General features: G+C 39.2%; 1 protein-coding gene across 3 annotated transcripts; it reads left to right on the forward strand.

Moving 5' to 3' along the window:
- Nucleotides 1-22557: 22557 nt before the first annotated feature.
- Nucleotides 22558-56691, forward strand: TNKS2 (tankyrase 2). 3 transcript variants are annotated; one of them, XM_075026055.1, is made up of 27 exons: nt 22558-22944; nt 28956-29180; nt 30165-30260; nt 30552-30588; nt 32421-32496; nt 33840-33934; nt 35131-35197; nt 36881-37067; nt 37999-38120; nt 38621-38712; nt 38802-38880; nt 39914-40085; nt 40779-40858; nt 41284-41429; nt 41847-42012; nt 42311-42530; nt 42958-43067; nt 43748-43936; nt 44665-44917; nt 45573-45655; nt 46224-46344; nt 48832-48929; nt 49561-49635; nt 50705-50810; nt 52379-52565; nt 54014-54170; nt 54467-56691. In XM_075026055.1, the coding sequence occupies exons 1-27, from the start codon at nt 22743-22745 to the stop codon at nt 54527-54529; spliced, it is 3504 nt and encodes a 1167-aa protein (XP_074882156.1). In that variant the 5' UTR covers nt 22558-22742; the 3' UTR covers nt 54530-56691. The 3 variants fall into 3 exon arrangements, with proteins under 3 accessions (XP_074882156.1, XP_074882157.1, XP_074882158.1); XM_075026056.1 differs by having other exon boundaries at nt 40034-40085; XM_075026057.1 differs by lacking the exons at nt 49561-49635; nt 50705-50810; nt 52379-52565; nt 54014-54170; nt 54467-56691 and adding an exon at nt 46862-46939.
- The last annotated feature ends 15398 nt before the right edge of the window (nt 56692-72089 follow it).

Raw genomic sequence — 72089 nt, forward strand, 5'->3', positions numbered from 1 at the left:
GATGACTTGCAGTCGCCCTGAAAGATGTGACACAGAGTCTGTGAACTGTAATTTTCTGAGTTCATAGTTCTTACCGGTAGATGAGACCACAAATAAACAGCAGGAAGTCCTGTGCTTTACGTGAAGCAAAGGGGCCTGACAGGGATGAACAGATGAGACAGGATTTTTCTGGCTCACCAAATTATTCTTCTGTTCCTGATTTGTGAGCAGAAAAAAAATCAAAAGCTCTGGTGCTATGTGTGACAGTTCATTAGGAGATAGTGTGTGAGCATGGCAGGTGGTGACAAGGACACCTCCATTTTGGATTCAAGCTACGCAGAAGCAGAGAGAAAAAACAATCATGAAAGGGCTGAAGAGGGAAGACTTCTGCTGACTGATGTGTGGCACACATATCAGTATGCTGTCTCTGTACATATAATGCGAGTATTCATAGGACAGTAAGACTTCAGTTTCTTAGCTGGGACCCTTGGTGACTGAAGTTCCTGCCTTTCGTGCCAGTACGTGACACCAAGTGTCACACAGATGAAGCCTGAAGCACTAACTGGCAATGCAGACAAGGTTTTGGAAAGTCCCGCTCTGTTCCCTGGCGCCAGTTATTCAGGATGACCTTCCCCAGCCCTCCGCTTCTCAAGTCACATCGCTGCTGCTCACATCCTCTTCCTCTCCTTTCCTTTCTCCATCTTTCTTATCTCTTGGTGACTGCCAGCTCCTTCTCAAAGGTAGATGATATTTTCTCATCGTTTCCCTAGGGAAAGTGCTAGAAAACAGTACCTGTGCTCTGGAAGTCTTGCTAGTTGCAAGGAGTTTATTTGTCTTTAGGAAGAACTACAAAGACTTTCAGTCCCGGCCGCCTGCCTGGCAGCAGTAAGCAGGGCCCAACATCCCTCGTGGGCCTAAGGGAGGACTAGGCACATGTCGCATTTAGCAAGTCTCCTGTATTTCCCCATTGTTATAAAAAATGAGTGAATAATTCTGGAGAAGTTTCATGAGCCTGGGCTACTTGATTCTCTGTCCATGCAGCTTCCTCGACGGCACCGCTTAGCTGGGCTGCTGTGTTATTGGGGTCTACGTGCAGCAGCTGGGGCTGCTGTATCACGCTACCTGTGTGCAGGCATTAAATAAGACCTGGGAAATTATTTTATTCCACGCTTGAAGTCTGCACAAAAGGAGTCGCCTCAAGGCTTTGCTACACGTATTTCTGCTACTATGTAGTAGCTCATTGCACTGTTTGCCACTATAAAAAATTTTGTTCCCATTGTGTTAAAATACCTGTTTTGCCCAACTTAGAAAACAACATGAAAGATTATTTAAGGTGACATGCTTAGCAAAAAAATAGTAGTGAGATACAGAGCCTTTCCTGCGCAGATCATTGCCCAAGTCAGTAAATATGGACTGGAGACAGCAACTTTGTGCCTGCTTGGTAACCTGGAGCACATTCATGGCCGTAGACTGGTGTCCCAGTTTCCGGTTGCCAATACAAGCAGAGAGCATTGTGCAGAGCCAAGGTAACTCTTTCCTCATCCGAGGAGATGTCTCTGCATTGAGGCAAACCGATGGGGTTATCTGAGGTAGCACACCAGTTTGCACTGTCAATGATGATTCCCTCGCTGTGCTTTTTATAGAGGACTCAGGTTTCCAGTTATTTTGGTTCAGCAGCTCTCCTGTCATCGGCAGCTTAAAATGTAGATCTGTCTGTCTGTCTGTCTTGCCTTCAAATAGGGCTGCTAAAATGGGAACACCGGAGGAAAAAAGATCTTTGTCCTACTGTGCATTTGACAGCACTTTGTGGCATATCAGCTTTCCTGACATTTGTAGGTGCACATAGAAGCAATGGCAGAAATATATTACTGGAAGAGGCAGGGTTGATTATAAATTCAAGCCCCATCATAGGAGGTTGTACCTTCAGCTGCGACTGTAACAAGGAAACTCAAATTGACCACCTAGTCTAGTTCTTTTTCTGAAAACATTGCACTTGAAATGTAAGAAGCTAATTGCAACAAGTTAGCTATAGTAAATACAGTTTTAGTATAGTGACCATAGTCCCAGTAAACTTTAAATGTATGTTTTTAAAAACAGTTTGCAGCCTAGGTGATCTGGAGGCAATGTAAGGCACAGGCTCACTTTGCAAGGAGTTCACTGAGGTTGCTCAGTGACAAGCAGGCAATTGGGTTCACACTGTCCTGTTCGAAGACAAATACATGGTATTAGCTCCACAGCGAATGCTTTTTTTATATGTGGACAGCCCTCTGGGTGTCTCTGTTCTTCACCTGTCTGAACTAAGTAATGCTTTTCAGTCAGCAGCTTTGAGAGCAGATAATGAGTGATTGTGCATTTCTGTCAGCTATCGGGCAGCAATGGGCTACTTTGGTCATTTGTTTGTTGGCTCTGGTTATTTTATGGCAGAGCAGAATGAAAGAACTGCTTTTTTCAATCTGTATTCTGAAATTGAGTAATTAAACAAGGTTTTTGTGGTTTACGCTGACTTCATTACTCTCAGGTCGCTGTGCTTCTCTGCTGTCCTCCCCCACAGCTCCAGGAGGGAAGAAAGGAGATATGTTGCAGTTGAGGATTTAGAAAGAATCGCACGGCCTTTGGCATTTGATTGAAGCCTTTTGAAGCAAAGATAAGCAAGCATTTCCTCAGAGCAAATTTAAGTCACGACCACATTTATAGGAAAAAAAGTCCAGAGAGAAAAAAATATAAATCTCCATTTCACTTGCATAGTAATGCATCCCTTGAAAAATTGTTGCTGTTTGCAGAGTGGGAGAGCAATGCTAGCTCAATGCAGTTATAGTGTGCAATATAACAGGGAAGGTTTTGATTTGGGGCTTGAGACTAAAATCAATTGCTAGGGCAAAGGCAAAACACCGGGGTTACTAGGAAACAGAAAACATCCACCTTCTTTTGGCTGGCACATATTTGGTTCCTGCAGCATCACTCAACACCTGTGAATGAAACAGAGCTTTAATGAAAGAGTATCTGTAATAATAGACAGACATGGTCCATTAGGTCAGGGGACAGCGCAGTCACACAAGGTATACAACAGATTGCTTTTCTTTTCTTGAATTGAGCTCTTCTGTTCAATATTCGCTCTCTGCTACTAAGACTAATCTTTGTAAACTTGTGTTATCTATGAAGCTGGGCAGCAGGTTTCTATGAATGTGACTGCGATGCAAGTAGTAATTATTTAGGTACATAGCAAGACTAGTGAAGTCCAAACTGAGTTGAGCCTCTGAGCCTTTGAAAATTTAAAATCAGTGATTTATCCGATGAAATACAGTGAGCAGAAGGCTTATTTAGTCTTAATAGAAGGTTATTTTATTTACTTGCTTCTCAGAGCCTTTTGGGGAACTTTGAAAATTCCTAATAGTTACAAATATATACCAAGGAAACTTGTCCTGGGAAACTCCGTTGTTGTTTTAGGGATTCCTTCAGCACTGGCACAGTCCATATGAGGAATAAATAAGTTTTTGATCTTTTTAGAATTTTTATTACCCCATTCCTCATGGTTCAGCCAGACCTAACATGCTTGAGCCTTTGGGATCCCCTCATCAAAAGGACATCAGTAACTTGTGACCACCTGTAAACAGACAAATTACAGAAAGTCTGGAAAAGAAGTATTCCAGTGCCCACAAAACTCCTCTTTATCATGGTGATACTGCTATGCTTTGGGAGACTCCAAGAGCATTTTTTTGTTGGTATCATTCAGGATGAAATTGCTGCTAAACCATGTTTGTATGGAATATGCTGCTTTTGGAATAAACTTTAAATTTTGAAAGAAAGAAGGTAAAAAATAAAATGAAACATTTCAAAAAGACAAAATGACATGAAGTTGGGGATGGGAATAGTAATTTTTCAGAAATGTATAACTTTTCTAGATATTGCATTATTAGACAATGTTAGAAAACTCAGACTTTGACAGAACAGTAAATCCCTTTCCTACCCAGTTGCAGCTTGCTTGTAGAAATCAGGCCTTTTCACAGATCTGCCTGGCAGAATACACCCAACCCCTGGAAAGGGGCAAGCAGCGTGCAGCCAAAGTCACCAAGAAATTATGCAAAGATGGGTGGGGTTTATGTTCTCTTACAGTGATTATAAGGATAATCAGTCTCACCAGGATACAATGTAGGCCTAACCCTTTAAGCACTGGCACGGGGTCTAGGTCTGGTTCTTTTTTAAGTCAATAGCAAAAGTTCTTGCCAGTACTGGGTCTCAGAACTTTGTAAGGTTAAATTCAAAGGCATTTAAATTCCTAGAAACTGAAAGCTTTGGACTGAATTAGAAGCTAGAAATTGATTTTAAATGTCTAATCTTATTAAGACTGATTAATGACAGATTAGTCAATGGTAAATGAGTCATCGCTTTGGAAATGCATAGTGCAAGAGAAGTGCATTGCTTTCTGAAACAACTGACATAGAAAAAGCAAGAAAATGTATCTCAGGCTGCTTCAATATTTTGTGTAATGCGATCATATTAAATTCAGGATATTTCGAGCAAGATTCCCTTAAACAGCTTTTATGCAAAATGCAGCCTTTTAAAAGTATAATTGCTTTGGTTGTATGTAGTAAGCAACTGATGAAATAAAGACAATGCCATGTTACTTATAAATCGCTGCTACTTAGAGTAAAAAGGGAAAGAAAAACTGAAAGAAGGAAGAACATGAATGTAGGTATTCATTGTTGGAATAATCTGAACTTCCAGTGAACAATTCACAAGGGTGCAGAAAACAAAACACATACATGTATTTTATATATGAGTATAAATCTGGCTTATGAATACAGACCAGTTTTTGAGAATGCAAAGGCCCTTCTAGATGTTTGAACGAAATGCGGTATTTCAGTATTTTTTGAAACTACATTTCTTTTCTCATTTTTTGTGGGTTTTTTTTAACCACACACCCAAGAAGGTTGAACCTTGAGATTCTGTGGCCAAATGTTTCATAAATATAAATCATGTTGCTGTGTATAGGTAATCAGCGTTTATTCTCCATTCTGTTTCCTAGGCCCAGGTGGAGGAGTTACCTCTGCTGATCGGTAGTCTTTTCCAAAGAAAACAGTAAGTGAAATGCTGCTTTGTGGAATTGGGTTTATGTTTAATTCTGTGTGACCAAGGAAACATTGGTTGAGTAGACACTTCCATCAGCTATGTGGGAAGTATTCTCATTCTTTGCTATCTTTCAAGCAGAAATGTGATTTCTTTATCCACATGTGAACAATTCCTTACAGCCTTGCAGGAGCCACATGATTTTTCAATATAGTTACCATTCCCATAAGACTTATGTTGAATGAAAACCTTCATCCTGAATGAGCATTGCTATATCTGACAGCGGCCCAACTAACATCTGCAATATGTTCACCCAGAGTGTCTTGAAGATTTTTAACAGTCTGAATAATGCTCCTTTTCTTGTTCTGCCACCCAAGAGACATGATCCATTCCTGTATTTTAGGTTTTCTTACAAGGTTGTTCTTGTCTTGTGTATCACAAGGGAAGAACAGGGCTTGGAAATCAGTACAGTGAAATTCTGTGTCAAGTTTTTCTTGCATTTGCTATGTGGCGGGGGGGGGGAAGCTCCCCTATGGCATAGGTCTAAGAGACAAATGAACCTTTTTTCTTTCAGAATTAGTCTAATTTCTAATCACTTCAGCTGTAAAATCGGAGTTTCCTAGAATCTGACCTAGTTACCCTTTTTGGATGCTCAACATAAATATATATATGTATGTATGTGTATTTCCCCAGTTTCACAGGGGTCAAATTTCATGCAGAGATTAATTTCATTTTTAGATTTGCTGGAAAGAATGAAGCTCTTAAATCCAAGTGCTGTAACAGCATCAGTCTTGTTTCATCCCGCAATGGGAGGGGAAGTAGTTAGGGCCCTGAGTGTAGAAAGGTCTGTGGGCTAAATAACAGATTTGCAATAAATTGGTTTCTTTGGGTTATTCTTGGATGCTGCTTCCCAGAACACAGAGAGTTTACTGTCAAAATGTGCTTACTCCATATATGCAATAATGCTTACAGTAAGTTTTGCAATCTTTAAAATGGATTTAATCAGTGAGAAAAATCTTGCATGCTTCTCTGGAGAATTACAGTCATAGAATAATGGAGGTTGCAAGAGACCTTCTGAGGTCATCTAATCCAGTCTCCTCAAAACAGGACTAGCTTCAAAGTTAGATCTGGCTGCTCATGTTGCTTGTCCAGCTGAGCTTTTAATACCTCCAAGGACAGAGTCCACAGCTTCTCTAGGCAACCTGTGCCAGTGCTTAACCATTCTTATAATTTCTTCCATTTATCTATCTGGAATTCCTTTGCTGCAACACATGACCGCTGACTTTTTTCCTTTTGCTGTACATCTCCGGGGGAAAGTCTGGCTCCATCTTCTCTCTACTCCCTCTTTCGGTAGTGGGAGGCTGCAGTCTGACCCACTGTTACTTAGCCTTTTCTTCTGCAAGTTAAGCAAACTCAGGTCTCTCAGTCTCACCCTGTGCAGCACGTTCCAGTCCCCTAACTGTCTTGGTGACCCTCCACTGGTTTCACCCCAGTTAGTCCATGAGGCTTTCTTATTGAGGGACCCAAAACTGGACACAGTTCTCTAGATGCAACCTCACAAGTGCCCCATGGAGGGGAATAATCACTTCCCTTGGCCTTTATTTCAGGATTTTAAACAAGGTCCATGGTGTTCTCTCATACATAGAGCACAAGCAGAATTTCTTTGTTTGCTGTGGCAAAGCCTCTGTACAGGTTGGTACATAGAAATCTGTGCAATTTCTTCAGGGCTGTTTGGTTTGTTTGGGAAACAGCAGTTATCTCATTGGTATTTTGGCATACATACGTTACATTTTATTTGTGGGTTGGGGGATGCTTTTCATCACTCTTTGTTCCAAATCTGGCAGTTTTGGAAATCATTCTCTCTCTCGTATATGATTTCAGTCATGTATGGAAAGGATATTGCACTTCTGTAAACAGACTATTGCAATCTTTTTTTTCAGGCCTTCAGGCATTTTGATTTAACATCTGCTTCCATTTCCAAATGACACCTGTTCATACTTATCTGTGAAACTCAAACAAAGTTCTCCCCAAAATGCTGATACAGAAACCATTTGCTTTGCTTGCTGTCATGGATAGGCCAACTTCAAACCTCTTTGGAGGCTTTTTCTTCAAAACTACATCTTAAGATCTTCCTCATCTTTATTTCCACACATGTTGCTGCTTCCATCTTACTATTTCTTCTAATTCATTTTGGTTGTGTGACTTCTCATGCTGTCAATTTACATATCACCTTCTCATCCCTTCTGGCTCCAAGTCTACTAAACTGGTTCACCCCACTTCCACTTTATCTCCTGTAATCATTTACCCAAGGCTTATTGCCCTGATAGCTTAGCAAAAGCCACTAAGATTTTCATTACTACTTTACCTCATCTCACTTGAGCATTGAGGCTGGCAACCTTTCAGTTTTTCTTTCTGAAGCCCATTAAAAAGGCATCTAATGCAAAAAATCACAGCCACTCTTTCACCATGCTGTTCCTACACCACACCAACAAAAATTTGCTTCAAACCACTTAAGGTTCCTCAAATGCTAGTCTAACCCACACATATTCTTCCTGGCTAGTTCTTTTTAGCAACTGTGTTAACCAGGCAAGTGGATGGACTTTGTTCATTGAGGAAAACACAGCTCATGCACTAACTTCATCTAACTTGCACTCTACTACGAAAGCATAGATCTCACCTCGGTGACACTGACATACATTTACTAGTCATAATGTACTATTTAAGGATATGAGGAGTTATCTGAGGACTTCCCTCTGAAGGAGAAAGCACTGAGTGTGTTGGAGAGGAAAATGAATTCTGTTTTTATTCCCAGACTAGTAAAAAGGAAAAAGGTTCTCTTAACCAGGGGTAGTTAGAAATTTTTCTTTGTTACAAAATTGGAATGTTTAGAGGAATAAATGTTCATCAGAGTGGTTCTTGGAACATAACTGTTTTTTAAAAAAACTCCAACCTTCTCTTTGCCTTTAGCAGGGAGCTACCAGGGACCCCTTCCCAGAGAATGAGACGGGACACAAAATAATACATGGCGTGGGTGGCATGGCATTCATGCCCTTCTCCTGGGTTAGGGAAACCCCATCCTAAAGTTCCTGATCCTTTTTCATATGCCTGTATATTTTCCTGCTGTATATTTATGTATGCAAAGCTGCATAGCTCTAACAGGAAAGGCTGAGATAAATGGATTCCAGTAAAGGCAGTTTGCAGCCTATTGATAGGGCAGGAGCAAGCTATCTCCTGAGCCAGTGAATGCCTGCCCATATCAACTGGCTGTTATGGGAGAGGAAGTTGTGATTCTGTCCTTTGGGAGTAAGGGAGGAAATGGGAGGAAGTAAAATATTTACAAAATAAATCTTAATAAATCTGTTTCCATCCAACCCAGAATGCTAACTTTTAAACTCTCTGTCTCCCAAGGGAAAGGAAAGTTGCTCCGTTTGTAGCTTTTCTTCTCAGGGTAGTCATAAAGACAGTGAGCATGAGAGAAAATAAGTTCTAGCTCTGTATAAAAATGGTAGCATAGAAATGATGTATCAGTTTTATTATTGCCATCATGCATTACACATTTGGCTTCTCCAGATAATAGCCATATTCATAATTCATACCATCTGTATTGGAATATCCCTTGAAGAAGGTATTTAAGGAGAAACTTCTCTGCTAGTCATAGCACAGCAATGTTGAAAGCAGGATGGGGTGTTGGTCAATGGAATGTCTCTGGTTTAGAAATGACACCTTGTTATCAGGGCTGCTAGCTCCAAAACCAGGTTATGAATGCCCTGCAGGTATAATACCAGAAAATAAAATAGTATGCCTGGCCCTTTTATGTAACACAACATAAGAACAGATAGAGGAAGAGAAGTGATGATTCATTATCTGTTCATCCAAAAAACAAGATTGCTGATTCATACGCTACATCCTAAAGCTTCACAAGTCTAAACGTATTCTTGACTATTGTCAAATCTCTATAAAGATTCTGTGCACAGAAGAGTGCCCATGCTTTCTGTCATTGATCTTGTTCTAAATCAAAAGGTCTAGATCATCCTTAGACTCATTGGTATGTAATGTCTCTTCTAGTACACCCTACTTCTAGCATCCGTTGTTATAAGTTTTACAGGTAATATAGCATTAGTTTTGTCCTCTGTGTTTTTAAATGGCATGTAGAACTTTAAAAATACATAATATAGTCTATAGCACACTATAGATTTTGTAAATTGCATTCCAGGCTCGTGCTTGTGCCCTGGTTTTTTATTACAGCCATATACAAAAACAAAGGTAAATCAATCCCTTCTTGCAGGTAAAGGTCATTCTGTCCAAGGTAGGGAGCTTCCTGGACTCAGACATCTTTGGTTTTTTACATCAGTTTGTTGAAATTAGCAAAACCTTCTTTCTACCATTTTTATCAAAATAAGTCATTAATCTCTACTTTGTTTAAACTGTATAAACCTATTAGAATTGGATACAATGTTGATTATAAACAACTGTGCCTAATGAAACAGCAGATTTTCTGAAAAAAATGAGACCTATTCCAGTGTAAGCACATCAAACTAGTGTGAAGTGATGAATAACTTGTTACCATATAAATATAGAAGGTCCCTGCCATGATTCTACAGCTGACATTTCTAATGATAGGTTCTCAGCTAAGTCAACAGAGATATTCCTCTTGCTTTTGTGGGTCTTTGAGGTCCTCTGTTCCTGGGATCATTTCCTTTCTTTATCCATATGAATTTGAAAGAGTAATTATACTCCTGAAGATCATTCCCAGAACAATGTTACTACACTCAGTGTGTAATCCTTACAATACAAGTAATAATAGGGGTGGAAACTCCCACTTGAAACTCCTACTACCAGTCTTTACTTGATGGGGCAAGGAGATGCTTAGAAAGCCATTCAGTGAGAGATGCTCCGAGTTTTAAGACAATTCTACTTTCACTGTGCATCATCAGCCACAATAGTTTGCACAAATTTAATGGAGCACAAGGTTACTTTGAATATGTGGGTTTCTGTACTTCAGTGCCAGTATCATTCAATCAACTTGAATGGTGATAACCAACACCAATCTGTTGCAATGCTGTAACAGAAACAGTGTACAAAACCTATGATAGTTTCAAGAAGTGTTGCCTAATATTTATTTCATCTGTCTGTATTTTTTTATTGCAGAAGAAGTGGTTCAGCAGACCAGCTGAGCAAATCTGCTACTTTCCCAGCAGATTAATACTGGTATAAATTTCACAGCTGAATGATGATGTTTTCATGCCTTATCAAAAGAGTCATATGGTCAAAGATCATCCTCCTTCTAGCAGGAGGGAAAGGAGACTTACAGATATACCTGTACTATATACACTCCAACAACCTATAGCCAAACTATTGTAAATTGTTTGAGCCACTGTTATGTTGTACAATACTTTAACTGTTGAGTCAGCATATTATGACTCCATTGCTGATACATAGCATCATATCTAAAGCCAGTTTTCTTCCTTTTTAAGTCTTACGAGTAGATGAGTTTAATTACCCACTGAGACTTCATTCTTGCAGATAATTGACTACTCATCCACCTTAAATTTGTCTTTGGTAGCCTGGCTCAGAAGGCAGGTGATAGGATGGCTGATGCAAAAAGTGTATGCGTGGATTTAGAGTGGGTAAGAGAGATACGAGCATGCATTCCAAGAAAACGCTTAGTTTGCTTTTTAAAAAAAAATCTGAAAAATAGGGCACTGGTTTCCTGCCAGGGACACTTTTGAATAGGAATGTCTGGAATTATCTATTAAATTGGGTCTAACTTGGAGTAGGAGGCAGAGAGCAGGAAGAAATAGTGATGGAAAAAATGGATGCCAGGCTAGGAAATAAGTTGAGTTAGAGGCTCCATATCTCAGAGGCTTTGGTCTGTCTCTGAGCAGTGTCCCAGAACGGGTAGTGACACAACACTTTGCTATGGTGTCCTATACTTTCCTCAAAGGGGAACAAGAAGAGAGCACTGCCAGTTCACGTTGGTCATTTCCTCCCACCACATATGTCATAATTTAAATGTAACATGTGCCAAGAAAGAACTAAGCAAAAGATCTTTTTATTTAGATATATTGCCTAAATATGAAGGGAAATTTTAAGTCTTCATAAATTCTGTATTTTCACTGCAGTTAAGTGTTTTGTGGGCACATTTGATTTTATCTAAACATCACTACTCTAGCAGAAATTCTGTCTTGAGTTTTATTTAAAAACTTTTCAGTGTCCTTGAGCAGTGCTAAGCCCAAGGGCCCTAATTCAGAGGTGATGTTGGCCACTGGCCTTCCTTTGCTCTGTTCACTTTGCCTTGTGCTTCAAGTGATGCAACACAAATGTTAGCAAAAGGTGAGAGCTAAAGTGGTGCTTGACATTTTAAGAGGCACATTGTCCTGCCATTCCATTCCTCCTCCTCCTGCTCTTTTTTTTTTTTTTTGTCCCTGCAGTTAGAGGAGCTGTGCCAGTACCCAGCACGTGTAGCTGCTGTGTGCGCCAGCCTCGGGGCTGGGGTCACACATCCATACAACAAACACTCCACAGTGGAAAACTCATCACTGAATTGAGGCAAGGCAGGTTGCTGGAGGGAATATAACAGGGGCCTCAACTTGCCGTTCTTGCCCTGACATGAGGGGAAGGGATCAGATCCATCCTTGCCTCCTCTCACCTGTAGCTAACAGAAGACAGCCAAGAATTGATTCAGTGAGTCTTTCTAATTCATTTTGGGTCATGTCAAAGAGGTTTGCTGAAGCCACAGCAGGATTTCAGATGCTCTTCTTTGCCCAGAAAAATGACTAAGAGCAGTCATGTTCTCAGTTACAGCTGAGCAACAGCTTAAAAAGCTAGCAGCCTGTCAGCTCCAAAGTGGTGCCTCACTCTTATGTGTGCTATTAGACTTACCATATGCTAACATGTCAGATGCAAAAACAAGGTTTGCATGTCACTGGGTCTGCTGCAAACAAGCTCCAATTCAGCAGCTCAAATGCACAACCATGAATATATCTTTTAAGGAAAGGGTCTAGATCAAATTCAGAAGCAATTTAAAAATAGGAGTGTGTTAGTTTCGTATGGGTAAATGCAGGAGAGTGATAGAAGGTGGTAAAAGGCACATAGCAAAGGAAAAGAATGTACAAGTAAGTCCCTGCAGGTCACTGTGGCCTCGCTTTGAATTCCTTCTGAATTTAGCCTGGAGTGTCAATGCCCACATCAAGTTGCTTTTTGAACACAGCACAACACAACATGCCCAAGCTAAGCTGCAAACATAAAAACCAGTTCCCCTATCTCTGTCATATTTTTTCCTTGTTAATCACTTGATGATTTAAAACCTTCTGATAGCTGATGGAAAAATTGCTCATTAGTAAGCTGTTTAGAGATCCCTGAATTGAAAGGCAGAATGTAAAATGAACGCCAGTCAAGATACCAAGAAATTATGGAAGGTCTTTCTCTTCTCTGTGATCAGTCCCTTGAAAAGGTGTTATTGTTTGGCTTTTTACAAACATACTTTTTCCTATAAGAGAAGCAAGGTAAATTTTCCTATTAAGCAGCCACAAAGTGCAGATAATTGTCACACACTGGTGAAAATATTCCCCCCACCTGAAATTCTGAGACTTTTTTTTTATATTCACTGGGTTTTGTTGTTTGGGATTCTTGGTTAGCATTTATGCTAATGTTTCCATCCATTAATTTTAAGTGCCCCAGTGTTTTGCAAAAGATCACGGTAGAAAATAGCCTGTGTGCAGAATTACAAGGTAATTTCTTAGCCATATTTCTAAGGCAGGTGTTATCAAAACAAAAGCACCATTTTGGCCTGAAAAATCAAGGTCTTTCACTGACTTTAAATTCTGGTTTGAAACTTTTTGACACATAATGCACATCATGTTTGTGTTGGTTTCTCTTCACTCAACTTCTTTTTTCCTGAACAGTGGGCAGAAGGCAGGGTTTCCAAATAGCATCGGCTGTGTTCCAAGATATATCAGAGTGCTTGGCATCAGGAGTGAAAAAAGCAGCAGAATTTGCCAGTACTCACAATAACCACATATCTAGCTGCTTTACACAGCTCCTCCCAATATAGATACAGAGGTGCTATATCAAGCTTTTACACAATATAAGTTTGGAAGCTCTGTCCGGGGAATATGAAGTTCACCTAAGCCTTCACATTTGTGCTGGGATCAGCTGCAGCAGAAGCAGAGGTTTAAAAGAGGACACTGGCAGTTTGCCTAAGAAAGAATAATGGCCAATAAATCCTCTGTCTAAAGTATTTGGACAAAGTGTTACTTAGAAATTAAAAAAATCAGTAACTGGGCAATTTCAAAATACAAACATAGACAGTCTTGGATTCCTTGTTTCTTTTTAAAGAAGAAATATATTTCTGAAGTAGTTCAGTAACTAAAGGTCACATCTGGTTCCTTAGTCTTGTCTTTCCTAACGGATGAGTTTCAGTGCTGTCCCAAGCTGACTTCGGTCCATACATACAGATCTCTAGCTTGAAGAACACTACGAGCTTGACCTGTGTGGAAGCATAGCTTGGAGTTCATGCATTTCTGATGCTCAGACCAATAATAATAGCAAGGTTATGACTACTCCATTCTGCCGATACAACTGTTTGGGTGGTTCTAATATCACTTTGCAGCACATCTGCTTTTACTTAACTCCCCTTTCATTCTTGAGTTAACTCTTTTACCGTATCTGCAGTGAACTCTTCTGCCATCTCTACAGGCGAATTACCTCCGTAAAAAAAGACAAAACAACTGTATATATGCTGCTTTGACCATGCAGCAGTGCTGTACTCCCTGTCCATTTTCCATCCGTCCTGCTGCCTCACAAGTTGCTTGCAGCCTGCAGCCTTGGTGGCCTCAGGTGCTGGACTTTCAGCACTGTGAGGGACCAGCTCACACCATCTCTTAGCCTATGCTTCCAAGTTGGCATCTGACTGACAAGATTGTTACTTTAGAGAGTGGTCTCAGGGCAGCCATTAATGTAATTTAGATTTAGCTAGTATAGTTTCCCATAGCTTTTTTCAGCATGAATACTTGTTTAATTTCTTACTATACTGAAACATAATGTCTCTGATTTTATACAAGAACTGGTTCTTCTCTTCAGGGGCTTATTAAATATTCCTTTTAAGAATTTTATGAGCTCAGCATCAAAGTACATTATAAATCTGTCCATAGATAAATAAAACTGTACTGAGGAATGTTAGCTGAGGGAATCTATAGCAAGATTTATTTCTCTACCCCTTCTGCCCATGCAGAACTTCAGGCCTCCCTCAGCAGAACTGCCTGGCCCAGAAGCAAAGCCTTTGGTTTCCTTTCCTATCCTAAAGGGCCTGGGAGGTTGGCCAGCTTATTTAGCAAAGCACTTAGGTATGTTACTGAACTTCCCCCACGCAGGTCTCTCTATGTAAGCCAACATGACTTCTCAAAATTTTATAATACTTTGCTAGCCAGAGCCAGGCCACCTGGGGAAAAAAATGACTGATTCGGCTCTTAGCTAAGGTGGGCTACACCTACAGGACTCTGTGAGATCTCTACTAAAAGCAAAGCAATGCTCTCCCAGAAGCTGGTGTTGCTGTGCTGTTAGATGCAAAGGACAGTTTCTACTTCATACTCTCTATAAGGTGAATCTAACTTTCCAGAGCTGCCCTCTCTGTGTTACCTGAGCAGATACCAAATGAGAATAGCTCAGAAAAAGTATGATTTTATTTGGTTCCAATTTTGTTTTGCTAAAAGCTATTTTGGCTAAATTGGAGGATTCCTAAGACCTTTTGATGTTTCCTTACTGTGATCGTTCTGTCTCGGATAAAACGCTAGTAGCGTGAGGGCAGGCATGTATCTGTTATTCTGCTAAGAAAAGTCTGCACTTTGGTCACTCAGATCTTTGCTACATCGAACAGACTGCTTTCAGATCACTTGATCTAGCTATAAAATGGGAAACTGATATTCCTAATAAAATTATTAGGTACTGTTATAAAGTGTCTAAATAGAGAAGAAAGTCCCTGTGGTGATTGTGTACTCTCCCACATATGCTGTCATAAGTTCTACAGTGCTCTGCTCTGCTCTGAATACCTGGCTGACACTAGGCACTTTGCTGGTTGCATCAAACTAACTCAAATGATAAAAATAATTTGTTTGCCTACAGTTAAAGATCCCTAGTAACTAGCATGCATTTCATATTTTTTTTCAAGGAATATCATTAAACTTGGAACAAATACAAGCAAGGCCAACTTCTGTCCAGCGCTTATCTGTTGCATAGGATTTTTGTTTACAAGCTAAGAGGGCCACAATAAACAGCTGGGTGCTATGTCCCCATCTACACTGCAGGGGCTGTTCTGGTCCACAGTGAAGAGTTTCCATACATGGACAGTATCAACAAAGATAGCAGTAGCTCTGCTGCATGAGCTGTCCAGACAACAAAGAAAGGATCATCGGTGAAATTACTTCTGAAGTAAAACAGTGACTAAACTACCAGGAGAAAGCTATTTCACCATTACATGCCTATGGGGCATTTATTTTGTGTGAACGTATATTGTGTGCAGTGATGGCATTTCAGATGTCTTTAAGGTTTTAAGATCTTAGTCATGCCCACTACCTCCACACCAATCTAATCTTCCATTCCACTGTTCTGTTTCCAGTTTTGAAATTGTTCAAGTTACGAGGTAGATCTGGAAAGTTAAATAGGCTCCCACTGGGCACGTATTGGTGAAGTGAGGTAGGAGACTCCAGCTAAGTACTTTGAGATCCTATCTTGAAGACTAAAGGGCCTGGCCAGATGAGGCAAAGAAGTGAAAAGGAAAGGGAGAAGGATGACCACTCACTCTCCTGGAAGGACTCCAGGGTGATAGAAGCTGAGACATATTTAGTTTTAACCCCAAGTAACCTTGCTTTTGAAATGGCATCCTGTGTAACTTCATCTCAACAGCAATAGTTAGCATTTATGTAACTCTATAAAGTTAAAAGGGCCTATTTTTTAATTTTATAGACATGTATTCAGTCACCTCTAAAATACAAAAAGGGTAACTTTTAAATATATTTCCCAGATAGCTAAAACCCCCCATGACATATGATTACCCTACACACTCAAAAATGTTGCCATCTAAAGAGGAATTTATCAGGTGTTAGGCACTGGCTGTACTGGCTAAGCACTCAGTGGGTACAAGGCTATGCAAAATAATCACAGTCCCAGGTGAAATACAAGCACTACTCTTTACTATTTTTAGGCAGCTGGATTGTATCACTGTGTAACCATGATCTTGAGAGTGACCATAAGGCAACAGTTCAACAATCAAGGTATGTTTGATACAAGAAGAAAAACAGTAATTTTCTGGAATGAATGGAAATATTATTTTCCATGGATCAATAAGGACATAAGTTACTGTTATAAGGCTTCCTATAACATGTGCAGAAGAAACATCTTCCTATAACATGTGCAGAAGAAACACCTCAGTCGCTTATAAAGAATTACAGAAAGAAGTGGATCACAGAAATAATCCTAGAATAAACTGTTTGAATAAAGCACTTAAAATTTTCCCTCTCTTGCTAGAAAATACAAAATCCAGAAAAAGGTTTTGGTATGTACATAAATGAATGGTACATTGCCATTTGTTTACATCACTCAAGTGTGATAGAAAGCAACAATACTTAATTTGCTAATATTTTCCCATCCTTTAAATGTATAATATTGGCAATAAACAAAGCCTACCAATCTACTAACTCTTCTTTCAATTAAGAAATCAATTTTAAAATTGCTTTACATATGGTTTTTGTGTGACACTGATGTCCAAGACATTTTACTTTTAAAATGTTTTAATAGCTGTTTTTAGTAAGCAGTTGAAAAGGAAGCAATTCACTCGCCTATTCAAAATTCTGTGAACCTGCATGTAAAAGGTAATCCAAGTGAAAATACAAAAATCACAACAGTTACATAGTTTGAACTTTGGTAATGTATCAGCATTTGTAGCTGGTAAGGTGTCTTTGAACATAACATTAATAATCTGTCAATGAATGAATGGAAAATAAGGATGAATCTTTTTTTGTAGCCTACATAGACATAATACAAAAAAAACCCTGCTACAGATAAGGAGTTAGTCTGCTATTGTGTTTCAGTGCCCATCCTTGTGCTAAATACTCACTGAATCTTTGCAGTAATATACTCTAGCGTAAAATCCAATAAACCCTTTGTATAGCATCAGTGAAACTGTTGGAATATTTTTTTCTTGCATGCACTTAGCCAGGTAATACATACAAAAATAGAGACCTACGTGGCAGAGTCTCAAAATCAAGCCAAATTAATGACTTTTAATTCAGTTTTGCAAATTAGTTTGCTCTTAAGACAGTTCAAATATACAATTATTTTAGAACTTTTTGACCACCTAGGGTTTTCCAAGTTTTGTTAGGCCCAATTCTACATTAAATTTAAGGTATAACCAACTGTTGTGTTGCTTTGCTTTGATCTGAGAGGTCTGATAAATAGATTCTGTCTTCAATTTACTCATGGAACAAATAAATGAAATAGAAGATGTCCCTTAAGGGGGGATTAGTCCCTTAAATGCAGTGTGGCTGCCTACTCTGCATTCAGGTAGGAATGCAAATATGTTAACCTGGTAAATGTCCAAATCTTTTGAGATTTATCCATTACAGGCAAAAATACCTTTGGATGGAGATTTTAAACTTTGCTTGCAGGAACATAAGAATTGTTTTAATGGATCACAAAACTTTTTTTCTCCAAGAATATCCCTCGCAAAATGTATAAATACATTATTACTGGTTACAGTGAATTATAAGATGTTGGGAAAATCATCCCAAAGGACAAGTTTCTAGTTGTCATGTGTTGGTTTAGCTCTGTGATAACTTATGCTTAGCAGGACATATACATAACTGTGTTCACTTCCTACAAGCCTCCTCTTTTTAAAAAAAAATATTTATTTTTATTGGGTTTTACGGACAATTTGTGACCATTAGAGTGTGATCCCAATAACCTTTTGAACCTGCTTCCTACTTTCTGTCACCCAGTTAAAAATCTGCATAAATATATTCTTCACAGCAAGTCTTAGGATTTTTATGTTTTCATACCTGATTTTAATACCACTGTAATGACATTCTTTCTTTTCATCACAATTCCTGTTATGAATCAGTGCCATGGACTACTTTTCAGTAGGAGCCTTCCATTAGAAATATTGAAATTCATTGGATTTGATCATTACTACTTCATGGTAAAACTATATATACTTCTTGAACCAAGTAACTGTGTTGCTTAGGCTTAAGTCAAGAAAAGCCTCTTTTTTTTTTTCCCCCCCCATACTGTGGAACTAGCTGTTCCAAGAAGCCATCATTTGAATTCTTGAGAAATTGCCTCTCAGAGATCTGTCCTGAAATAACATCTTGCCAATATATGTGCAAGTAGTTGGAGTAGTACACTACCACTTTTTAAAAAACCATTGCATTTAGTTGCTGCTCTGCTTTCCTTCACCCTGCATACTCTGTATGGTAGTTACATTACATACTATAGGCAACCAATTTAGGTATCCAAATCAAAAGTATAGGCTTCTTATACCATCAATGGAAAGAGGTAAAGTGCTTCAGAGGGCAATTAAGAGTACAGCAGTGAGAAACCCACCTGCTTTGTTAATTACTCGGGGGACCTGGACACTCCTGTTAAATGCCCAGGACAGATTGTCAAGATGCCTGAGCCTCCCCAAAGCCTTTTTTTTTTTTTTCAATTGGGACAGAAAACTAATATTGAAATTTGTTAAAATAATGTCACTTGAACTGCAATTTAACTGTATGGAGCGTCTCTCACTAGTTCTTGCTCCTCTGAAATTTTCTCCCTCTAAGATGATTTTTCCAAGAGAACTACTATTTCCTATATGTCAGTTCTAGACAAATTATAACATAAGTAGCCCACTGTTTTTGTTCTTTCAGTCAGCTTCAGTAAATTTGAATATGTCATGGTTGGACAGACATTCTAGTTTGCCTTTATGTGCTTTTAGCTTTTTCATATCATTGTACCTATTTGAGATACAAATGAATCTGTTTTGCTGGCATCCCTAGTCAATGCCCATCTTTGGCCCTACTGCTCCTCTGTTGCTTGTGGCTTTCTTCCTAATAACAAATAACAATTTCCCAGGTCTCTGCCATATTCCCATGCTGGCAGCCCATGTAATCCTGCTTTGCATGTGTGGAGTCTATGCTTTTAAAAAAGCTCTCTGTCCTCTCAGGCATGTTCCAGGCACTACAGAAAAACAAACAAAAGCTCCCTTTAAGCCCTCTAGGCATGTTTCTGTTTAGCAGTCTTTAACAGCAAAACTGGAATCATTTTAAAGAAATCACAAGGGTCCTGGACTAAAGGCTTTTTTTCTCTGTAATCTAGTTTCCATGAACTCTCATGCACTTATCTGTGCTTCTGGTGTGAGGATCACAAGCTTCTCCTTACCACAAAAAGAATATTCTCTAAATGTATTACGTGAACTGCAATCTCAACAGCTGGTCACCAAGCTGTTGAATGGTTCTCTTGGTTGCTGCAAACACACATACAGTATTTTGATAACTAGATCGCCTACCATTACAGCTTGCCAACAACTCACAGTGTATCCCCATCTCCTAGAGGGACCACTTGGCTCCACGTCTGCTCCTCCCTGCAATGCTCAGTCTCTCAGTGTTTCACTGCCTCCAAGTCTCCTTTCATCTATTTTTTTTTTAAATCCCTTTATTATTCCAGAACAACATGTTATATTTATTCCACTTTACCCCCATCTGCTGGTAAAACAAAGCTGGCACATATAATGTGCCACTAACTACAGATCGAGTGACTGGCAGAGAAAAGGAACTAGCTCCTGCTTGTTTAAGATGATAGCTTGATAGATGGGATGAGAAGGGGAAGGGAGAAAGTAAGTTCCTTTAAAGATCCAGTTGTATATATATTCAGTGTTGCACAACCTGTACTGCTTTGATTTTGCAGTGAGCTCTTATTGCTTAATGCGATCAGCCTCTCTTTTCATTTAGAAAAAGTAGCTTGCACTGAGAAAGTTTCTATTTAAAGTTTTAAAATTTTAGCAACAAAACAATAGACCACTTCTGTTTCTCTCCAAAATTAACTCTTTCCTTGATAGGCATGTTTTATTATTTCCTGATGTACAGCATTAATTATTGTTGGTTGGGGTTTTTTTCCCCAAGTCTTATCTGGAAATACTTCAAATGGAATAAATTTTAAATCATTCTCCTTTTGGAATAAGCTAAATTTCTGAACACTTGAAATGTCCTATTAATTCTAGCATTTTACTTCGCTTCCAAGAGCAAGGCAAACCACTGCAGGGACCAGTTAGAAAGAGCTGAGAAATCCTCACGAAATGAAGGGCTGACAGCTGAAAATCCAGATCTGATGGACTGCCTTGTAGACTGGCTTGAATGATACCTCTGCCCATAAGAAAACTTTAATCTCCTAGGCAGAAAGAAGAAGGGTTTATTTTTAAGGCTGCCTTAGTCTGTCCATATCAAACGTTTTCTTTTGACTCCTACTCTTACAGTATAATAATTTAAAAAATTGTTTTCCATTCACAGAGACCTGCTGTAGTTTTACACTCAAGCTACCAGGAAGCCATACTGGAAAAGGAAGTCAGGCTATAGGTAATTAGAATAATAGTATGTTTTCAGTATAATGATGTGGAAAGAATGGGGAGTTTGTTTATTTTAGATCATGCTTTTTATAATCCTCCTCTTTCTCTGTTATTTTTTTTCTATTAGCATTTGATAGTTGCTTTTGCCAAAGAAAGAAACATAGATAGAGTTTATAGCGAACTAGTGAAAAATTGTTCTAGTTTTAAACTTTAGAAGACCTGGGGAGCAGGATGTGTTTGTATTTATACAGGTATTTACACTTCCACAGACTTTTAGATACACAGTCCCTTTTTCAGTTTTGAAATGGAAACAGCCAAGTTAATGCACTTGCTACTACTGCTGTAGGCTTGAAGAAGGGTTTATGAACTCAAAAGCTTCTGTATTTTTTCCAGCTATGCTAATGGGGCTAATAAAAGATACAAATGGCAGCACTGCAGGTCTTGTTTTCAGTCTGTGGAGCTGCACGTAGAAAGGGCAGTTTTCATCATACATACTTTGGAAAAGTTGGGAAGGTCTGAGATGGCTGCAGGCCTATGAGCCATACTTGATGTCAGTTGATGCCAGAACATTATGGCCACATGTAAACCAGTGGATGAATTATGTATGTGTGACAAAGCTGATAGAGGGACTCTGGTCATAGCCTGACTTTTCCCTGCCTGCCAAGCACAGCTTGTAATTTAAGTGGTGATGAGGAGAAAAGCCAGTGGGATTACAGAAAATACACACGACCAAGGCATCGTGTGTTTGTCAAAGCACATGGTTTCTGTCCCTGTGCTGGCTGCATTCTTCTGTCACACTTCTACTGTGGCTATGCGTAAATTAGTAAACTGAACAGTGCCAAGACAAAGACAAAGGCTTGGACCATCATGACCTGTTACTGTAGCATGGTTTTGGCCTGGTACAGCTAGCAGTCTCCCCCCCAAAATTCCTGGGCACAGTTTAGGCATTAGCATGGACCGGGACCGGCAGTTTGGATGTTAACTGGCTTGCTTCAGAGATAAGGATGTTTAACAGAAAGGAAGTGACTAAACTGTACAAATTAGCAGCTGGGTCTCTTTCCTGGTTCTTAGGCTGCTTAATTTAATAATGTAACAATAGCGTGCAAGTTCAATTAAGTTTGGAGGCACGTCTCTTTCCTGCCTTTGGAACAGGAAGCTACTGACCCTGTTCAATTAACTTTTCCAAACTCAGTCGTTTATTATGGCAAGAGTGGAAAATACATTTCAAATCACCACACGAATCCTCTTCTAGTTAGTTCCATCTAGGCTCAAGCTTCCTCATCAAGCTTGTTAGGCTGACAAGGGGGAAAGAGATGCTCTCTGTGCCATTCCAAAACCTTGAATTGGCAAAGTCAACTAACAGTCTTTTCTAGTGTCTGTTTTCCAGGATTAAGAAAGAAAACGACGTAATTTACGTAAGTTCCACTTCATAGTTATTATGCAAGCACTTAACTTCCTTCTGAACAACGTATTTTGCTATATAAATAACTATGCAAGGATCATTTAGCACCAAAATGCAGTCTTGCACATTTTACAGGAAAAAAAAATCCCTCAGTAGTTGCCACTCCCTAATCTACATTTAATTACTGTAAGCAATTACCGCCCCCCCCGGTTCAAGCACACTTTCCGCGGCCCGTTCCCGGTTCTAGGCCCCAGCGACGAGCGTCCGCCCCCGCCAGCGCCTCCCAAAGCGCAACGGCGACGCCGGCCGCCCAGCTCAGGGCCGAGCAGGGCCGTGCGACCCTCGGCCCCCAGACCACGCTCGGAGCCGCCACCGGAGCGCCGCCGCCCCCAAGGCAGCGGCCCGCCGCCGCCACACTGCGCACGCTCGCGGCCACCTCCACGCGTGCGCGCCTCGCGCGTGCCCAGCCCGGCCGGGGGTGGGGGGGGGGGGGAGGAGCGCGCCTGCGCAGGACAGCCGGCCGTGGTGGTGGTGGTGCCGCCGCTGCCGCCGCGTCCGCTCCGCCCGGATCCTTCCGCCGCGATGCGCCGGTCCCACCGCCCCGCCCAGCGGCGCGTGTGGAGGGCTGCCGCCGCCGCCGCGGAGGGCCGCGGCCTGTGAGCGGGGCGGCGGGGACTGGTCGGCCGCCTCCGGCGGGGCCGGCCCGGCATGGCCGGGCGGCGGTGCGCGGGCGGCGCGGCCGCCTTGGCGGAGGCGCCGGGCTGCGGCGCGGCGGCGGAGCCGGCTCGGGAGCTCTTCGAGGCCTGCAGGAACGGGGACGTGGAGCGGGTCAAGCGGCTGGTGCGGCCCGAGAACGTGAACAGCCGGGACACGGCGGGCAGGAAGTCCAGCCCGCTGCACTTCGCCGCAGGTACCGGCCTGAGGCCGCCGTTACCGCTTCTGTGGGGACGGCGGAGCGCGGGGGGGGGGGCGGGGGCAGCCCCGCCGGGCGCCAGGCCCGCTGCCGCGCACCTCCGCTTCCCTCCCGGCGCGGGGCCTGGGCAGGGCCGGGCCTGGCCGGGGCGCGGAGGAGCACGGGGTGCCCTGCTTCCCCGCAGGCCCCGCCGCAGGGGTGGGCCTGTGCGCGGCGGGGGGGGGGGGGGGTCGGAGCCCTTCGGCGGCCCCCGTGTGCATCCGGCGCCCGTCCCCTGCCGTGGCCGTCTCTAGGTGCCACGCCGGCTCTCGGGTGGCTGGTGAGGTATCACCACGCGGTGGTGGTGGCTGGGTGGTACAGGTGGCGTCTTGTTTCTGTCTTTTCTTTCTTTTTTCTTTTTTAAAATAAACCTCAGCTGGCGTTGAGGACATCTGGACTGGGGTTTAGACTGTTCGTGTTGTGGCATGTGAGCTCTGACAGGTGACATGTGTCCCAGGTACTGTTTCCATTGATTTCAGCGGCCCTGCTCGTTTTTAGAATTTTGCCCAGGGAGGGTGCTTGTCAGATAACGCTGTTTCTAAGCTTTTTGCATTCTTATCTTCAGCAAGTAGACTTTGTCAGTTCAGGACTTATATACGCAAACAACTGACATCACAGAACAACTGCTTTCTCTGGCAGCGGGCCAGAAGATTCTGTCCCACCTTTTCAGACAAAGACCTGACTGTGACTGTTGTTTTCATGTTGTTTGTTTTGATTTGATTACAGTGTTAGATGTAGGACCCAAGGCTGGCAGGCTGCAGAAGAGACAGCAGCTTCTTTTCAGCTAAACAATATGGATAGTAATAAAGATGTTTGTGTCTTTGCTGAATTGTTTTGGAAGAGGTTTCTACCTAAGGTGTCCTTTCCTCATCTTCCGTACACTTAACAGGTCTAAGTTCTTGAAAGCCTTTTCAGGACAGCTGCATTTCACAGATTTAAGAAACTTGATTGACAAGAGACCCCAGGAGACAACTTAAAATATACTTTTGGGGTAAAACAATTTTGCAGCTATCTTTTCATATGCAGCACTCCTGTCTGTTCACTAATAAACTCTGAACTTCTAAAAAAATTAGTATGTTTTACAGCATTTTTGGAGAAGTGAGGTTTTTTTTCCTTTTTCCCCCTTTTCCTCCTAAGGAGTTCCTCATGCAATATAGTAATCTAGTTTATCTCTCTGGACAGGAGTGATCTGTCTTGACTTTAAAAAAACAGAACTCCTGATCTATAGAAAGCTTTTTCTTAAAAAAAAAAAAAAGGCATAGCAATGAGTTCATATAGTTATTAGACCTCTAATGTTAAACAAGTTGGTGTGTAAATGGGAGAGGCCATTGCCACGCTTATGTCTACTTCAGACTTGTAGAGAGAAATCAATTGCTCCTCTAACAAGACTGTAGGAGATGCCAAAAGTTTCTGGTTAACACGTGGCATAAAATACTTGTGTAACTTCTTAATTTAACACTCTCCTACTGCTTCAGGTAGAACTCTGCTGTTGTCAGCCTATCTCCGGATAGACTCAGTGTGAAAGATGGACATAAGTAACTTCGGGATTTGGGGGTTATTGTTCTTGTTGTGTTTTGCTTTTCCCCTGTTATTCACAGTTGAAGTATTATTAGCTTCTTTTGTCTTCTGTCTCTAAAGGAATTACATTCCAGGAAGTAAAAGCAAAAGTCAGTTGCGTTCTTGCTTTGTTTAGCCTAGGTGTTCTTAGAAAATACATTACAAAACATCTCTGACTAGTTTCATTCAGTTTCAAGACTTGTTTTATGGAAGAGGTGGAGCTGAAATATGAAGATAGGTTTTGTATTGCCCTTTTTTCTTTTTTTAGTGTCATTCTGGGTTCTGAACTTGGTTCCATTTTTAAGATTTTCCCAGATCTTACCTAGCAATTTAAATAAACCAAATTCCTCTTTCTGTGTGTCATTTTGTAAAGGTGGATTTTAAAATATATTAAAATGTATTAAAAAAAAAAAAAGACCACAAGCTCTCCCCGGGCATGTGTCATTATTAGAAATAATACATATTGGGATCTTGGTGAAGACTGTTCTTTGGACTTTGTAGTACACAATTGTGTGTGTGGTAGATAAGTTGTACTGAAACTTAAGTCAAGAGCCCACCACCCTTCACAACATAATAGGCTCAGTCCTCTCTCACCATAAGCTGCATATACTTCCTGAAGTCCGTCCTTTTTATCACAGTGTGTGTCAAAGTTGAAAGTATCACAAGGTTTTAGGGACTTGGCAGGAACCAAAATGCCCTTCCTGCAAACTAAAATTCATTGAAAAAATGAACACCTGGGGCAGGGGAGAAGAATCAGAGCTCAGTTGTTGCTCTTAGCTTTTCATCCTGTCAAATCAGGTGAATATAAAATATGACACAACAGTGACAGTAAATAAATACTTTTTTAAAAAAATTATATACAGTTAAAAGTTTCTGTTGTGATTAATATTCAGGATTTATCAGCTAGAAGTTTGTAACTTTTTGGGGAACAAGTGCAGTGAACTACTCAGCTGTCATAAATGGTAGAAGAGTGTCAGCTGGAGGCCCTGAGTAGCCCTTCTACTTTGCAATAAGAAATAAAGTGTTCATGATGATGACACAGTTATTTTGCATAGTTGCAAGCTGTGATACCATTTAGTTGGTCGTCTGATAGAAGCCCAAGAGACAAAAAAACCACCCCCACTCCTTAAAATGATAATTATTTTTTTTTAAAGTGTTGAAATAGTTTCTGCAGCAGTGGCAAAGAGGAACTGTTACAGTAGGTAGTGGCTCCCTTCCCTGTGTCAGCAAAGGCTGTCCCCTCTTTGCACTCTCAGTGAAAACAAGAGAGAGGAGGGAGAGACCATTGTACAGAGTTTGGCTGCGTCCTCTGTACACGTACATCCTTTAGAAAATAATGAGAAAATACTGCTCTTTCCATATATGGTGCCCTCTTGTACAGAAGCTTCCACAAGGACGTAAGGAATCCCTGCTGTGCACTCAATGCTGAAGAGAAGTTACAGAAATTGGTGTGATGCAAATAAGTCTGTCTCAGCGTTAAAATAACTACAGGTAGTTTGGGGGTGTTGCTATACTTAGGGCATTTTCCGAATGGATGCAGGCTTTGTGGAGAGAGAAGCTATGGGTTGCCCATGATCTGTATCTGATTGAACCTATATGCTAAATAGAGAACATCTGGGTGAATTCTCTACACCTGTAATGAGGTTTACTGGAGGTGATTTTCGGTTCTGGTATTGATTCTTGCTAAGGTTAGCGTTTTACATTCAAAAACATGGCTATACATCAAAGCTTTGAGGGACAGGGGACAGTACAAGAAAGAGTGGTTTAGCACCAGACATGTAACTTCTGGACAGAGAAGTTGATCAGAGGCTTTTCTAACATAACTAAAGCAGTTCTGGAAAACATGTTTTGGTGCAGAAAGAAGATACCAAGCAGTCTGTCATCAAATAACAGCTTTGATGATGTGTTTGCAGGACTGGCACTTGTGAAAAGTCTCATCTGAGTAGATCCTTGAAGACTTTAGTGAATTTTGAGTACGCATTCAAACTAGAAACAGAATTTTTTGAAATTTTGAAGACGTAAGTAAAAATCAGGAGGACACATGTAAGAAAAATAACTATTTGTAGTATCTGGTTACAAAAGCTAAATTTATTTAAGAATGAGAAATATGCTGCATATAATTTATTTACTGTGTAGACAATATGGCTGTATGGGTATACCTTGTATAGGTACTGATTATTTTTTTGGCAGCAGAAATATGCATGTATGTGCAGTGAATGCAGCTTACTGTGCCTGTGCAGATAACTTGTTTTTGCATGGACCATATGTCTGATCCAGATCTCATCTCAAGCGTGCTGCACTCCTGTTCTCTGTTAGGACAGGCAAGGTGCCTTCTGTTAGTTATAAGATGGGTAACTAGAATGTTGAGACTCAAAAATGAATTTGCTGTACAGTGTGTGGTTCTATCAAAATCAAGGTGCTAGCAAGCTAAGATTTGTATAATTAGTAATGTATTTTGAAGAATCGAAGCACATCAGTAGTATAGTCTTGTAACTGTTATTTGAAAATACCTTGGAGATCATTCTGGGATTAAAATGTTTCACATAAAATTATTTTTATAATAGTCAGAAATCTGTGGGGAATGTGGTTCCTTACCAGGCTTTTGAGGGAAGAGGAGAAAAGATAGAATTTAACAAAGGCTTTTCTGAATACCTTTGCTGGCTTCTTTACCATTGGTATAAACAGCTTGTATATGAGAGGTCCTCCCAGCAAGGATGATCCAGAAATTGCCTAATAATGGTAGTGTTTGCTTTTTGAGCTCCGAATAGCAAAGGTGAAGGTGTTTCTTGCTGCAGGGTTTTAGTTGCTGTCAGTCTGGGAGAAGGATTTATGGAATAGTCAGGTTTAGTGAAAAGCATGCTATGAAAAAGTTTAGTTGCAACTAAACTAAAACTAAGGTTTAGTTGTAACTACAATGCTGACACTTCTCATATGCTTCTGTGACTTTGTCACTGAAATGCTGAGTAGTTATCAGGAATAAACATAATTTCTAGGTTATGGTTGCAGTGACTTATACCTACCTACTGACCTGGGGTGGATGATTTGTAACAAGGTTTAAATTTGCTGCTATCTGAGTATCACTGGTGTTGGCAACTGTGTGGTGATTCAGACTGAGGGAAAAGCTCAAGACTTCATCCCCAACCAGTTCTTGATCTCTTCAGGAAAACGGTTTGCAAGTCCTGCAGGCATGGGTTATTTCCCAGAAGGTACTTGACACAAGGCCGATACATACCAAAGTATGGCTTTTACCTGCCCTAATAATCCCCAAGACCCAAAGACACTTTCATGAAACCTTTGGGGGATTTCTGTAGGCAGTGGCCTTTGGAACGTAACCAGATGGGCATAATGGCTACAAGCAGAAGTCCTAAGTCATTCTGGCCTCTTGTGAAGATATTAGAGAAAACATAGATACAGTTTGATGTCCTGGTTTATTTGCTGTTATATAAATGTGCAAAATATAGCTGAAATTAAACAATAGTAGCTATAGAATTGGCTTATGAGAGCAATTACCTTATTTGTGATATGTTTCTAGCCCCAAACGTACAAGTGGGCATATTTTTTTGCTGTCTACTAACTTGAATGACAGGTTTGTAAAAAAATGTAAGAGCATTTTTGTGCTTCAGTCATGATCAAATATTTATAATCATTTTAGGCATCACTGAAAATAGGCATTATGAGTATCTTTAAATTATGGTTGTGCATACTCACATAATAAATTTCTTCAACAGAGAGTGGTCCCAGATAAACTTCTCGTGTCCCTAAGGGTTTTCTTAAGTGATCATTTCAAAGATGGAAACTGTGTGCAGATTATGTTAATTATTCCTTAGAAAGCAAGTAACTATGTTTCTGTTTTAACCTGAAAGCAGTGCTTCTTACCTGCTTTTTTAAAAAAAACAAGCAACATGTTTCTGTAAAATACTTTTCATGTTAGATGAATCTTTTTTTTTAAAAGCTTAGAATATGAATTGTACATGCATTGGCTCGTAGCCAGTCCCATCCTTACTGCTCCCAGGGCTCATCTATTGGTCCATCCACAAACTAGCTGTGGGTTGGCAGAGTATCATACAAAATAGTTTGAGTTGATAGCCATGTAAAATGACTAAAGAAGAGGTTGTGTTGTCAGTATTTTGTTCTTTTTGTTGTTTTCAAGAAGCTGTTGACTCGTGGAAGGCCTATCAAGATATTTATTGTTCCAGTAATCTTGAATATTATTTTTCTACTGATTTTAATCTAATTTTTAGGGCTTTTAAAAATAGCCTTAGAGTGTAAATGCTTCTTTAGTAAAGAATGCCAGTTGTGATTGTTATTCAGAGTGGTTACAGTTATTTAAGTTTGTTGGTTTAATCTGTGTATGTGGGACAGGGAATTTTCTTACCCCACCCTGACACCTATCTTCCCTTTATCTCTTCCAGGTTTTGGTCGGAAGGATGTAGTTGAATATTTACTTCAAAGTGGTGCCAATGTCCATGCACGAGATGATGGAGGCCTTATTCCTCTTCACAATGCTTGCTCTTTTGGTCATGCTGAAGTTGTCAATCTTCTCTTGCGGCACGGTGCAGATCCTAATGCTCGGGATAATTGGAATTACACTCCCCTTCATGAAGCTGCCATTAAGGGCAAGACAGATGTCTGCATTGGTAATTTTCTCCCACTCTTCCTGTGACTGACTCATTTCTTTTCACTGTGAAAAATCAAGAACCTTTTAAAGACCATTTTTACTCCGTGAAGCTGTGGCTAGTATAAGGATTAAAACTAAAGATCTTTCATAAACTTAAATTCATATGCCAGTTTTATAAGAAACAAATATTTAGATCCGTTTTTGGTAATTGCCTAAGTATAAAGGTACACATTGACATAATGGGGAAAGAGCTTTAGAATGATGTGATGGAGCTAGATTCTCTTCTACTTCAGCGTAGACTCTTATGCTGCCTTCTGCTGCTGGTCACAGTGCAGCAGAAAGAAGAAAACTGGTTTTAATAATGGATTCGTTCTGTCTCTATGTGTAGCAGCCATGTTAAATTAGTTAAGGATAGGAGCTAATCTCCAATTATATTGACCACTTGTATTGCCTATACAGTTTTTAAGGGTTAGGAAGAGGTTGAAGGTTAGATATGTGGTCAAGAAACTGATTTTTTTTTTTTATTATTGTGTGATTTGCTGTCATTTACTTTATTGAGAAGCACATCTGGAGAGTTGTATATACAATATTGCCTGTTTGGCCCCAATATGACTGCAAGGTACATGGCCTGCTACTGCTGTGTACAGTTTAGGGCATAGTCATTTGTGGATTTGAGGCAGCATGCTCTGGACCTGATGAGAGGTAGTTATTGTTTTTTCTGGTGTGTCACGACTGCATGTCTTTCAACTGAGACTGCCTCCTACCAGTCTGTGATTATTCCATTTCTGCTCTGCTTTTTTCTCATAAAATGTGTCTAGTCATGTTTCACTAGTTAAACTGTTCACAGATGACATTAAGGAATTCTGTAATTAAAAATTTGAGAGGGAAGTTGGGATCAGTAACTGGATGTTTCTTTTGTTGCTTGCCGCTTGCAGTAATGATGTACCTCATAAGTCCTGTCTTAGAGAATTGTTTTCTCATGGAAAACTTTGGCATTTTGTAGTACTGCTGCAGCATGGTGCTGAACCAACCATCCGGAACACAGATGGAAGAACAGCTTTGGATTTAGCAGACCCATCTGCAAAAGCAGTGCTGACTGGTAAGCAATAATCTTTAGATTACTTTATGACTAATAACAGTCAAATGAATTTCTGATATTACTTTAAATTCTCTGTGTTTTATAATTCTAAATAGAAATTCCCACGTGGCTTTCATCATCTTAGTCATGGGATGTGTTCTGGATAAATAGTTTATTGTGCTAGTTCAGTAATGGACTGACAAATTTTTAGTACTTATGCTCTCCAGAATTTTGGAAGAGGAGGAGAAGTAGTGAACTTCACATATATAGATATTTATTTATCAACTAAAGAAACTGCCTTTTGTCTTCCAGGTGAATACAAGAAAGATGAACTCTTAGAAAGTGCCAGGTATGCATGTTTGGAAGATATCTGGAATTTAGTGATATTTTCAGAATTGTATGTATTGAATATATATATTGGCTTTTGAGCTGGCATTGCATCTAGATGCTAAGCTTTGGCTGTTATCATAGAATCATAGAATTGTTTAGGTTGGAAAAGACCTTCAAGATCATCTAGTCCAACCGTCAAGCATGCCCACTAAACCATGTCCTGAAGTGCCTTGTCTATGCATTTTTTGAGTACCTCCAGGGATCGTGACTCAACCACTTCCCTGGGCAGCCTGTTCCAATGCCTGACAACCCTTTCAGTAAAGAAATTTTTCCTAATATCCAATCTAAACCTCCCCTGCTGCAACTTGAGGCCATTTCCTCTCGTCCTATCTCCAGCCACCTGACAGAAGAGACCAGCACCCACCTCACTACAACCTCCTTTCAGGTAGTTGTACAGAGCAATAAGGTCTCCCCTCAGCCTCCTTTTCTTCAGACTAAACAACTCCAGTTCCCTCAGCTGCTCCTCATAAGACTTGTGCTTCAGGCCGCTCACCAGCTTTGTTGCCCTTCTCTGGACGTGCTCCAGCACCTCAAATGTCTTTCCTGTAGTGAGGGGCCCAAAACTGAACACAGCACTCAAGGTGCAGCCTCACCAGTGCCAAATATAGGGGGACGATCACCTCCCTGCTCCTGCTGGCCACACTATTTCTGATGCAGGCCAGGATGCCGTTGGCCTTCATGGTCACCTGGGCACACTGCCAGCTCATGTTCAGCCGGCTGTCAACCAGCACACCCAGGTCTTTCTCTGCCGGGCAGCTTTCCAGCCACTCTTCCCCAAGCCCGTAGCGCTGCATGGGGTTGTTGTGACCCAAGTGCAGGACCCGGCACTTGGCCTTGTTGAACCTCATACAACTGGCCTCAGCCCATTGATCCAGCCTGTCCAGATCCCTCTGTAGAGCCTTCCTACCCTCGAGCAGATCAACCCTCCCTCCCAACTTGGTGTCATCTGCAAACTTGCTGAGGGTGCACTCGATCCCCTCGTCCAGGTCACTGATAAAGACATTTAACAGAACTGGCCCCAGTACTGAGCCCTGGGGAACACCACTTGTGACCTGCCGCCAACTGGGTTTAACTCCATTCACCACAACCCTCTGGGCTCGTCCATCCAGCCAGTTTTTCACCCAGCGAAGAGTACACTTGTCCAAGCCATGAGCCACCAGCTTCTCAAGGAGTATGCCATGAGAGACAGCGTCAAAGGCCTTGCTGAAGGTAGACAGCACCCACAGCCTTCCCCTCATCCACTAGGTGGGTCACCTGGTCATAGAAGGAGATCAGGTTGGTCAAGCAGGACCTGCCTTTCATGAACCCATGTTGACTGGGCCTGATCCCCTGGTTGTCCTGCACATGCCATTTGAGTGCACTCAAGATAACTGCTCCATAATCTTCCCCAGTACCGAGGTCAGGCTGACAAGCCTGTCGTTCCCCAGATCCTCGCTCTGACCCTTCTTGTAAATGGGCGTCACGTTGGCAAGCCTCCAGTCCTCTGGGACCTCCCCTGTTGACCAGGATTGCTGACAGATGATGGAGGGTGACTTGGCAAGCTCCTCTGCCAGCTCCCTCAGTACTCTTGGATGGATCCCATCTAGTCCCGTATTTTCTGTGAATAAAACTACAAAAATAGTTATATAAGTGTATTTTTGCTTTCACTTTAATGCTGACAATACAGAAGTGAATGTATTACTTCAGAACAGATCTGCTGAACATTATAGCAAGGAAAAAATATAAAAACATAATAAGCTACTAAAAACTGGAATAAAAATATTTCTGCCCATTTCATATCTTGTTTTTCAGGAGTGGAAATGAAGAAAAGATGATGTCTCTTCTTACACCATTAAATGTGAACTGTCATGCAAGTGATGGCAGAAAGGTATTTTTGTTTAAAACCTGATTTAAAATTAGTTCACTCTTACATGTTTCACAGTTATTGTTTGACCAGATTTTAAGAATGTTAAATACAGAATCTATCTATTTTCTTTAATATATGTGAGAAAGGAAGATTGTATCTCTCTAGCAGCTAGTGGATTTTTTTTGTTTGTTTTTTAACCTTAAAAGGACTATGTAGGTATTTCCATCTAGGAGCAATAAACAAACACCTTTTCAATTGGAACTTCTGCTTAACCTTCATATCTGCAGTGATAAAGAAGGAAGGCCTTTTCATAGATTCTTGTCACTATCACAAGTTGATACACACAGGTTCTTTATTTGCCATACACCCTAGGCAAGTTAGCGCTTCTGTTTCAGGAAGAAGCTAGTCATTGCCATAAGTATTGGCAAAGAACTACGTGAAAAATGTTCAAAATCTCCATTCTAAAAAATACTGGTGGTCTCCTGGGTTCAGCCCCTAGCCTACCGAAGGCTCAAGTTATTGAGTATCAATTTCTGGCATCCTCGTTGTTCTCATTAAGTATGTGTAGTCATCCACTTAAGTTTTGTTCAAATGAGTTTCCCTGTTTAAGGCTTTGTGGTAAGTTACTGGGATCTCCAAAACACCTATGCATCTCTATTTTCTCATCTTCTAGTTATGAGACTCATTCTGTAGGAACTGTTCAAAGCCAGTTCAGTTGATGGGTTGGTAAATGAAGAGGATAAGATTTCACTAATTTGTAGCTCTGCCCTTGCTGCTGCTGCTGGGTATGCTTGAGTGGGTTTACTAGAAAAGATCATAGAGCAGTTATCTAACTGCTTTGTGGAGGGTGAGAATTTAAAAGAGAATATTCAAGTTTCCCTCTCACCCAGCTAATTTACTGCATTCACAGATATGGATAACAATCTCTGTTGATAATTTCTAAACTTAAACTATTGATTGGCAGGCAGACCTCTTTATAATTTAGCAGTCACTGTTTCTAATGGCCATCTTATTTCCCCTTTCACAAGGGACATAGTTTGTCCCAGCAAAGTATTTATAGTTATGGTAGGCTAAAAGACAAAAGTGGACCGCAGGACTCAAAAAATCCTTTAAGAGGGCCTTTGTTGCCAGAATGTATTTATTAGTGATGGAGTAAATTCAGGATTTGTATTTGATGCCTGTGAGAGTAGCCAGTAAACAATGAACATAGTTATCAAATGTCTGATCCAAGCACTCTGTTTTTTTTAATGTTGCAAGTGTTTTAAGGACTTCAGTGATTAGTATTGTTAACAAGTTTTGAAAAAAAAAAAAAAATCAACCCTTGATTTTCTGTTACTGATTACTTCTACATTCTGTCATTTCAGTCTACTCCTTTACATTTAGCAGCTGGGTATAACCGTGTAAAAATAGTACAGCTCTTACTGCAGCATGGGGCTGACGTACATGCTAAGGATAAAGGGTAGGTTCATTTTTCATTTGTTCAGAATAAACAGAATTTGTTAAAAATTGAGATGAAGTAAAGAATAGTAATACTGTTTTAACCATGGAGAATTTCTAACTTGAGACCATTAAGCCATCTTTAACCTTTCTGTTATGACAAAAATGCAAAGTGTACAGGCTTAAGACTTGTGAATCAGTAGAATCCAAATTGAGCTGACCATAGAACATGTTGCTTTTAGGTATCACTAACCAAGTTATTATCTCATTTAATAAAATACATTTATACACCACTGTGAAGTCAGCAAATATTTTGATGATTGAATCAATCTTAATTTTCTTTCTACTTTGAATTTTCTGCACTTCTTTTTGCAAAGAATGTGATAAAAATTGAAGATCTGTTTCTCAGAGGTTTTATTTGAACTATATTTTCAAGCATTTGGTTGTTAATGTCAGGAAATGTAATGAAATATAGATATGCTAAGTTTATTCATTTACATAAAATGTAATGAAAAAACTTTTTAAAATAAGTGTTTATGTACGTTAAAGATTATGGAAAGCAAACTCTTATTCCTCCTTTTCTTAGGATCACTTCACAGCTACATAAATAACTGCCTGATCAGACAGCTTTAATTGTCCCCTTGGGGTTGGAATTTATGTTTGTCATTTCTCCCTTACTAGCCCAAAATGAAAGAATTCATTTGGGGCAATTTCTCACTCGCGTCTAAGACCACTGGGTTTGAGAGAGTATGAAGCTGGCTTTAAAACCTCTGTAGTTCTGCTGTTACTGTAGAATATTGTACAGTTACTTAAACATTAGACAGTAAGACTTCTTTAGTTACCAGGGGAGAAGATAATCTTACAGCAATGTTCTTGTGAAAAAGGAAATAATTGTTGTCACTCCTGAAAATCCCCTGCAGAGAATTCTTCCTGCTTAGGGTTCCGAATCTGAGCGGAACTATTTCATTTGCAGTAAAAACGGTGCAATTAATTCCTCATCTTCTGTTATTTTCAATGTTTATTTTTCTGAAAAATGCTGAGGGGATTTTCTGGGTGGTTCTCCAGCTTATTTCCCCTCAACTTCATTTGAACATCTCTGATATTATTTTTGTAACATGTTCAAGGTGCAACATAGTACCATTTGCAATGTTATAGATGCGTTTGGAATTGAAATATGTGTACTAAGATAATCATCCTCCCCCGTTCTCTCCTATATAGAGATTTGGTGCCACTTCACAATGCCTGTTCCTATGGCCATTATGAAGTAACAGAGCTTCTAGTAAAGGTTGGTCTTTGAAGAGATGAAATTGCATATTGTTAAATAAAAACTGTTTATGATAGACTAATGCAAGTTGCGGTTTTTTTGTTCTTTTGTACTTAGATTTACAAAACTTAAAGAATGATAGATTGCTTTTGCTCTACATGTTAGTGATTATTAAACTGGAGCTACAGAATCTTCTGCTTGCAAGGAAGCTTTTTCCTTATAAATGTGCTTTCTGTTTTTAACTCTGTCTGCTCCAACATTGAATGGTTTTGTACCATCACATAAGTACTACTTACCTCAACCTTCCCACCCTCACCCAAAAAAACACCACAAAAAAAAAACCCAAAACTGAGCAATATTGTGAGTTTGACAATAGAAAAATATTTCAGAAGACAGAGTATTAAGAGGCTTTTGAAAAGAATACTGGTAAAGATCATCAGTGTTTTAAAATTAAAGAGTAATCACTGTCTTGAGGGAATGACCTTTACAACATCAATTCTGGCCCTGAATTGTAGTTTTTACCCCAAAGAAAGAAAAATGTGTCAGTTTTCCTAACGTAAGTGAACTCTCAGAACTGAAGTGGCTTATCTGGATTATGTTAATCTTGAAGATAAAATATGATGTGCATTAAACTTCTGGCTCAAAGGTATCGCCTGCAAAAATCTGAGAATGTTGTACACCAAGGGACTTTCTCAGCTGCTACAGCAAGTCATGATCATTATAACAGCTGGAGGTGTTCTGTTAGATAACTCTAGATGTTTGGATGCTCAGGGAATAGCTGCTGTTGTGCTGTCCTGTATGTCTCAGTCCCCATTAATTCCATGTGTCTATTTGTTTAGCAAAAATTAAGAAAAAATAATTGAAATAAGCATATATTGTAAGTATAAATAGTCGAGGGCTTTTTTTACTTCAGAGGCCAATTGTAAAGTGAATCTTTACAGTTGTAGTACTAGACAAAAAAAAAACCCTCTTGCCTAGACACTACTGTGTGTCTTAACTGTTAAGCTAGACTTGTATTCCCTGTTGGATTTCTGCTCCAGTGAATCTTGAATTATTTTTTGCAAAGCACTACAGCTTTAACAGGAGCAATGAGAAAGAGCATGTCCTATCAAGACTTGCTTACAGACAGAACTCAAGGTGCATACAGAATGTTACTGGAGAAGAATTACACAGATATTAATAATCCAGGAGTATTACTTGCAGAACCTTGTACTTAAATGTTTTGGATTGAATTCAACTTTGAGTGCCTATATCCTTCTAGATATCTTGGCATTCATATCTGGGGGGATATTCTATTCACAGAACATGTATTTATCTTAGTGCAACTGTTCACTCTAGACTTCTTCTAGAGCAACAAGAAACAGGAGCTTGTTCAAAGGTGATTTAGAGTGTATTAATTAGGCTCTTTCTCTGATTTGACATGTAGCAGAGCTACTCTCCTTTTAGAGATGCTGGAGAAGGCCTGAAGAGCCTGCCTATGGCTGTTTTGAATGTACCTGTGAGACACTAGAGGATTAAAAACTGCAATGTGCTGAAATGTTGTGTTATATTGAAAATGAATGTCTGGAGAATGTCTTGGATACAGTTTGCATACAAGCACTGATTTTTATTTTAACAGTCTACTGCATTGAAACTAATGACAGAAGTCTTTTTCTAATGATCTAGTTTTGATATTGCATCTTTTTTACCCCTTTCCCTTTCAAGCATGGAGCATGTGTGAATGCAATGGATCTGTGGCAATTCACCCCTCTGCATGAAGCAGCTTCTAAGAACAGGGTGGAAGTATGTTCTCTTTTGTTAAGTTATGGTGCTGACCCAACACTGTTGAACTGTCACAACAAAAGCACCATTGATTTGGCTCCAACACCCCAATTAAAAGAACGATTAGCATGTGAGTATAAAGTGAGATCAGTTCTACAGTTATAGATTGTACTGTGTACTTAAGTTCCCTAGTCAGTGGCCTGCCAGAAATCAGTTTGGAAAATGCTTACACTTTTCAGCAATTAATTGTGCAATGTTGGACAGTACATTTCACTGTTTATAATTTGAGATTGCTAGATTATCTGAATGTAGGCATTTAAAATAATTTTATTGTCAGTTTTGTAGTCGTGTGGTTGTGATGGGTTTTGTAGCTTTTCTTCCCTGAATACACGCTTTCCCTCACAACCTTGCCAGTACACTTTCTTTTTCCATACTTGCTCCTGTCATGGCATCAAGACTGTTGAAATACTCATTTTTATTCCACTGTATTTTGTTTGAAGAAAAGAAAAGAAAAAACATAACTGTTTAGAATGCTGAATATGTTTGAGTATGCCACAGTCGCTGAAAGTTCAAAGAAATTGATGAAAGGCATTGATTTTTGTCCAGCAAACTTAAGGAGTTGAAGAGAATGCCCTCAAATTCTGTCCTTGAGTGGTCAAACAATAACTTCCTGGCATATGTGCAAAAATTATCAGTAAATACTACATTAGACTTCATGTTAGCATCTATAAATGGTTTTCCAAAGACAGGTCAGAAATAGAGATTTATGTATGCTGGAATTGGTACATATGCAAAGAGTAGAACCTAGAACGCTGGTGAGTGAAATATATCTTGTTCAGCCAGTTTGGATATCTCTGGCTTTGAATTAGAAACAAAGCACATTCCTGCAGTGTTTTCACTTAACTAACAAGTTCTGTCAAGTGATGTAAAAGCTTAAGTCTGAGTTGGAAATGTCTGCTGAATAAAATGAGTATTTTTATCTAACTGAAAGAAACAATCCTCTTGATCCTTCTTGAGTTAAGGAGTGTAACCTTCTGGTATGTATTTATTTCTTTTTAAAGATGAATTCAAAGGTCACTCACTGCTACAAGCTGCAAGAGAATCAGATGTAGCTCGTATAAAGAAACATCTTTCTTTGGAGACAGTAAACTTCAAGCATCCTCAAACACATGAGACAGCATTGGTAATATCTCAGGATTTATTAATTATTTTGCATATATTGTGGCTGATGTAAACATGCTAGGTAATAGTTTAGAACTAAAAATTTCAGTGTCAAACAATGAATTCAGACCAATCTGGAATATCCAGTGTCTAGTTTAAACAAATAACATTGATTAATATTTCATTCTTAAGGTTAATGTTAAGACTAATCTAAATTGCCTGTTTAATTTAGGTTGTCTAAATGACTTTTTCTGTAGAATAGCCTAGTTTTAAGCAACAGCAAGCTTTGTTTGTAAAGTGTGAAGATTTCCAGCAATTACCAGAGACGGAGCTCTGGAAAATACCAGAGTAAATCCAAAGGCCCATGTGGAATCTCCCAAATTAGTAAACTTCTATGTGTTTGGGGTTTTTTTTCTGTTGACTTTGCACACAATCAGCTCTTTAACTGCCAGCTGATCAGCAAGCAGTAAAACCTGTATATTGCTAGCTAGTTGTTAATGCTACAATTTTTAATGTTCTCAGCACTGTGCTGCTGCGTCTCCATATCCTAAGAGAAAACAAGTATGTGAATTGCTGCTAAGGAAGGGAGCCAACATCAATGAAAAAACAAAAGAGTGAGTGGTTACAAATGAATACTCCTAAGTGTTTGTTTAGAAGATTTTGAAAAATATATTTTTAATTCTCCTTTTTTTTTTTTTTAAAGCTTCTTGACTCCTCTGCATGTGGCATCAGAAAAGGCTCATAATGATGTTGTTGAAGTAGTTGTGAAACATGAAGCTAAGGTATGAGTTACTATTCATATTTCTTTTTGTTAAGTTTTGCCTGCTGTATAGGTTTTCATACCATGAGAATGGACAGCTGAGTAGACAGACTTTTCTAAAAGAATTCATTTTGGAAGGTTCTATATTTATGGACTTAAGACATAGGCCGTCAATCCATCAGTACAGTCCTATACATTGAGGCATCATCATTGTCTTGGTCCTGTTTTATAAGAAGTGCGGATGCAGTTCTCACTGTTAACTGAAAGCTTGTAGAGTGTCTTGTTCAGTGCTTCGTTGTCCAGCAGTAGTAATGAAATGCTTAAGGAAAAAAAAAGTAGGGGATATATATGAATGACAAGCTAGACTGGTATAACAGGTAGACTTTATGTGATGTTGTATGCAGTGAAAATTACAGTGAAGGCAAAATGTTAAATCATTACACAGTGTTTAGTTCAAATTTCCACAAAAAGAAAAAGTGGAAAGGAGATACTCTCTGTAATGCTTGAATCCTCCAAAATTAGGAGCTGAATCTCTCTCTCATGGAAATTTGATTATGGCCTGACTGCTGTGAAGTTTCTAAAGCAATGATCAAAACCAGAGGAACAGTAAGGAATACAAGTAACCTTTGGGTGCAGAGTTTTAAATTGTTAAATACACCTTGACTGAAACATGTAGAAAGTCCTCAGTCTGAAAAACCACAATAAGCCAATGCAGGTAGAAGCTGTTCTACATGTTGGCACTGAGGACTTGTGCTGCCATGAGCAAAATAATGCCTACTTATTTATGTGGTAAAATAGCTGTAACTTTATTTACACTGGCTTATTCACATGCCTCTAAAAGGGGACTGTTTTTCCTCAGTAAATGTAATTATAACTTCATGAACTGCTTTTCTTTTTAATTTTATCTTTTGAAATGTCATGATCTTTGGAAATACGCTGAATATATTCCTTTAATTAAAGTAAAAAGAATACTTGTGAAACTCTCCCAGTCAGCAATGAAAACAGCTTTAATATTAAGTCTTGGTGGTGGTATTTCTTGTCTGTGTTATTTTTAGGTTAATGCGTTAGATAATCTCGGCCAGACCTCTCTTCATAGAGCAGCACATTGTGGTCATCTTCAGACGTGCAGGTTGCTGTTGAGTTCTGGATGTGATCCTTCCATTGTGTCTCTGCAGGGCTTTACAGCCTTACAAATGGGGACTGAAAGTGTGCAACAGCTACTACAAGGTACAACTGATGTATTCACAATCCATTTCTGAACTAATGTCATGCTTCATTCTACTTGCCGTTTCAAGTGCTGTCAAGAAATAACAGTGAACACAAGTACAAAAAAAAAAAAGGTACTTTCTACAAAAGGCAGTACTGGGTTGTGCAGTTCTTATTCCATAACCACATGCACAGGGAGAGTGCCAGCTCTAGGTGTAATTAACAATATCATTTACTCTCTAGTATTCAGCTACACAGATTGTGAGAGATGCTCAGAATGTTTCATGGTGTAGCCACCTGGAATAATTTTGGAAAAATCCTGATGTAGGGAGGGGGAAGTCTTGCAAGTAGAAAATTAGTTTCAAAAGCAAAAAATGGCTGCTCTGCATTTGTGAGCAGAGGCAACAGGGTACATGGATTATAAAGAGTAAGGTTTGGGCATTATACATATAGGTAAGCTTCTTGATATAGTCCAATTCTGAAACTGAAATAAGAATGTTTAGTTGGTTCCACAGTACTTCAGAATGGATAGGAAGCATGTTGCTAAAGGCAACTTTGCTAACACTGTTAGAACTAATAGCTACGGTTGCAGATAGTAAGAAAAGACAAAACTTGTGTTTAATTGGTTAACTTTTTTTAAGGGAAATCCTTGAAATACTCAAATGATTTTCTGTCTTAACAAATTCCTTCAACTACATATACTTTATTTTGCAGAAGGTATCCCATTAGGTAATTCTGATGCAGATCGACAGTTGCTGGAGGCTGCAAAGGCTGGAGATGTGGATACTGTAAAAGTAAGCTTAAACCTGTCCTAAAAATAAGAGGGAGTTATATCCCAAACTGTAATTTCTCAAAACAAGCAAACAGCCCTTCACTGACTGCTTTAGAGTTGTGATCCTTGTCCTAAAACCTTTGTGTTGCACAAATATCACAAATGACAAAAATGTAATATTCACCACCTCCAGAAGCTTGTCTTGTATAAAAAGCATAAGTAAGAATTCACAGGTGTGGATTTGGGAGGAGGGAGTATTTCAATTTTTTTTTCTTGGGACACAATCTTTGAAAAGTAAAGGGTTTATGTAAAAATAAATGAAGAAATAAAGTTTTTAATGAAAAAAATTTTTCAAAGTTAGATGTGTATAACAAACTTTTATGACTAAATTAAAAGTGTGCCAACACTATATGTAGTGATGTATGTTTTGTTTTGGGGATTTCACAGAAACTATGTACAGTTCAAAGCGTGAACTGCAGAGATATTGAAGGACGTCAGTCTACACCACTTCATTTTGCAGCTGGATATAATAGGGTATCCGTTGTTGAATATCTTCTTCAGCATGGAGCTGATGTGCATGCAAAAGATAAGGGGTAAATACTCAAGTATATATTTTCTTGGCAATTGTAATTGCTGATACCTGTCAGCTCTTGAATGTTGCTAGCTGATAAGCATCCTATCTTTCTTCAGACATTGAATTTTTTTTATTTTCATGGAAAATTCTGTTAGAATGAAAATGTTCAGAATATCCACAAAAGCGTTTTGCAGTACTTGAGACTAGAGTGTGAAGAATTTATCTGGCCCTGTGTTTTTACTTCTCTTAAGTGCCACTGCTGATTGCATTTTTACTACTTCGGCGGTAGATAATCCTACTGTATTAGACTGTTGTGGAAAATTAAAAAAAAACATAGTTTGATTGTTTAAGGTGCATTATGTTTTAAGTTTATATCACTTTGTGAAAAGAGACCCAATTTTTTAAGACGATTTTTCTCTTTTTTAATTGTTTCCAGAGGACTTGTCCCTTTACATAATGCTTGCTCATATGGTCACTATGAAGTTGCAGAACTGCTGGTTAAACATGGTGCAGTTGTCAATGTAGCTGACTTGTGGAAATTCACTCCCTTGCATGAAGCTGCAGCAAAAGGAAAATATGAGATTTGCAAACTCCTGTTACAGGTAGTACATATGCTGGATAGAGGTTACTTTCTTTTCTCTCTTGTTCAGTCTGAAATGTGATTGGACTTCTTTGAGAAATTGATTTGTGTTTTGTGGTTTCTAAATGATTGCAGTTAAATGTATATTTTCAGTAGAAGGGATACTATTAGCAACTACATTGTCCTTTCTCACACAGTAAATGGAAATCTCTCTGAAGGATTCGAGTGCGTGTCAGAATATTTGCTCAATGAGGTGCAAGATGCCTAAGATGCAACGTGTTTATTCTGTTTACCTACTTACCATCTGTTTTTGTGCACAGCATGGAGCTGACCCTACAAAGAAAAACAGAGATGGAAATACTCCTCTAGACCTCGTTAAAGATGGTGATACTGATATTCAAGACCTACTTAGAGGAGATGCAGCTCTACTAGATGCTGCAAAGAAGGGTTGTTTGGCCCGAGTAAAAAAGCTGTGTTCACCTGACAATGTCAACTGTCGGGACACGCAAGGACGGCATTCAACACCACTACATTTAGCAGGTCAGTGTTTTAATTAACTGGTTTGATCAGAGTTACTAGTTACCGTGGCTGAACTTTCTATGTCTAAGCAACTTTAAAGTGTAGCCTCAAGCTACAGGATTCCATGTTTTCTCTTAAAAAAGAAAAAAAAAAGTATTTTATGCGTATTAATCTTATGTTCCTCTTCTAAACTGTTTAACTCTAGTGAATTTAATTTCCTATTCTCTGTAGCCAAGAGGATCTTTTATTGTTTATTGACAGAGGGTTTAAAACCAAATACTCTTAAATAGGGTGAAGCTGTCCTCACTAATAGGTCATATGCTGTCTTCACTGGGATTGACATCCTAACTTTCAAGTAATTTAAGTGAATTACTACTTCTCTACAGCCTGTTGAGGATGGGGGTTTTTTAATATGTTCTATTTATTCTGTCCCTTTTGCAACCTCCAGCTGGTTACAACAATTTGGAGGTTGCAGAGTACCTGTTACAGCACGGAGCAGATGTGAATGCACAGGATAAAGGAGGTTTGATTCCTCTGCATAATGCAGCATCTTATGGGGTAAATATCTTAAACTTTTTGAGGCTTTATTTATTTTTTTAAAAGTAAATAAAAGTGATACATTTCATTGACAGCATTGTGAACCCATAGTCCTAGAAAGCTTTTGCCGTTGAGTTGTACTTGTAAAAGACAAAAGAATAATTTGGTTATAGTCAGCTCATTGTATAGGTGAAGACTCTTTTGAATTTGTAAAATCATGGTTGGAGTTCTGAACATGAATGCTTAGAAAGCCAGCAGCCTGAAAGGTGTTCCATAAAATGCATTTCCTTACCTGTGCCAGTCAAACTTTATCAGCAAGATCTCATTTTCTTTTATTTGGCTGGTGTTGAGACACTAATTGTTTTTGTGGACTTCCTGGATCAGGTCTTTAATCAAATCAGTTGGAGTACTTTCCAAACTGGAAGTTCAAATTTGGGCTTTTTTCCTTCAGATTCCCCTGGATTTGGGATTCTGTTGTAGTCTGTCCTTTTTTCACAAGAGAAGAAATCTTAACTTTTTACTGATATGTTATAGGTGAGGAAGAAAACACCTTGTTTTAATACTTTTTTTAACCATAATTAAAAAGTAAATGTATTCTAAGAAAATTCATAATGAGGATTACAGAGAAATATCAGTAATAGTTCTGAGTTAGTTTAATACACTGTGGTACCTTGGAATTTAACAGATGTTTTATTTTCCAGCATGTTGATGTAGCAGCTTTACTTATAAAGTATAATGCATGTGTGAATGCTACGGATAAATGGGCTTTCACACCTCTGCATGAAGCAGCCCAGAAAGGAAGGACACAGCTTTGTGCCTTGTTACTGGCACATGGAGCTGATCCTACTCTGAAAAATCAAGAAGGACAAACTCCATTGGACCTGGTCACTGTAAGTGATGGGGCTCTTCTTGGGAAATCTGTGCCATTTGTGGCAGCTCATCTAAAAACTATACTTAAAAAAAGAAATAGTAATATGGCAACTTCTGCAAAATTTAAGGTACTGTGGTTTCTCTGGTGTTTATACATGCCTGGTAAGGAAAGTCAGTAGAGCCTTTATAAACATTTAAATATTTTCTTCATCAAGACTTCTTATTTCAAGAAGGGGAGGGGGGGGAACAAAAGGAATTCATTTTAATTAGGTACCTATAGCTTGACTAATACAAAAATTGTGGCAATAAAATGTAAGCAAACTTTGTAGCAACATAAATTTAGGAAACTACCTGGTTGTTAAGTTTTTGGGTGTTTCTTTGCTAAGTTTTATAATACAATTCAAAGTTACACTCAGAGTAACTGTTTTGTTGCATAAATTCCGGTTGTCAGTAGAAGCTTTTGTTCATTTTTCCTAGAAAATGAATTCTGTTTAATTGTCCCTAAAGTTTTTTAGAAATATTGAAGTCTACTTTTTATCTTAGTACAGTTGTTATTTATAAACATTTTTCAGTTTCATGTATGCTGTTGGCACAAAAGGCCATTTGTAAACTGCATTGTAAAATGCATATTTTTCCAATATGCATTTATTTGTTTTGCAGTATACTTTAGGGGTCTCAAATAATGATAATGCGTTCTAGGAAAAGTAAAAGTGTTCTGCTGTTTTAATAAGTTGTTTTCTGCTTTTAGGCAGATGATGTCAGTGCATTATTGACAGCAGCAATGCCTCCTTCTGCCTTACCGACTTGCTACAAACCTCAGGTTATAAGTGTGTCTCAGACTACAGGTTCTACAGCTGATTCCCTGTCTTCTGTTCCATCCAGTCCATCCAGTCTGTCTGCTGCAAGTAGTCTTGACAATTTGTCTGGTAGTTTTTCTGAACTTCCTTCTGTTGTTGGTACAAACACTGCAGAGGGAACTACTGTTCTGGAGAAAAAAGAAGGTGAGGCTTTCTCAGTTAGGAATGAATAACATTTTCTACCATATGGTAAAAAGAATACCCAAGTGTGAAGTTTCCCACACATGCACAGTTACTATGACATATGCAGTATCCCTATTCATTATGATGTTGTTAATGAGGAACAAAAGTCTAAAAGTCTCGTTGTACGAGATTTTAGTACTTTCCCCGTACAGAATCTTTAAAATGTTGTACATTTTTGTTGTACAGAACCAAAATGGTGAATTGTGTTTTAAAAGAGAAGTTGAATGAAATTTGACTACATACCAAGCAGTATTTTACTACAAACTTTATCTAGTTTATAAGAGGCTATTCTTAGATCAGATATCTGGAAAAGGTTACTTCTATAACGTTTGAGTTCTCAAAATATTTTCTGTTTGAACATGCATTTCTGGTAGCTAGTTAGTTGCTTATCTCGTGGAAGCACAAAGACTGCTCTTGGGAGGGGTAGAAATCTTAGAGTACTAGTATAGATTAAGTAATAGTTACTACTGGTTAGTGATACAGATATTTATTCCCCATCTTCAGAAGACCAGGAATTTCTGTCTCTCTCGTTATTGCCACAGACAGTGTAAGATGTGTATACTTTATTTTACAATACGTGTACAAATGTTCATTGTGAGTTTTTCTTTTTACCCAGTTTCAGGTGTAGATTTTAGCATAAATCAGTTTGTGCGGAACCTTGGCCTTGAACATCTAATTGACATATTTGAGAGAGAACAGGTAAGTAGCTATATTTATTTCCAGATACTCAGCTAGAAAGCAAGGGAATAAATACTGACTGTTTAGAATAATGTAATGAGACAGATGTGAATGTTAAAAGGAGTGGAATAAAGGAAAGGATTTTTTTTAATTGATACATGATATATATTAAAATATGTTTGTGTATATAAAAAAGGGGGGGCAATAATGTCTATATCAGTTTGAGAATGTAGGCAAGTTTCCTTTCAGTGGTGTAAATAATTAGTGTTGATGAGTAATTTCTGGTTTTGTATCTGTTGGCTTGAATACATCTAGAAAATTGTATTTCTCAATCAGAAACATGATCCTTGCAAGCAATATGAGTTACATAATTGTATTTTGTAGCATATTTATTTAAAGACAAAAGTTTGGAGAAAACAGTTGAGTAAAAGTAAAGTACGAGAATAGTACACTAAAGTCTCTAATGTTCATGTTCTTTTCACACTTGCTTTTTATCTCAACAATTGCGAGGTGTATTTTCACTGTCATTGGCAGCTGTTGCAGTCTGTTTATGCTGTTGTACAAAAAAATGATGTTGCTTTCATTATAGATAACACTGGATGTATTGGTTGAAATGGGACACAAAGAATTGAAGGAAATTGGAATTAATGCTTATGGCCATAGGCATAAAATCATTAAAGGAGTTGAAAGACTAATTTCTGGACAGCAAGGTATATACTTGTTTCAAATTAGTATGTAACACTGCCTTTATAGAATCTATTTTTGTAGATGCTTTAGATTATTCCAAATTGTATCTCATTAAAAAGAATTGATAATAAAACTTGTCCTAGAAAATGACACTTCAGATGATAAGAATGTCTTCTGACTTGAAACATTAATTTGTCTTGTGAATTACTGTGAATCTTGCCTTTCAGTTCTGTAATTTATTTTTTTTTCCTTCGTGATCACTGTTTTGTGTTCCCTTAGGTAAAGTGTAGATCTAGTGCAAAATGATTGTAAGCTTTTTGAGGTAGGGAGTATTTATCTTCATTGGAGCACTCTGGAGAGCAGAGCACGTTGTCTATTGATGGGTTAGGGCCTGTTCTGTACTGTTCCATTGGGTTCTGCAAAAAGAATACTGTGTTTGCTGTAGAAAGCCAGCTGAAATTCTTATATATACTCTTCTTTAAAAATAGAGTTGGTGTGCTTCCAGTGAACCAAAATTAACATAATTTCTTTGTTTAACAGCTTCAGCTTGTACTGAAGTTTATGCTAAAGCATCTTTATTTGTGCAACACTGTTGATACCAGCACAATCCTGGGAATGGTATGCTTCATTTAACTATGGCTGCATAAGAGAGAAAAAAAGCACTGAAACATCACTTACTATTCTTTTGCTGTGTTTCATAGAAATTGAATAAATTATTTAGAATTGGTAGGATTTTTTTCCCTTTTGAGATACCATCTGTGAGTTCTTATTCTAAAATCTGCACTCCATAGTAATGAGAGTCTCTATCCTAAGCTTTAAATTATTTTTGCTCCTTAAAACAGTATTAACCAACCCTTAAGATAATCCTTTTCCTAGTAATGAAGTATTTAAGCAAATCTTCATAACTTTCTCTTAATTGTCAGATGTTTTTTGACAGATTCATTGAGTGTTTTGGATAGAAGTTATTTTTAAGGTGTCATTTCAGCCTCACATCCTGTTTGAGTTCTAAGTTTACACAACCAGTAATGATATACTGGTTTGCCTTCCAAGTAGGACTGATGTATTTTTGAACATACGTATATTTGTACATATTTTAATATGTCTGTATATAGACAGAATGTCAAACATCTAAATCCTTCACCACTCTCACCCCCCTTCCTTTCTAGACTCTTGCTGTCTTCCCATAAGAGGCCTGACATCTTCATTTGTAACATTAACCACAGCCATAAGTACTTAAACTGAATATTTGAACAGCTTTTCATTTTTTTTCTAGGCTGTGTTTTTGGAGCAAAGAGTATTGTTTGTCAATTTTCTGTATCTTGCCGTTGTGCTCTTGCACTCAAGTAGGTTTGCACTGGTATTTTAACATCTCTTTCTGAACACGTTATAGCCATTATTTTGAGGTTAGTAGGGCTTTCGTGGAAGAGCTTTATTTTGGTGCTTTCTTGCCAGAGTTTCTTGCTCCTGAACACTCTATTCCAGTTGCACACTGCTAACGTGAGGCTCCTGACTGTGGATGAATCTGTAATTTCCCTTTTCCCCACATTATTCCTTTCTAGAGAGGTTATGACAGACCCAGCATCTAACTCTGGTCACCTGCTAGTTGTCTGGGAAGGCCATGGGCAAAAAGACACCTGATACACACTGTCTTTGTATTGTTGCGTCCAGTAATTACATTCCCATTAATTACCTGTTGTGATTGAAGTCTGTATGTAAATTGACAATGGATTCTGTGTAAAATTCCAATTTTTTTTGAATTTGGAATGATAGAGAAGTTTCCTATAAGCATTCAATATCCATTAAGCATTCAGTATCAGGCTCAGGCCTTTTAGGTTCACAGACTCTCTTAGTTCTTTTGTCAGCTCTTTCTGCACAATCCATGGGAAAAATATTCCTACTGAATTAGGACTTAAAGTCAGTTCTCTTGTTCATGATGCCATTGCCATCATAGTCATGGACTCTGTATAGGGACAGGTTGCTCACTGTTTTCACTGCCTAGGATTGAAATGAACTTTTAAGTAAGCAGCTGCTTACATATAGTTTCCCTGTCGTGTACATTAACATACTGAGCTAAGCACTGACAAATGGGTTAGTGTGTTTGAAATGTTTATTCTTGTTGAGAGAATGATTGATCAGTATCCACAGATCAATGAATATGATTGCTCTTGATCTGCATCCAGACCCAGCTGCTGTGCTTGTCATGGCATTTCTAGTGTATGCATGGATGGATAGAGGTTATAGACAGAGATGCTGAAAAAGTTTGTTTGAAGCTAACGAAATTATTTGAGGGATCACACTTTGACATCCACGAAAATGTATGTGGCTGATGGAACGCAGTTGAAGTCATTGGTAATCTCTGCTGCCTTTAGCAGCTAACCTCTTCATCTTGTAAACTGAGTTCTGAGAAAATGGTCCCTTTAAAAAGAAAAATCTCTTGCTGGTTAATCGTTCCATATCGGCAGTCTTAAACCAGTTTCTGAAACTGTTGTTGTCTTTTGTTATATTCACAGGACTTAACCCGTACCTGACTCTAAATACTTCTGGTAGTGGAACTATTCTCATAGATCTTTCCACTGAAGATAAGGAATTTCAATCAGTAGAAGAAGAGGTATGCTTTCTTTGTAGTCTCTCAGTATTTTTGTTATTTCTAGTAAAAAAGTACATAAAGAAGTATTGCTAGGCAATTTAACAGTGCAATAAAGATCTCTAAGCCTAAGAAAAACTTGCATAAGGATACCTCAGATTTCCAGCTTTGCACCACTAATAATCTGTGCTCATGATGTCCATAATTTTTTTCTTACTAGCATTATTACTGTTTGTAGCATTTTTAAAACCTCTGCTATATAGAAAAGCTCTTTGATATAACTTATAAATTCTATGTTACCGATTGTCTGTTATACACAGTTTTAAGTCACTACCTTCCAAAGTGTCGTAATCACATGTGACAAAATTCTGAAGAAACAATATTCTAAATAGATTAGCGACAATCTTTTTCAACTTGAAAACTAGACCATGGACTATTCAAGATATGTTTGGTTTTTTTTCAAAGAAATCATTAAACTTGTTCATGTGCATCCACAAATTCTGGCATTACTTAACCTATAGTCATTACCTAAAAACTTGTTGTATGATTATCTTTTTAAGACAGAATTAGTTCTGTTGATTATTTGATTGTGTGAAGGGTATGTGTTTTGAATGTGTTCTGACACAAAGTGATCTTTAAAATTGACAATCTTCAGATGCAGAGTACTGTCCGAGAGCATAGAGATGGAGGACATGCTGGTGGAGTCTTCAATAGATACAACATCTTAAAGGTAGCTATTGCATTTTTATGGTAGATGGTTACACCTTTAGAGTTTTGGCTGAAAATAAAATGTCCATAAATGTTCTACATTTGTTTGTTGAGTTCCATAATGTGGTAAGATGTGTCGTTTTGAGGCATGCACAAGAAAAAGACCATCTTCTAGGGGAATTCAAAGAATAAGATTATATAGAAAAACTGCTTATGGGTTAACAGTCATTAAGAAATTTCATAAAAAATTGACATAGAAGGACCTCACAGAAAACTGCAGAATGTTTGAAGAAAAAGATAGAAGGTTTTGTAGGAAACAAAAGGTTTCTTTTGAAAGAGTAGCAGGGGAAAAAAACGGAAGAAGTGAAAGCAAAACTCTTGATTGAAGCATGGAAGTAAGGCTACCTATTTTGGCTTGATTTAATGCCAAAGAAGCTTAAAACACCAGGCAGTAGACAATCTTGCTTTAAGTAATTTAGTGGAATTTTGGTTTGCATTTTTTTTCCCCCCCCTCAAGAAATGGTCATTTTCATTAAAATTATAGAGATTTTGATTTGCAAGTAAGTACAACTAAGTTCTATTCTAAACTGATGTTACAGTTTCCCCAGTAGAATTTATATGCTGTAACTACATGCATAAGGCTTTGTCAATGTCCAGCATACCTCTGCAGAGAGTACATAATTTACTTTCTTTTAAAAGTGTTGTAGAAGTCTTTGTGAAAGATTCTTCTTAATTTTCTGGATGATCTTTCTACCGGTGCTTTGGCATCAAGCTACCTTCGGAGTGATACTCAAGGGGAATTGTGACTAAGCCTGCTAAATTTAAATTAAGAAGTATTGCTTAACAGATGTTTAAAATTAATTGATTCTTATTTAAGTATATAATTATGATTTACTTAAGTTATGCTACAACAATCAACTTCTTCAGGGTAAGTTAGAGAATTTGTGTTTCATTGAGTTCTAAGGAAAGTATTCTTGTTTAAGTTGGCAGTGTAAGTGTACTGTGGTATAGCTGCTGTAGGTTAAGCATCTGTCAAGTATAGCAAACAAGTTTTCAGGTTCAGAGTGGAACTTATATTTTGACTGTTTCAGATTCAGAAAGTGTGCAACAAAAAACTATGGGAAAGATACACTCACAGGAGGAAAGAGGTCTCTGAAGAGAATCATAACCATGCTAATGAAAGGATGCTGTTTCATGGTGAGATATTGAAATGCACTTTATGAACTCGTTTCACCATCAACACTCTATTGGAGGGTTTCCACTGACTCAAAGTAAATTTTCTCAATGGAAATAGGTTCTAGGTTTTGCATGAGTTTTATATGAACAAGTGTTTGTATATGTCACAATGGGGACATATAATGCACTGCATCTTTCTTCTGAAATTTGCATTTCCTTGTCTCTCCCTAAAGGAGACTTCAAAGTTCTAAAACATTTTAGCAATTATGAATGGAGATTAAAGGGTGTGCCGCCTCCTTGGTTAAATTACTAATTCTGTTTCATCAACTGTATGGCCAAAATGATTAAGGGTCAAACTTTATTCTGCTATGGGTTGTTTGGGGTGGGATTTTTTTGTTTTCTTGTTTTTATAATTTGATAAGTTCTTGTTCATCATTCCAGAAAAGAGAGCTTATATTTAGCAAATTAAAGCCAATTGAAAGCTCTCCTGTGCACAAATGCTTAATTTGCTTGTCAGGACAAACTATGTAAGTTCACAGTACATCCTTACAATGAAAGCTATGTCGTTCCCAACATAATACATTACTGTTGGAAGCAGCAATAACACAATAATTAACTGCTTGCCCAAACTTGCAGATATCTAAATCCTGTCTTTTGACTTTCCCTGTAAGAGGAAATGGCCTCTTAATGGAATGACCTGTTTTTAAAGGAAAGTCTTTTAAATTAGTTAGATAATAAGAAAATTATCCCTGGAACAAAGCAGTTAATGCCTTATGAGTGTTGTGGTTTGGGGGTGGGGTTTTTTTATTTTGTTTTTAAGTCTTTAGTTTATATAATTTTTTTAAGCATTAACATATGTCTTTAACCATGTATGCCACTTGCAGAAAATGATAAGTAATTTTCATACGTTTTTCTCATTCTCATCTGGAATGTTCTGCTTCATATAAGGTTTTATCATCTTTAGGCTGGAGAATAAGGCTTTGGATTATTTTCACTATAATTCCCAACATAACTCTGAAATGCCATGTTCTCTTAGAACAGCTTTTCTCTAAAGGTGCTTTCATATTTATATATACCGTCATAAAAATCCTTACTAAAAAAACCCTGCACTTTTTGTGAAAATTAATGGGTATCAGGTGTCTTGAGGTGCAGAATTTGAATAGATTATTCTTTAAGGCTAAATTTCATGACCATTACAAGTAAACAAAGATTTGTTTACATTTATTGCTTTTTAAATGCAGTCTACTTGGTGTTAGGAAGAAGACAGGATATGTGTAGCAATTCATTCAATGAATCTTGGTTAGAATGAAGCTCTGCCAAAGGGAGTGCAGATTCATAGAGCCTTCTCTTGCAGCAAGAGTTGTCTCAGATACTGTCTTTTGTAAATCCTTTTTGAAAATGTACGCTTAGCAGCTGCTGTCATTTGTAGCAAATTGGCTGTGTAAATCTGAGGTCAGAATTTCTGGAGATTGATTTCCTTGTATGTGTAGAAAAACTGTACCAAAAAAAGTTGGGAATGGATGATTGAATTGTGACACCTACAAAAATCTGTATACTGTACTTTCAATATTTTACTTCCTTTCTCTTAGGCTCCCCATTTGTGAATGCAATCATTCACAAAGGCTTTGATGAGAGACATGCCTATATAGGCGGCATGTTTGGAGCTGGGATTTATTTTGCTGAAAATTCTTCCAAAAGCAATCAGTATGTGTATGGAATTGGAGGTGGCACTGGATGTCCAATTCACAAAGATAGATCTTGTTATGTTTGCCACAGGTGAGTCCTTCAGAAGAATCTGATTTTTCCTTTGCGTATTGTGTCATAGATCATCAAGTCAGCAGAGTCTCTCTCTGAAGAAAGATTTACTTGGTAACCAAACCTTCTCAGCACTCTCTATAGGCTGGACTTAGTAAAGACTTCCAGAAAACTTTGATATTTAAGTCTTAAAGAACCTTTAACCATCTTCAGTGCATTTAACAAAACCTTTGCCCTTAACTTGTAAAAATCAGATTTATGTAGCCAGCGAGTGAAGAGGATCTGCTAGGTGCTTGTGTGAAAGATGCAGCAATATGAGGGTTTAGCCCATGGCCTGTTACAGAGAAAGAAGAAATTCCGTGATAATTCAGATGCTTTATTTCTTTGAGGAGGATGTACTTTATAACAGTCAGCCCCCATGTCACTGCTGCTTCACGCACTAAAATACAGATGTCTATTTGTGGACTCTCTACCACTGAGTTCTTAAATCCACTTTTCTGCAGAACACCTGTTATGTCTGATTGACACCATCAGTTCAGAATCAAGTTACTCTTAAGTCATGGAGTTAATTGTGTTAGTGGCCATCATTTCAACCAGGAGAATATTTTGCATGTTTGTGTGCATACTGTTTTGCATTGGTATCATAGGGATAAGGTCATCTTCCAGTTGCCTTCCTTGAGTCTCTACCCCTTTTCATATTGCTTACTCTTTTCTGGCACTCAGATGAAGAGAATAATCTAGAGTTATAGGGGATGTCAGAGTCTTTTCATGCTTTCTGAAGTTTTGAATAAGAAGTTTTTTTAATTTGTCTTGTGTGAAGAGTTAGAAAAGCAAAAGTTTTGGCTGTGCAACATAGTACATAACATTGGTCTACAAAAATGCTGAGATTCCATTGCCATTGCAGTAGTACATATGTAAAGAAATAAGTACCCTTGTTCTGTCTTTTTATAAAGAAAACAACGTAACATACTGACAAATGCTAGTATGAGGTGTTTCATGTTGACCTAGAGTTTGCATTTGGCCTTGATGTTGATTTGGCTGTTAGATATAAATCTAGTGTTAGAACACAAGTTAATTATGTTGTTAGTAAGAGTGATGGGAAGGTGGGTACCCTCAGAAAACTTTTAAAAAAAAAAAACAACAAAATAAATTAAAAAAAAAAAAGGTAGTGACAATCTTTGAGACAGTCTTTGAGTATGTTGTTAAGCATGCTGTTTCCAGTAATTAAGATAAACATTTTTCAATGTTATTACCAACACTTTCCTCAGGCAAAAGAGCTTTTCCAAAGGGAGTGTAACTTTAGTCCTTCAAAACAGAACTTCAGAATTTTGTAAACTACAAAGAGTGACTAAAGTGGCTTTAATGTTCCACTATTCTCCTCAAGTAAAAGTTTCAAATTACAAAGATAAGTCTTTCTGGAGCTTCACAAGCATTTTGTATTCATGGTCCTTTTTCCCCTTTTAATACAGGCAGTTGCTATTTTGTCGTGTAACACTGGGCAAGTCTTTCCTGCAGTTCAGTGCTATGAAAATGGCTCATTCTCCCCCAGGACATCACTCAGTTACTGGGCGACCCAGTGTAAATGGATTAGCATTGGCAGAATATGTCATCTACAGAGGGGAGCAGGTAAATAGCATTTTGGTTTAGTTTTTCAGACTTTTTTTTTTTTTTTTAAAGGTGTGTGATGTGTTGGGTGTTTTTCTTACTTTCAAGGTGCTAGGACTTGCTTTTGTCTTAAAACAAACTCCAGCTGTAGTTGCAGGTGAAAGGATTGGTGTTTCCTGAATGCCCGAGGCATTTTACCTTTGACATTTTGCCTTTTTTTTCTTTGGCATAAATACTTTTTTCCCCTCTCTAGCAAACATTCTGAATTTATCCAGAAAATGAAGTAATAATAAAGAATGTGTGTGTCACTCTTCCAGGCTTATCCAGAATACTTGATTACTTACCAGATTATGAAACCTGAAGCCACCACTGAAGCTTAAAACAAATTACTTGTGGGAAATCATCAGACTTTGGATGCGAAGATACCAATGGCTGCCATCTGCTTAATTACAATGAGTTGTTGAAAAAATTTCATCCACAGGTGGTGTGGTAGCAAATGTGAACAAAATATACCATTTTTGACTCGATAAAGCTTTAATAATGTACAGTATGTTTTTCTAAAATTTCAGAAATGTCCTCTTTTTCAGCACTTTAACAGATACCATTCCAGGCATAAACTGGGGTTTGGCTGTGCTAAATTATAAACAAAAATTAACTTGAAACAATGGTTTTATACAATACTGCATTGAAATTTAAGAGAAATTGTAATGCTCTATACAGGAACTCATTTTACTAATATTGTGTTCTTTAAAACACTGCATTTACACTGAAAACGTTTTCATTTGTAAAACTGTAAATAAGAGCTTTTGTACTAGCCTGGTATTTATTTACATTGCTTTGTAATATAAGTGTTTTAGAACTGCAACCTTGTACAAAATGTTTTTTCCAGATGTTGGTTTGTTCATCTGTGTTTTCTCATGCACAATAGATTTGAAAAGCCAATTTTTTTTTCAGGGTTTATCACTTATTTGTGAGGGAGAAAGCAAATTTTATCTGAAGAGGTTTAGAAATATCCAACTTTAGATTGAATACGCAAATTTTTGTTCTGTATTTTTATTTATGAAATATACATTCCTGAGAATGATGGGCTATGAAAATAGAATGTTCCAGCTGAATACTAAAGTGTTTTTCCATCTACTTCCTAGAGTTGCATATTTTATTTCTGTAAAATGTCTTCTGAAGTTTTTTATTTAACTATAGGTATAGTTAACCTGTATCCTCACTTCAAGGCTAGTAGACCTTGCAAGTTACAGTTTTAGTAAATTATTTTCTTTGAATGTAGTAGGAAAATTAACCTCAAGGAGGTCTTTCTTGAGTTCCTCTTGCTTACATTTAAGCCAGGAAGTTAAATAGTTTATTCCTAATATGAGGGCAAACAACTTGGCCTTTTTTGTATGCTTATTTTGGTAAATTAATCTACCTGTTGATGCCCTCAGGATATGAGTGTTGTGACGTGGAAATGTTAAAAACCATACTGTCATCTCCTGTGTTTCTTCCATGTTAACATTCAAGCTGTAGTTGAAGCAGGTGTGTAGAAGTGTGTTTTATCTGCAGTGCTTTTGGCTGAGTGGAACTGGTTGGGATGCAAGGTTCTGCTCCCTGTGGCTGGCCGGCTGGGTGAGGAGTGTATAAGCAGGATGAGCAGTTCTTCCACGGCCCTGATAAGACCACTTGGGCAGAGGAAGAGTACAAAAGGTACAAACCCCTGTTCAAGTCTCATTCAGGGTCATTGAATGCAGCAGTCAGCTCAGTCAGCCCTATCATGGCTCTCTTGTGTATTCTGCTTCTCTTCCATCTGCAGTTTTTACCTACATATTTCAAAAATATGTAAATACAAATTATAGTTCATTTGGGGTTAAAGTGGTTAGGAATATATTTTAGTTGTTTTATATTTCTACATACAGGATGCTATCCCAGAAGACAATTTGTTTGCAGGGCATGTTATCATACCATGGTTTTAAATGTAGTAAGTGGTCAAGATAATGAAATCGTCTTGCTGATGTGGTGGTTATGTGATTATGCTCTATGTAAAAATGTATTGAACTTTACCCAGTTATGTGGGAAATCTGAATAATAAGATTGCATAATTCTTGCAGAAAGTAATATTGGCTATGAATAAAAAAGGCTTTGATTTTTAGGTACTTTCTCCCAGCATGTTGCCTGTTTCTTAGGTATAGTAATGCTGGAATTGGTGTTCATGCAAAATCTGTTAAGTATGTTTAAAACTTTTTTGTTATTGCTAAAATGCTTCATTCTCTATGAATGATCACTTAATGTCTTGTAAAATATTGTGGTATGATAGCATTTTAAGTGGTACCACAATGTTGTTTTTGTCTGTTTGGGGATTTTTTGAGCTGTTTTTTTGCATGACATACCTTGCACTCTGAAGATGGAAGCTGTAATGATTTGATAATACTGACTATTGAGGTGAATCTTTAATCTCTTGTGCAATTAGTTCTGCTTTACTCATCCTGAAGTGTCTTTACATGTGCTGTGTAACATTCCATATCCATTTAACACTAAATAAATTTAATTCACTGGTTTTCTGGTAGCGTGGGAGTAATTACAGATGCAGTATGTCAACCCATTGTTCTAAATGTAAGCATGCACAAAGCTATAGCAAACTACATCATTAGAGGGGGGAAATTAATTGCATTAAATAGAAAAGCTTTTAATGTGGATCAAAAACTGTAAACACTGAGGAAACTTGTAGTTTGGTATATAGCTAACAGCTTTAGCTACCAGTGAAAATGTTTTAATAATAAATCTAGAAGTAATCTTCAATTCATGCATTTAAAACTCCATTATATGGTCCAAAACTGAAAAAGAAAACTGCTTTATGTTGGTTTTGTAAAATGAAAAGTAACCTGAAAATTCTTACCTTTCAGATAACTGCATAGGTAGCAGGATGATGCATACATGAGCAACAGCAAAAGTGCTGCTTAGATCACGTGTAGGATCGCCAATAAGTTAATAGTTTTATTTCAGTAGGACCACTTATATGGTAGGAGATTTCCAAAACCAGACTTGTATAGAAGATTTAAATAGATATGAGCACTAGAGGGCAGGAAAGCAAATGTTTAGTAAGATTGGGGGTGATGAAAATCTTTAAAGTATCTTGGGAGTACAACTTCTAATAGAATTGCTTCTGAAAATTCCACAAATCCAGGTTGTAAAAGAATTAAACTTTCCATTCTGCAATAGTTTTTTAAAAACTAAGTAGTTAGTATAAAAACAACTGCTGCAACTAAGCAAATTGAACATGCGAGGGATTTTTTCTTAAAAACTTTACTCATAACTTAGTTCTTAGAAATTAAAAAAATAATATAGCTAGGTTCTTCTGTCATAAAACTGAAAAACTTGAGATTATCCATACAGTGCACGTTCAAGAGGTATGTTGGCACTAATTTTGAATGGAAATAACTGCATAAAAGGAGTTGCCCCTGTCTTTTCTACCCTGAACTTGCTCATTAAACACCATGATGTGTGTGTATACATATGTGTGTGTATGTATGAGTACACATACACACACTTGCTCACTCTCCCTTACTTTATTCACCAGGAAGCTGAGAAAAAGTTAAAAAAGTGACTTTTCCGGCAGACCACCATTGTTAGTGAGTGTGCTTCAGCCTAGGAGCTGTTTCCCCTTCTTCTGCCCATCTCCTGAACTTGAAGTAATAAAACAGTTTTCTCTTCTGCTGAAAACAACAACAGAATCCCATGGGTGGCTTGCCTTCTGCCTTCCAGTAAAAAAGTATAAAGGCTTGATTTGTACACATCTAATGCAACAATACAGCAAAGACTGCCTTCTCACCTTCAGTGAACTGGAAAATCAGACTGACTGAGGTCTGCACTTCTGTGGTTCTTGGAGTTGTGCTTTTCCTGCACCCACTGAAGTTGCAGTAGGAGGTGGAGATAGTGGCAGCAAGGGAAGTGCTATTGTGGGGGGTGTAGAGGGAGGTGCGTGCCTCTTCTTGCCCCTCTCGAGCAAGCATAAGCAAGGGTACTTCTGAGAGTATCAAGGGGTTTCTTCCCTCTGCCTGTGGCTCACTAGATCAGAAAAAGCTGCAGGCAGCCAGAACAGAAGCAAGATAGAAAAAGCATGTAGATGACTGGTTTGAAGTTAACATGTTCTGCCCTAAAAAGGGGCAAGGTTGGTAACTGAGAGAAGACAAGACAGGAGGGGAGAGGTAATAAAAGAACTAATAACAGCCTGTAAAGAAAGAAAGGCAAGTTCTACAAACACTGAAAAGTTATGGTAGGAATAACTAATATAATTATTAGGAATGGCCAAGATAATTGTGGCACATCAACTTCCCAACTTATGTTTGAGTTAAATAGCAAACAAGCATTGATGTGTAGACATTTACAGGGATTTCAAAATATCTCTTCTTGAGAAGAACACACATTTAGGAGGAGAAAGTTGCAGCAAATTCAAAACAGTAACATTAGACCTGGGAAATAATGTGCACAAGAAAAAGAAATAGGGTTTAAAAACTGAAGGCAAATGTCCTATACAATAGTTCTTAAAAACATTGGTTTTGAAGCATTGATTATCAGAGTCAAGCTGAAAAACCACAGTAGATAGCATACCAGTAAATTAAAGTATGTCACATTAAATTATCTGCCTGGATTCTGTCAAGTGGTAGCATGTACATGGGGAGGTGGGAGTATGGATTTTAATGTAGCAAGAAAATTTGAAAAAGGAAGTGGATGTCGATCCATCTGTAATCTTGATAAAACTGCTAAATTTTTTCAGCTGCAACCCAAGTATGTTTCAGCTGGGGTCTTAATGGGTGGTAGCGAAGGGGATTGTGGTGGTTTCTTACATGGTACAATTGCAGCATACCCAATGCTACTGCATAACACATGTGCAGTGACACAGCTATGGGAACGCTTGCAGTTTTTAAGTTAGGACCGTTAAGAGTTTTCAAAAGGTCATAGTAGTAGTATTTGCAAACCTTATTATTTAAAATAGATGTAAATTGTTTAAGGAGCAAAAGCAAATGCACTAGTGCCTAAGACTGTATGACTGAGATTTTTTTGTAGTTGGGAAAGCAGCCTCATGTCAGCTAATAATACTGTTTACACATCTAGGTTTATACATGTGGGAAAGGATTAACTTTGAATAATGAAGCTAATAGAAACAGCCTGAGAAATGGACTTGAAAGTAGTCACTTATTTCTGGGCTAGTAGTGTATACTTTTATGTTGTCTAGCTGCTCTTCAGAAAGGTAACATTTTCCGGCAATATATTTGGAAGCTTATTTCACAACAAGAAATTTATTCAGTTTTGTGAGGGCAGTGGGCGTCATAGGTCAATAGACAGGTATAGAAGTAGAAACTCTTACTAGCCTGATAAAGAAGCAGGTAAATAAATTATACAGGTAATAGGATTGACATGTAAGTAGAACTGAGGTTACATGAACAAAGAAAAAGGATTTTCTTGCAGAAATGAGTAACAGTAAATCAACTAGTGTATATAATATTTATGACCCAGCTGAGGAGGATATTGTATCTAATAGTTTTTAATTACTGAAGTAGTCAAAGTGGAAGCTGACAGCAGTTACATTAGGTATTGTTTTAATTAATGATAGAATCAACTACCAAGCAATCCAAAAGTGTCATCTTTAAATAAAAAAATAAATAAATCTGTATATGATGAGTAATGCCTGATAGATAATGGTTCCCTATGTGGGAGTATTTTACTGAAGCACTGCAAACATGCAATGGAATAAATTAGATTTGGGTTGCTATTAAAGGGCTTCATTTTGAATAATAAATACTCATTAGAGCACCTGTTTTCATAAAGTCTAATTCAGGATTTAGGGAAAAAACTGGGGAGAACTTAGCAGTAGGTTACTAAAATGCAAAAATTTACAAATAATCAAAAAACTATATAAATAAGGACAGTTTCACAGATAGCATAGTCCCACTAATAACGTGGGGCCTCTGAAGCACATAGTATAGAAAGTGTTATTTAATGCAAGGATTCTAAAACCAGGAATCAGACAGAGAAAGAAATCTGACTTCAAAATAAAGGGACTAATGGTAAAGCTTATTCCAAAAGAGGAATATGAAAACGCACTAGAAGCTGCAAAACATGGGTTTTAAGGGAAGAAAAAGTTCTCCTATTGGGACTAGAGCTCTATGAATGGAGAACAGGTTAGTGCATCACTAGGAAGATGGATTTCTAAATGTGCAGAACAGAGAGACCATGAAGAAAAAAATGGTGTTAAAAAAAAAGCGGGGGGAGGGGGGCAGGCATTGACTGAGCATCTCTGAGAGTGGTGGCAGATATGTTAACAGAGAAAATCTGGTCAGTGGTATACCAGAAGATCTGAAATTGCCTACCCAAAATTAGAATGAAAGGCACTAAGCGTCTTGGTAAGGAGATAAAAATAGAGAAGAGTGCTACTCTTAACTGTGGTGAAGAATAAGTCAGGTTGCTGGATTTCTGAAAAAAAAAAAAAAAAACAAAAAACAAACCCCAACTTTAAAGTGAACCTTCTATCCAACATCCTATTTATATATGCCATGTAAGCATTTTAAATATCTTTAAGAGCCTCTGAACATCTGTATAATCAGACTCAAAATGAGATGGAGTGGCAGAATGATGAGCTGGTTCTAGCACATTTCAAGCAATCCTCAATAGCAGCACAGAGCAGACTAGTCCCGGGAAAATTCTAATGGAAATAACCTGTTATGGATAGGATTGGACAAAAAATATGGAAACCTGCTTTTTTTATGTAATTGTGTATTAGACCATATTCCAAGGCATTTCTGAACTAGCACCTGCTATTATAAGTGTGCTGAATCAATTATAACTTGGGAAACACCTAACAAAAAGAACAGATGTTTGTAAAATACAAGAAAGAAATGATAGTCATTTCAGACCTGGACCAATTAAAAGGAGTATTTCACACTTACTGTAAACGGAAAGATTTTTTTCAGTGGCATGCTTTTAAAACCAGTTTTGGATTCTTTTATATATATAAGTACCATGTATCTGCTGTAGGGAAGTAGTCAAGCAGAAATACTGAAATCATGACAATAATTTGCAAGAGATATGAGAACCTTGTACATGTGGCAACTTTTAATAGCCAAGGACTTGTACAAAATGGTCCGTAAACAAATAGTTAGGGATTTAGGTGTGCCTGCTTTCTGTCTTCTGAGAATCCCCTCCCCGTTCCCAGAAAATGCGAGCTTTTCAGTAAAGGAGTTTAACAAAATATACGAGTTAAATATTTCATATATCAAGTTTTGTTTGTGTTTATTTTTTTGAAAAGAAGAATGAATAATGATGCGATGTTGTACAATTAATAGCTTAAATATTATTAATTGTGTAATAGGGTGCATTGTTATGTATTGGAGATGTTTAATTGCAATGTCAATAAATAATGTATTTTCCTTAAAAAAACCCAACCTTTAAAATATAATGCTTAATATGTCTCCTTCACTGGACAGATTTTACAGTACGGATTTTGGGAAGTTTGTGGTTCAGCATCTTTAACCTACTTGAAATACTGTTAAAATAGTGGATTTAGACTCACTGACTGACTAATTTTAGCATAACGAATTTTGTCATTATCTGTAAACACTGTGAAATTGCATATATTTGCCTCAGAATTCTGTTATTTTCAGAAAAATTAAACACAACTGTATTTACACATACCCTGATTTAGGAATAGGCGTATTTTAAGGTTATTAACCACAACAGTGGCTTCTCAAACGCAGACACAATTCATCCTCCCCTGTTGTATCTAATTCTGGAGGTAAAATGTACCCAGGATTTCAGCAAACTCATGAAGTATGTCCTTTAGTTTTAAAACTTACTTTATTCTGTTTTCTTCTTTATCATAGCATTTTGTCTCTTTTGACCCAGTGGAATTACTTTATTTATTTAGCTGTGGCTACCTAAAAAAAGCCTTCCTTCATTATCACTAGTTCCGCCTTATACTGAGATCAGAACAGGGTTTGGCGTGTCATACTATAGGGAAAAGGCTGTATGCACATTTTGTCTCTCAGATTTACTTCCTGAACTAAGTTTTCGCTTGTTCACGTCAGGAGGGGCTTGTGGGTAGTTCAGGAAGATTCTGGCGGCCAGACGACCTGCTGCTTTTCCCTGAGCACTACTGAGGGGTCTCCGTCGCGTTCTGCATCATCACTGCCGGAGGTGGCTCCAGAGACCCCCGCTGTCAGAGGTGTCACTAAACAGATAGCGTTGCAGCCTGCATTCACCTGAAAGACTCGGGCTCTCACCGGTGGCCTCGTGCGCCTTCTCCCTTGTCACAGGCCACAGGGACTTGCTGGCATTAAGGATCTCAGCTTCTTGGGTCAGAGTCCGCCCTGCTATGGACTCTGGGCCTCATCTGAAGAAGCACTAGAAGTCTGTTCTGTGTGGCCAGAGCTTTGTGATCTAAAATGTTTGAGTGATGTGGATGGCATGTGACAGGAATACACATATCCTAAATGAACAGCAGTTTCCATGGGGATCTCTGCCTATAGACAGCAGACAGCCCTGTATCATTTTTATTGCTGGAAATTCCTGTTTCTCTACAGATGTTTCTCTACAGCAGTCTCTATAATTTTGCCTGATTTCTTTTCTCAGCCCAACTCTGTAATAAGGCAATTCAACCTAGAGTTCTGTGGTAGTCACAATATCTACTGAGAAGCTGAAAGGCATTTCAGTTTAGATTAAAGTGAGGTTTATCCAGCTTGCTCCCAGGTAACTTCACACAAAAATATCTGCTGTGGCGCTTTAATGTACACCCTGTAAAAGCAAATTATCATAGAATCATAGACTTATTGAATGGTTTGGTTTGGAAGGGACCTTTAAAGTCCACCCTCCCTGCAGTGAGCAGGGACAACTTCTACTAAATCAGGTTGCTCAGAGCCCCGTCCAACCTGACCTTGAATGTTTCCAGGGATGGAGTATCTACCACCTCTCTATGCAGTCTGTTCCAGTGTTTTGCCACCCTCATCATAAAAATTAGGATGCTGGTTTATACTAAAGAACCTAAATTGCAACTGGTAATTTTAAACTTTGTATTTGAGAAGGATAAAATGAGTATATATTTCTAGAGGTCTTTGATTTAGAGAACTTTGCTTGCTTTGAAATAGGATATTTCTGTTCTCAATGTTAAATCATAGGAGTGAGATCACATCATAATAAAAGCTGTTTGCCATTTTAAGTAGTTTCAAGTAAATAAGGACTATCTGCCTGAGAGAAAAGGAACTATGTCCCACTTGTATTTATAGTTTCAGATTCAAGAAATTAAGTTGAGGAACATACACCACTAATTGTTAAGAACAAGATAGATTAATCTGCATACTAACGATGTAAAATGCATGTGAAATCTAGCTCCGTATGTGGAAAGCAGCACAAGGGAGACCACCAGTTCTGACAATCAGTCATTCACATTTCCCACTGTTTTCCTCTATTGTAGCAAAATGTGAGAAGCTGCTCTCAGGCCACACAAACAATGCTCTTTATTGGTCTTTACTGAGGCATGATCAGGCATCTATGCTGAGACTGCCAGCCTCAAAGAAGTGCTACTGCATGACATCTGGCAGCCTGGTTGTGCTACAGATAGATTTATGAGCTGTGAAGGATGGTCAAATTAACATCTTCTGCATTCTTGATAGGATTAGGGTTTCTGGGACATGCAGCCATTTGCATATTGCCCTGACTTACCACATTAGTATTGTGTTTGTGGCTCATTTTAATAGATTTTTGTGGAGGGCTTTCTCCCTTTCCATCCTATCACTTTTCAGTCACAATTGGCAGTGACACGGCTGTGTTGGTTTAACAGACCTAGCAGAAATCACACTTCTTGCTCTGACTTCTAGTTAGAATCTTAATGCAAATCAAGAGCAGCAGCAGTTGTAATAAGCTCTTTCACGCAGGGAAGGATGCTTTTCACTAGGGATGAGCTCGCGCACACACACACACAGAGACACACACGAAGTTGAATGACTAATGCTTTTCTATGAGAGCCCGTGAAAGTTGTCCCCAGGAGTCAAAGAGAGAAGATCTGACCCAAGCTATCTTTCTACAGCCTTAAGCAATTATTGAAGGTCTTGCAAAGCTGAATTTCATCAATAAAAACTTAACTGAAAACGCTGTTAGCATTAAATGCCTGTTACTTTCCCTCAACCCCTCCCCACACAAGGCTTAAGATTGCATGTGGGTTTTTTTTTCAATGCTGATCATCCGGTGTTGCTAAAATATAGCTTGTGCTTGTCACTACACTGGAGGTGGCTTCAGTTTGCTGTGTGTGTGTGCCGACGATGGCCACGCGCCCCTCGGCAGCTCCCCGATGGCCCAGTGCCTGCCTGGGTGGTGGCACAGGACAAAGCCTCTTCCTGGGGGACGGGAAAGGGTCTGGGCTGCAGAAGTTTCTGGGTGCAGTCAGCACCAGGGCAAGGCTGACAGCAGGGCTGGCAGAGGGGGCTCGTGGGCCCCCCCTGGGATAGCAAACCAGGCGAGGGCTGGTGAGGTGCAAGCGTGGCCAGTGCCAGAAGATGCTGTAGAGCACCCATGGGTGGCCATCGTTCCTGCAAGCACCTAGGGTGGCTCTTAGCCTTCAGGTGTGGGTAGGAGTGATAGCAGAGGATGTAAAATGCAGCTTAGATGCACCGTTAGAGCCCCGTTAAATGCAAGGCCAAGGACTGTGTTTAATTCAGCTTCTGATCAAGATACTAGCAGAGAAGCTGTTGGCTTACGTCAGTGAGGCCATGATTTTTGTCAGAACAGAAAAAAAAATATCCCATTCTCTTCAATAGTCTAATGGGTTGAACTTCTTCTCTGAGTGAGTGATCAACCTCTTTAAACAGCTATTTTGTCTGCTGTCCAGCTTTGTTTTCCAGCTAGAAGTAAGCGGTGTAAGTGAGACACGCTGTGGCAGGACGCTGGAAGAGTGGTTTCGGCTGCACAGAGCTCACTGGCCGGTGGGCTTGGAAACAGCAGCAAGCAGCCAGCCCAAACCCAAAAATCCAGCTCCGAGCATTTACAGATAGAAGGCAAACAGAAGTGCAGTTAATTCTGTGTAACGGGATAGATGTCAAGTTTCGGTGATCTTTAGAGCCAGAGATCCGTGGCCTTTCCATGCTGCAGCCGGGACAGCCTGGCAGCCTCTAGATGCTCTGGCGAACGTGTGTGAGGAGTTTGATGGTTACTCTGGGTCATCTTAACTCTGCTGTGTAATTCACTGTATGTGATGTTAAGTGAAACCCTGCTGGTAGCTAGTTTGAAATCACGCTTTCTTCAGACCAGCCATAGGAAAACAAATAAACGGATCTTTGTGGACCCCTAATTCCATTCAGTGGCAAGAAACAAACAGCTTATGCTGCAGATTTACAGCCATTTCAAATGAGATTTCAGCAGTCCTGTCACTGAGAGAGCCAGGCTCGCCTGCCCTTGGACACTCACTTCAGCTCCTGTGCCATCCCTTCCCCGATGCTGATATGACCATCTGGGGGATCTGATCCAGCCGAAACCTCGCCTACCCCAGAATGCTTCAACCCAGACGGGTTCCCTCATCTCATTTCCAATGTGGCTGCATAAATACTTGCACTGACATAAAAACATGGGCAAGAGCAAAAAAGGAGAAGGACAAGGCTGTGTCTTCCAGCTGCAAGGCCAGCTTCTGCTGACTGAAGTTGATGGCGTAAGCAATGTTCCCCAGCCTTGGGGCGCTGGTGCGAGATAACCGGGTTAACTGCACAAGCGTGCGGTGAATAGGATTTCCAAGGTGCATGGAAAAGAGAGAGTACCCAACAAGTCACTATTTAGACTTTACAAATAGCACTTATATGTACTTAGTCCTTACCTAGAATATGTAATAATAAAAAATAAATGAGCTATTCTTCTTCAGGAAATGATGACTTTTCCAGCCTTATCTTCTGGTCTCCCCACTCCAATTTTTCACACTCACTTCCACTCTGATTTAAAGTTAGCTGGTGCCTTCTCTCTAGAGCCAATTACTTTTGCTGCAAGGGATGCATGAGGGACATACTGTCATAAACCTCCTTCAGGAGTTAGCGCCAAATTTCCAACAAGAAGTCTACTCTGCTCTGGCATCTTAGTTCAAATAACTTGAAAGGATTTAGCATCTCTGAGAGTCCCATCGTGCCATCAAGTTGTGGGCAGAGGAACTACATAAGCAGAAACGTACACCATCATCTGAGTCTAATTTCCCTGGGCCACAAAGAGCATGGAGAGGGCAACGAAATGTCTGCACGACCATGGCAGGTGAGGACCCACATAAAAGGCAGAGCAAGCTGTGACAGATTGTATTCCGGTGGCACTGGGTGCGTACTCCTAATTTTGTGATGTGATTTTGTTCCTAAGCCATGTTTGCTATGTGGGCACATTAAAAGGAAGAAGGCAGCCGGCACCAGGCGATTTGGGCTCTCCCCACCATCCTGGCGCTGGCAGAAAGGGTCAGCTGGAGCATCTTGGTGGCCCAGTGATGTGTTGTCCCCACAGGTGGTCCCTCCACATGGCTGGCCCCGGCCCCGGCCCCAGGGCTGCCTTGTCTCCCAGAGACAAAAATAGGAGCCTTTATCTCCCTTAGAGCTATAATAACTTCTTAAACCAAACTATTTTTTTCTCTCCTGGGACTGTTTTCCTACACAACTATGGCACTATAAAGTCCCTGGCTCAGAGACGTCCATTGAAAGAAACTGTCACATTACTGCTGCTGTTTACTGTGGACTAATAAAGCTTCAAAAAGCCCCCAGAAGCTATTGAGATGCTGTTGATGTGTACGTGTGTGGCGGAGCTGGGTGCAGGAGGACGTTCATTGGCCCCACGCGGGGTGGGATGACATCAGGCCCCGCTTTCCATAGGGCCTCCAGCTTGCCCCGCTGTCTGCTGAGGGCTGCAAGAGAATAGAGTCGAGGGGAGAAAACCTTCACACTACACCCTCTCGGCTCCAATGAGAATACAGGCAGCTTCAGCTAGGGATAAAAGAACTTTAAAAAAAAGAGAGAGAGAGACTGTAGTCTTGGAGCTGCTATTAACAGGAGATGAATCGCAAGAGACCATTTCATGCCGAGGCACTTTAGAGAGCAGCATCCCCAAGAGCCATTAGCTCTCAGCAAGAGTCGTGCTGAAGCCCCTTGCTGTCAGGACAGAAGCATGCATATAAATTTTATACTGTTTGTCTTTGAGCAGAGACAAAAGATCAGCTGTAAATCCTCAACATCTTGTCTCGACTAACACAAAGTAATACTCTCATGTGGCTGTCTTGTTACTCTTTTCCCATCAAAAGAGTACTAGTGATAAATTTATTCATAATTTTGAAATGTTTTGCTCTTAAAATTAGAACAAAGCAGCAAACACATGGGGTTGAGGCTGTATTTGTTCCTGTTAGTGCAAATCATGCGACTGCTGATGATGGCAACTTGGGGAAGCACGCAGTACTTTTTTTAATTGAAAAAAAGCACAGCTTTAAAAAGTCAGCCACTACGTTTTCTTCTCCTGCTTTTCAATAAACTAGCTCTGACGATGATATATCTTGTGTATTTTCTAGTTACAAGTGCAGTCTGAAAAAAATAAGAAATTACTGTCAGATTTTTTGCTCTTTTTCAACCAAGAATTCAAACCCTGTAGATATTTTGGGAGCTAAGACCTTCACTTACTCATGAGAGAAAAACTGTGGAATCCAGTAGTCACACTAAATAGGGGCTCTGGATATAATCTGCAGAATAAAATGCTTTAAGATCTTTTTTATTAAATTAACAATGTGTGCCAAAGTGGACATTACATACAATTTTACATTTTAGGATTTGGATCTCTTTTATTGCACCAGGTTTTGTTCTGTGTATTTCCTTTGTTAAATAGGTATTTTAACTTCGGTACTTTGTGAATGTGTACTCAGAAATTATTTAATTCTGTGTTCACCATGACACTTTCATCAAACATTTTCTCGTTTTATGACAGTTTAAATAGAAAATAATGTCATGTCAGAGTCTGAAACTAATTACAACTTAATCTTTAAAAGCCTTATTTTACAAGGAGCAATTATTCCTAGATTTCCTCTGAAAGATGAACATAAAACTTCTCCAGCTGCTCCAGCAGCTCCACAGTGGGTGTAAAATGGGTGACTGAATTGCACGACACAGGTGCAAGAGTGGCGATGGTGCTGTGTGTCTGGGGCACTACCCCAGCAGGCAGCAGAGCCCTCTGCCCAGGGCATGCGCCCACAGCGAGCCGTTATTAAAGACATGTACCGTCCAGGGTGCAAGGGCCAGCAGCAAAGACAGAGCTCTGAAATATGTGTGTGTATATATATATATATAAAAAATATAATGTGTATATATAAATATATATATAGTTTATATAGATTTTTTTTTTCACGTCAGTGAAGCATCCCTGTGTTTCCCTGCTGCGCTGAGACCCCATGGGCCGACCCTCGGTGTTTGTCTCTGCTGGCTGGGGCTGTGTTGGAGCCCGGGGGAGGCTGGGGCAGGGTGGGGGGATCTCTCCCGTGGGAAGGCTGGATCCGACAGTAAAATCAGAGCCCGGCGGTCAGGCCATGCCGCTATTCAAACAGCAGGAATGTGGGCTGAGCTCAGGCTGCGCCTTGCAGCCCCTCTCACGCCCTCTCCCCCCTCAGAGAACACATGCATCATTAACCTTCTGAGTGTTTGAAATAAATTGGGGGAAATATTTGCCTTCCAAGGGGCCAGCGCAGACTGTACACACTTCACAAAGCACGGCACATACCGAACAAGGTTAAGCCCTAAAACGCTGAATTATTTCTAAAGCCGTAGATATTTCATACATGCTTGTGCTTAAGAGATCCCTTCCACATAAGGAAGGAGTGTGAGGGCTGGGACAGTTAATCTAAACTCTGTAATACTGTATGGTTAAAAGCCTCTTTCATGTAACTGTGTTCATGAACTGAGCTTGGAATTCTTAAAAATCCCAATTATTACAAAGGAAGGGGTTTGGTGTTTGGCAAAACGACAAAGCCTGCCATTCACTCGCCTCTTGTGTTGCTTGGGTTTACAGTGAGTCTCTGACAGGGCTCACGGCACAAGGGAGAGCCTTGAATATGTCAGAGGCATTTAAAGATAAATTCCCAAACATTTCAGGTTCTGTTATCTAACCAGCTTCCACTTTTTTTTTTGTGCCTCTGCCTTATTCTTATTTGTTGATAGCCTGATGGCTTTGAAGTTGCACCACAAATCCCAGAAACATAGCATCCCTCTGTAGGCTCCCCCAGAACAGGTTGGTCATAAACTCAGGTAGAAAACATCAACGATCAGATGTGGAAACATTAAATATGCAAACATGGGCACATATAGCCGGTAGAGCTGATAGTTGAACTGAGACTGTCTGACCAGATTTCACCTGTTGAAACTGTGAAGTGTTCAGAGGAACCGTGAAGGCATGAATGAGATGGAAATTCAGCTCTCCTCTTCCTACAGCAGTGCAGGAAAGCGGGTTAAATCCCAGTTTGTGTCAAATACCTGACAATTAAGCTTGGTTTGTGCCAGACTCAGTTTAGCTCTCGTTATCTCGTAGGAAATTGAACTTTCTCATTCAGCCCATGTGACATTCAGCCTCGAGGAGGATGGGGACCCAGACTGAGAGTAAATCTCAGTAGCCCAAAACACTAGCCACATCCCCTTTTCCAAAAAACAATTTCTCATAAAAATCTGTAATAATTAAAGGACTTCTCCAGCCTAGCTGAGGCCTCGGTTTAACCAGCTTTTGGAATAAGCAAGATTTACACACGTGTCCTCACTAATTGTGTAGGGCCTCGAGCACTGGTGCTTGGAGGCAGCACTAAGGGCTCCCACAGAGAGATGGGGGGCATGCGGGTGCTGAAGCCCGGGCCTGAGAACCCTGCAGCACCCACCCCTTGGCCAGGGCGTTGGGGTGCTGGGGGCAGTCTGCGGGCCGGCTGGGACCAAGTACATTGCAATATACAGCACTAAGTACATTTTTGCACTGCTGCACATGTAAATAATGACATCTTTGCTCAAGTAGCTCTCTCCCCATTCCGTCCTCCTGCTTTTTTCCTAATATCAGGCATTTTTCACATGGAAGCGCCTAGTGCAGAACCCAGGAAAGAGTAATTCCTGTTGTGCGCTGGGACAAAAGACTGAAGTGCTCAAGTTTGGGGTCTGGAACCCCAGAGCCATCCTGGGAGCAGCCACCTCGGGTCTGGCAGCTGTGAGGGGATGTGTGTGCTGCCGGTCCCCACGCCACGTCTCCTGGCAACCTCCTCTGGCAGTCCCCCACTTTGTTTTAGGTTTCATGGCCACCAACGTTTCAGGGTGAAACTCTCTGTGGCTTAGCCATTTCAAGGTTGTTGGGTTTTTTTAAATTGACCTCCATAGACTGCTTCCCGCAGTACCATGCTGCTTGTGCTGGCAGCGACCCAGTGCCACTCGTGGGAGCATCGTTCTTTACTTGTCTGCACTGAGATAGCACAATCTCACTGCCTTTCGAAACTGTGTCTAACTCTGCACGTTTTGAAATGGGTTGGGAAGAGGGGAGCGGGAGCAGGAGCAAAGCTGGGCGCGGTTCCTGCAGGTCCTGAGTATGTAACAAATGAAAACAGGACAGAGAAAGTAATTTGCAGAGTCAGTATTAGTAATGTAGGTGTGTGTGAGAGTACTTGCGTGCTCTGCTGCAGTAACTAGTCCACTGAGGACGTACAACAGCCAGTGCTCGCTAAGCCAAAACTGTAAGTATTTAAAATATGCTTATGACAACTCAGTAACACTGTGCACTTTAAATTGCAATAGGTATACTATATGTGGTGGTATATTGGCATGCATTGGCTTATTTTAGTTTCAGTTTCCCTTCACAAACCAAGAATAACTGGATGGATTGTCCTTCCAAGGACAAAAGCTAGTCCTGTTGTCCAGACAGGGCTGAGCAGAGTAGCCTTTTGTGGATACCGGACTTTTCTCCCACCTCAGTCCAGCATAACTCACAGGCGTTAAACTGACTTACAGAAATGGAAATGCTCTCCAGTAAGACACAGCCACATCTGCCTAAAGCTGCCGTCGCTGTATCACTCCTACCCTGAACCTTTGGAGATTCCTGTTCTTAGTTCAGCTCTGCTCAGCTAGTGAAGAAAGATTTATTTCATTTATTAATTTTGTGATGTCACTTTAGGAAGGGATTGTTGCAAACAGCAAGACAGCTTACTGCCTGCTTTAACCTTGCAAATTAGAGTAACATCTTGTAATTTTCCCTTCAAAATCAGAAAGTGGTGAAAGCAAGATTATTACTTTGCTGTTTAATAAGATCAATGGTTTTCTATGTATAAAAAGAGTAATTAAAGCCAGCTGCACTACAAACATACCCAGATTCAGCATCACTGATTTCTCTCCAAAGGAAAATCAAGAAATGGTATTGCCAGCTCTTGAGATTCTGTTGGAACCTCCAGACACTGAGATATGTCTCTGTATGGTCTCATGAATACATGACGAGCTGTGAATTCAAACTGGCTACCATCTCTACTGAGCAGCCAAAGGAAAGAAAACAATGCTGTGTGTGCAATATGACACAAAAATTATTTTGGGGTTTTTTTTCAGTCCTGAAAACTTCCAAAGAGTTAGAGCTCCCAGCATTCAAAATGCAGAAGCTAAAAAGTCAATTGCTTCTTCTTTTTTTTTTTTTTTTTTTTTTTTGTAAGGCAGCTCATGCTTTTCCTTGAAAGACAGGATCCTGATACATTTAGCTGGCAGCACCCTTGTGATGATAACCCAACCTGCAGCTGCATGTGGGGAAGGTGCCCTCTCATTAATTATGCCCAGGACCACCTGCCTCTGGGATGGGAGAGCTTATCAGGCCTGCGAGGCAGGCAGCTAGGGTTTGCTCCTGGCAGGTTAGCTATGCTGGATTTTCTTGCTGAGAATATTGGGTGGCCAGGAGGAGCTGAGAGGGAAGGATGAGATGACAGGA

The sequence above is a fragment of the Buteo buteo genome, chromosome 4 (genome assembly GCF_964188355.1).
Source record: "Buteo buteo chromosome 4, bButBut1.hap1.1, whole genome shotgun sequence".
NCBI classification, from domain to species: domain Eukaryota; kingdom Metazoa; phylum Chordata; class Aves; order Accipitriformes; family Accipitridae; genus Buteo; species Buteo buteo.

Bases quoted from the DNA above. Each gene is read 5' to 3' on its own strand.
- TNKS2 (XM_075026055.1), top strand. From the start codon at position 22,743: ATGGCCGGGCGGCGGTGCGCGGGCGGCGCGGCCGCCTTGGCGGAGGCG. The intron at 43,068-43,747 runs GTAAATATCTTA...TTTATTTTCCAG, and splicing joins ATAATGCAGCATCTTATGGG to CATGTTGATGTAGCAGCTTT. The intron at 54,171-54,466 runs GTAAATAGCATT...TCACTCTTCCAG, and splicing joins TCATCTACAGAGGGGAGCAG to GCTTATCCAGAATACTTGAT.